The sequence below is a fragment of the Nuphar pumila genome, chromosome 9, assembly GCF_984573655.1.
Source record: "Nuphar pumila chromosome 9, dmNupPumi1.hap1.1, whole genome shotgun sequence".
NCBI lineage: Eukaryota > Viridiplantae > Streptophyta > Magnoliopsida > Nymphaeales > Nymphaeaceae > Nuphar > Nuphar pumila.
The window spans coordinates 26,781,973-26,854,061 of record NC_143257.1 but is presented as its reverse complement, the minus strand read 5'-3'; the positions used below and the strand labels follow the sequence as shown (position 1 = coordinate 26,854,061).

Genomic DNA, 72,089 nt, shown 5'->3' with positions numbered 1-72,089 from the left:
TAGATTTCGAGTTTCAGCAGTTAGTCTTGGATTCTCCTGCACTAGAAGAGGGTGTTCCCCTAGATGAAAAATCCAACTTAGGTTAAAGGGACCTATGCTCCAAAAGCATATGTAACATTCCTCAAAAATCCAACATTTTAAAAGCTTTCCCAAACCCAAAATTTTGAGAAAAATTTAAAACTTTTTATTTATTATAAAAATTCACATGATTCTCGAAAATAATATGCCAACAAATTCGTCTATGGCAATATTCCAACCATTTTAAATACTAGACAGCCCACATGAGCGCAAGTAGGAGTGTATATTAGCCTTCAAATATCAGATCCAGTATGGAATCATCCATAAACATAACTCGATTGGGGTCATTACTTTAAGAATTCTCATATATGAAAAAATGCGGAAGACGAAATTTATTTAAGGTTTAAGACAACTGAGGAGTTACGTAAATATTTAAAGTTTCTAAACCACAGGCATAACCAATGTGAAAATGAAATGACAAAGTTCATAATTCTTCTCATTGCAAAATATTACAATTCTTAAAACTTAAAGATCTAGACATAAAAAGTTAAATCTTGACAAGTTTATAACCGTCTAAAATTGTTTGGGTCCTCTAGGAATAGTAGTAGGTAAGAGTGGAGCCTTCAGCTGCGCAGCAACCTGTGTTTCGCTTTAATTTTTCACGAGATTATCTGTAATATTATAGGGTATCAACCACTTGCCTGTAGAAAACCAAAACTAAACTTGGAGAATACAAATCAAGTTGTAATGATACAATCAATGTATAATTTTCATCATTTTAAAAATAAGAGTTAAGGAAATCAACATCAAAACATGCACATGATATTCAATAACATTTATCATTATTCATTCCATAACATTCACAATTGTGTAAGTTGTATACATGAAACTCAAACTCATATGCTTTTTCATTTATGGCATTCAACATTACAATCATTCGTAACCATGACAAGTGTTCGCATAAATGAATAAAAATTCACCATTTTTAGCATGCTTCGAAGTAGAGTAAAATGAAACAGTTCATAATAACGTAAACATTCACTTTCTTTATCCTTGAAAGAAGCATGCTCATGTCCAACTCATGATTAAGACATCTATTATCTAAATTATAAATTCACATGTCATTTCTTAGAACATTTATGTACTTTGCATTTAAATATATAAATAGAACAAGCCCTGATTTGACCTTTCTTGTGTGTCTTACACACATAAAAGCACCTCACGTGCAACAATCAAACCCATAGCTTGTATCAACTGGTCAAATCACATGACCAACATAAACATGTCTTTTTCATTCACATATAATAAATCATATGCAATAATCATACAAACCTTAGTAGTCTCTATATGTTCACATCTATATATTTATGCATATGGTAGCAGTGATTCTAAAAATTTAATTAATTGTTTCTCTTATTTATTCAGACCTATCTGGTATAAAAGAAGGTATAGACATCTAGAAACAATCATATGAGTATTTATTATTTTATTTATTTTAAATGCCCTCCTATATCTTAGTTGGTTCTTTATCGAGCGATTTAACCCTGCAATACAGCAGTTAGGAGAACGGACCTATGGTCCCAGGTCTTGGTCTACGCTAAACCAAAATCGCCGACGAACAAATTGAGCATGCATCCCTAACTCTACAGAGTTATTTTACTTCCAACTAGGACTCATTGGTAGACCTGTCTCCTAACTTCTGTGGGACTGGGACAAGAGACGCCTTTAGCCCTAAAAAACTCATGTCCCACGAGGCTTGTATAAGAATTTGTACATACGTATACACTACAGTATATATATATATATATGTATGTATTTCGTATATAGGTTCATGTGTACTTTTATTTTTGTTTTTAATGTGTTGTATTTCTTTTTGTCTTTTTTGTTTACCTTTTTCTTTTGTTTAATTTGAATTGTTGATTAGTTGTTAGGCCAGCCTCCAACGGCTCTAAATAGAGTCGTTGGATGCTGGATGCTGCCTAACAGCTAATCAGCCTCTCCCTTATGTATTTAAATAGGGTTGAAGCCCTCACATGTAGTAAGCTTGTTCTCAAACTCTTCACAATAATATTTGATAACTTTTATGTTTGTGCCTTAGTGCATGCTGTGAGATATTACTTGTCAAGTCCTTAGTAGACTTGATTGTTGACCATATTTAAGGGCTTCTTTATATGGTATCAGAGTTGTAAGGCTACTTGTTTGTGCTTGATCATGAAAAGCTATCTTGTAAAGCATTTTTGACATTCATGGAAGCCACCTCGTAAAGCGTATTGGTGATCATTCTTTCCATTAGACTGTGGTTTCTTCTCTCTTGTGTCAACATGGCTGATTTCTCGTTGCACAACTCAAGCAACTCAAACTTCGTCCCTCCATTCAGATTTAACGGTAGCAACTACATTATTTGGGCAGGACAGTTAGAGACATTTATAAAAAGTCAAGGATTATGGGGGTATGTTAGAGGTACTATCTTTGAACCCACTCCAAAAATTATTATTTGTGAAAATGGTATTGAAACAAATCTTGAGGGAAAAGAGAAAGAAAAAGTAATGAAAGAATATTATAAAAAATTAAATGAATGGGATATGAAAAATGCTAAAATATTATCTTGAATGCTTAGAGGGGTGGAGGCTAAGATTGCCTCAAATCTTTTGTTCTACAAAAAAACAAGTGAGGCATGGGATTATCTCAAAGGTATGTTTATCAAAAAAGACATGGCTCATAAATATTACCTTCAAGAGAAAGCTAGAAACATTAAACAAGGAGATAAGAGTGTTAGAGATTACTACATAGAGTTGTCTTCCATTTGAACTCAACTTTCATAATTTGAACCAAAATGGGAAGGAAAGTTTATTGAAACGAGGAGGGCTAAGTTAAAAAAGATAGTTTTTTTGCTTTCCTTTACGGTTTGAGACCCGAATTTGAACAAACTAGGGCCTCTTTGTTATCTTCCTCACCACCTCCTCCCATTCACAAAATTCTCACTAAACTTAGTGGAGAATAAACTAGACTTAATATGAGCAAAAGTGATAGTGTTCTTGTTATGTCTAGTAGCAATCAAGGAGAGGATTGTGCTCTTGCCGCTTCCAAACCGGAAAACTATATCAAGCCTTATAGGCCCTCACTTCAACAAAAATCAAAATAGAGGGGAATTCAAAGTTATTTATCACAATTGTCATGAGCCCAGTCACATTAAACCTCAATGTCCAAAGTTCAAAAAGGAATATAAACCATATGAAAAAAGAGTTGTTGCGACTCCATCAAAGCAAAAAGAAGACAACTTGTGTCTCAAAGATCTATCTAAGTTATTATCTCAATTAAGAGAAGCATTATAACCATTACTCAAAGGATCTACATCCGGGGCGGCCATTGCATCGTCCTCAAATCCTGATATGTGTTCTTGGCTTCTCGATTCTGGAGCTTCATTTCATATGACCCCACACAAATCTATTATATCTGAATGTCAACCTAACTCAAATGCATCTTTTGTTTCTACTGCCGATAGAACTTCTTTGAAAATAAAAGGTATTGGAACTTTCAAAACAAATTAACAAATCATAAGTTTTGTATTCCAAAAGTTAGATTCATACCCAAATTAAATCTTAACTTGCTTTCTGTTTCTCAAATCTCAAATATGAGATCACGGATGTGATATTGTATTCTCATCAAACAAATGTTCGGTGCAGGATCGTCGGTCCAAAAAATTGATTGGAGAAGCTTCTAGGCAAGGAGATCTTTATTATATGAACTCCCTTTGTATTTCAAAAGAATCTTTTTGTAATTCTATCCAAACCAAAGATATCAAAGTTTGGCATCATAGACTTGTCATCCAAATATAATGAAACTAAATTTTGTACCTATTACTAAGAATCTTTATAAAGACAATTTTGAATGCAATTAATGCATAATTGAAAAAATGATATCTTTACCTTTTGGACAAAGGACATTTTACTCCTCTATGCATTTTGAATTGGTTCATTCGGATGTGTGGGGTCCCGCTCCTATTGTTTCTAAAGGAGACTTTTCCTACTATGTTGTATTCATTGATGATTATACTAGATATTGTTGGATTTATTTTCTTAAGCATAATTCTGAAGTATTTGCATTCTTTAAAAGCGTAATAACATAATTAAAACTCAATTTAAAAGTAAGATAAAAATCTTAAGAATAGACTCTAGAGGAAAATATTTATCAAATGATTTCAAACAATTCTTAGAGAATGAAGAAATTTTACACCAAAGATCTTGTCCTAGAACACCACAACAAAATGATATTTCTGAAAGAAAACACCAGCATATTATAGAGACTACAAGGACTATACTTATGTCTAGGAATGTTCCAAAAAATCTTTGTGTTGAAGTTGCTCTAACCTCTGTATACCTTATAGATAGAATGAATTGAAAATCTTTATCAAATGAAATACCTTTTGAAAAATTGTTTAAGTATGAACCTGATAAACAGAGACTTAGAATATTTAGTTGTAAGTGTTATGTGTTAAATGATAAAGGAGATAAACTATCTTCCAAAGCAATCTTGTGTGCCTTCATTGGTTATTCTGAATCGCAAAAAGGGTATAAATGTTATGATGTCAAAAATGATAAACTTCTTGTTTCAAGAAATGTTAGCTTTGTTGAAAGTGAAAGTGGATTTGAAGGATGTAATTCACAAAATACAAAGAATGATTACTCTTTTCTATTTAAATTGCTTGCTAACTATGGTTGTGATGATCATTATGAAACTTCTATTGAGTCTTCTATTGAGGGTGGAACATCAGTGGAACCAATAGTGTACACTCGAAGACAGAAAAACATATCCACTGAAAATGTAAATCAAGGTATTCACGAATCATTATAACCTGCCACTGAACAACCTGTTATTCGTAGATCTGAGTGAACTTCGAGGATTCCTGATAGATTTGTTTCTTATGACTCCTCTCCTAAACATAGAGCTTGCCCTTTAGCCATTCATTCATACTTTGAACCCTCCTATTACAATGAAGCCAAAGGACTACCTGAATGGGAAAAAGTCATGTGTATGGAATTAGATGCCCTTGAAGGTGCCAACACATGTAAAATCATAAACCTACCTCCCAAAAAGAAAACCATAGGTTGTAGATGGATTTATAAGGTCAAGACTAAGAGTGGTGATTTATTGGTGAGACATAAAGCTAGGTTAGTTGCCAAAGGTTATTCTCAAGAGTATGGTATAGATTATGAAGAGACCTTTGCTCCTGTTGCCAGGATGACCACAGTCAAAACCCTTATTGCAATTGCCTCTATTAAAAATTAAAATATATTTAACACTAAGAACGCTTTTTAAATGGTGAACTTAATGAGGAAGTATATATGGATGTTCCACCTGAGTTTATGATTTCTGAAGGTAAGGTGCTCAAATTACAAAAAGCCGTATATGGGCTCAAGCAAGCGCCCAAAGCCTGGTTTGACACATTTAGTAATGTTATTACTGAATATGGTTTCAAAACATGTTATACTGACACAATTTTGTTTGTTAAGAATTCTTCTGCAGGTATTGTAATTCTTCTTCTATATTGATTACAAGAAGTGACAAAGAAGAAATTAAGAAAGTAAAACAACTTTTGAAAAACACTTTTGAAATGATTGATCTTGGCTTTCTAATATATTTTCTTGGAATAGAAGTAGCATACTCTACCAGAGGATATATATTGTCACAAACAAAGTTTGCTTTAGATATCATTGACAGGTCAGGATTGACAAATGATAAAGTTGTTGATACTCCTGAGATTGTTGAAACAAAGATGAAAGCTGATGATGGGGTTCTTTTGGACAATCCAACTCCCTTCAGACAACTTGTTGGATATCTTATGTACCTAAGTATTACAAGACCAGATATAGCCCATGCTGCTCACGTGGCTAGCCAGTTTCAGCACGCTCCTACATCAGTTCATATGGGAGCAGTCATGTGAATCATCAAATACATTAAAAGCACCATCAATAAGGGAGTTTTTCTATCCTCTTCCTCCTCATTGGATCTTATTGCTTACTCAGATGCTGATTAGGGTGGGGATCCAAATAACAGACATTCAATAATGAGATTTTGTGTATTTCTAGGTGAATCTTTGATCTCATGAAAGTTCAAAAAGCAGCAAAAACTATCATTGTCATCTACAAAAGCTGAGTATAGAGCAATGACCACTACTACTATGGAGATCGTATGGCTCAAGCAACTTATTTCAAATATGGGAGCGCATCTTCAGAATCCTACCAGATTGTGTTGTGATAACAAGAGCTTCATATATATAGCTCGGAATCACACTTTTCATTAGCGAACTAAGCATATTGAAATGGATTGTCACTTCGTTCATGAGGAATACCTAAAGAAGACTATAGATCTTCCCTATGTGACTTCAGAATATCAACATGTTGACTTCTTTACCAAAGCTTTATGTTCGCCAAGATTCAATTTTCTTTTGGACAAACTTTTGGTGATTGCACCGTAAGTTTGAGAGGGAGTGTTAGAATTTGTACATACGTATACACTATAGTATATGTATATATATAGGTTCATGTGTACTTTTATTTTTGTTTTTAACGTGTTATTTCTTTTTGTCTTTTCTGTTTTTTTGTTTACCTTTTTCTTTTGTTTAATTTGAATTGTTGATTTTAGGCCAGCCTCCAACGGCTCTAAATAGAGTCGTTGGATGCTGCCTAACCTTTCCCTTATGTATTTAAATAGGGTTAAAGCCCTCACATGTAGTAAGCTTGTTCTCAAGCTCTTCACAATAATATTTGATAACTTTATGTGTGTGCCTTAGTGCATTTATGTGCTTTAGTGTATCTTGTGAGAGATATTACTTGTCAAGTCCGTAGTAGGCTTGATTGTTGCCCATATTTAAGGGCTTCTTTATAGCTTGTACCGTCATTCCCTCTCCCGAGAGGACAAGAGATCAAGACGAACCCAGTCATCTCAGAGAGCCCAACTTTATCGATGCTTCAAATGGACCCATGGTCCAGGGTTATCTTTATTATTAAATCATAGGTCAAAGCCAAATATTATCATCTCATAGGATAACCCTCTCATGCCCTCTTGCATGATATCAACAGTTCATGTCCTCTCGTATGATTAGAATAGTCTATGCCATATGCATGACTTAATCTTACATGCTCCCATGCATGTACATGATATAATAAATTTCACTTTCATGCATGATCCAATCATGTGATGGTTTATGCTACATATGTTCTCATGCATGATTCATTCCTAACATGCTTTCATGTATGTTTCGAATTTAATACGCTTTATGCATGATTCTCTTACATGTTTTACTATGCATAAACATGTCATAAATGATTCGATTTTTCATGCATAATATATGTCACATCATAATTGACATACAAATTTGACATACACCAACACGCATTCGCATTCATGCACATAATACATTCATTACATGATGTGCACTCATAATTCATTCTTCATATACATGTTATGCTTAGTTATTAATTCATATAGGCATTCAATACAATCATGTCAAACCCATCAAGTTATGCAATCATACATTTCACATAATGCATGTTCAAACATATACATGTACCAAACACACTCCATATCCCGCTAACTAAAATCATGACAAGCATGATCTACGACTACAAAAATAAGACCACTTCTATTCTCAAACATTCAAATCATGACCTCCGAACTAGAATCACAACAGTCCTAGATATCCACAACTAGTGAGTGTGTGAGTATATAACAGTGTGACATACGAGCACTTTTATCCTCATACATTCAAATCATGTTCAGCATGATCTTCGTACTACAAAAAATAAGATCACTTATATTCTCATACATTCAAATCATGCTCAGCATGATCTCCAAACTACCGTCATAGCAATCCTAGATATCTAGGACTAAGTGAATATGTGAACAGAAAAGTGTTGCATACAATAAAATAAATATAGTGCAATGCATTTGCACCACCATCTACTTACCACGGGTATTTACCCGATTTGCATTTTTTTTTATTGCATTCATTGAACATGACATTTCTAACCGCACGCGATACTTAGCAGCAAGTATTATATATCCTTTTTTTTGTGCCTACCAATCAACAATCACAATGCAATATACATGTAACTCTAAGCATCTTTTACTATTACAACTAAACTACTCATTTAATCTAAGTACATTCCAATTTCGAACATAAACTTAGCTAGGCAATAATTCATACTCGACATAGTATTGAAATACATTATATTGTTATCAAATAACAATAATTTATATTCTACAAATTTTGTTTAGGAATCTTACTTTTATGATGCGACAACAATTAGCGGAACTCAAAAACCCGAAAGCCTTGTGAAAATTGCAACCTCTTTGTCACGTAGGTGAAACACCGTGCGTGACACGCAACACCAAGCAAAAAAAACACCAGACAGCTAGTCGTCGAGTCACAATGCGAGAGAGCTACAATTCTACACTAACAACAATAAATTTTATTTAAAATATGCTTTCGCACACACGAGCGACAAAAACCAAAACTTAAATCGGTAACCCAATTGGGGAAAACAGCCAATCAACAAACTAAGAAATCGAAAACAAGATTGGACAGCTGTTCCCTTGGGAATCACATCCAAAACTAGGAAAACCCATAGGAAAAAGTTGGCAAAGAGAAGGGTACGACCTGCATAATTCCCAATGCCGAGAATAGGGCATGCAAACGAGGCAATGATGAAAATAAAAATCAGCTAAGATTATAAAAAAAATTGAATAATCAACGACTGAAATTGAGTATGATGCACATATGTACCTAAGCGTGAAAAATTATCCCGATCTGATGGGCACGGATTCCTATGCAGGGGAACACGCAAACATTAAAGGAAAGCCCTAGTTAGGGTCATACGGCTGAGGCAAAAACACCCAATTTACAAAGAACAAATATACCTTCAACAGAAGAAAGAAAATAAAGAAAGAAAACTCAGTAATACTAAACAAAAATGGCAAATGAACAATGACCGACACATTTGGGCCAACCACATAGAGTTCCATATATTCCATTACGTTTGTCATTGAAGGGAACTCCAAACATGTTTCACTGAGTAATTGTAAGGACATACCTTCATATGTTTGCAAACGTTTCTTTCATGCCCCTGCAACTTGCTAATGGTCCATATCGTTTCTCAGCCACGAACATGAATTCCCGTAGGACCAACAGCAGAGCAGCAAAAGATGGCACTCAACTACCAAACTCCACGAATTGTAACACCGAACCCCAAACGAACCATACAACAAGTCCCAGAGACAAACGGAGATCAGGCCAAATCCACACTCCGAACACTAATCAGGATGCTGAAATTAAACAAAACAAAAAAACTAGAGCTCGAATTCAAATTAGAGCAATTCATTCAGCCCCGCCACCCCCCCGCCCCAAACCAACAACACTAATTGAAACCGGACATTGAATCAGACGAGACAACAAAAGATCTCAGATCAGAAATAGCGAAACATGCTAACGTAAAGCAAACCCATCGAGTTCAGGGGTGAAGAAAACCCCTAGAAGGGGGAGAATAAAGGAGGAAGAAGGGGTTTTGGGATGGACTCACAAACAAACCCTCACGGCCGACGGAAACCCCGGCAGTAGCTGGCTCGAGACTTCCGGCGGTTGGTGCTCAAACAGGAGGAAGATGGGGTGAGTCCCGGCGGCGGCGAAGACGACGGCGATGGCGGGTCACGGCGGTGGCATAAGTTTTTTTTTTTTGGTCGGCGCCCGAACCGGGGAAGAGAAGAAGGAGAAGAGGGGGAGAAGAAGGTGAGGAGTGTCTGCTACGAATAGTGAAAGGGATAAAAAAGAAAAGAGGGCTGGTTCTTATGTTGCGTATAATGGTAGTGGGTCCGGATCAGGCTGGGTTTGGGTCCGGATACAACCAAACTGGGTCGATCCATTGGGTCCGAACCCACTTGAACACCGGGTCCATTCAAAATGTCATAATTTTTTCTAAAGTTTATTTTGTTTTATTTTATTATTAGCATTTGTTTCTATTAACACCAAAATGGTTATACTAATTCTAAATAGTTCATAGTTTTGGTAAATTTTTTTCTAAAATTGTGATTCATTAATTAAAATTTTTCTTGTAAATTATTTTATAATAAAAATACCCTTCATTTTAATTTCTTTCAAAAACCACCAAAATGCTTCTAGTTGCATTCAAAAAACATTGAAAACACCTAGATTAGTTTGTGAACCTTTAAAATAATAACTTTTCAGGCTAATTTAAATATTTTAACAATATTTTATGTAAAGATATTCTTAAAATAACCATTTTACCCTTACTGGTTGAAAAGATATAATTAGGCATGTAAAATATCTAAAATTGACATTAAAAAAATAAAAATACATTTTTAACTCAAAGTTAAAACTAATTCTTTATTTATTTAAAATATCACAAATTTACAAAGATTTACAGCATATGTGCCTCACTTTTCTGTTATAAGTTTTTCTTCAATATTAGATGCATACTAATAAGCTTGATCTAAAGAGGTTTAATGGGCTAACTTGGTTCTCATAGAAACATTGCAGCCTGGTCCACCATGCTTAGGCTAGACCCCGAAGGTGCGTAGTCACCAAGATGACTTTACACTGCTCTAGAAGTACATGCCAATCAAAGAAGCTCTCCACTGCAAAGACAATTCAAGTATGCGTCTACGACAAATTTGGGGAGGTTCGATGTGATGTCATAGTTGCTCGCTCGCTCAATCATTTGTCTTGGGTGGTGCTCAACAAGCCCAAGAGGATGCTCATGCCAAAATGCCTCCTCATTGAAATTAGCAAAGTGATCGCCAGCTCTACCTTAATCTACGTATTGTAAGTATGCTCGAACTAGTGCACAGGCAACGAGTCGGTTCTCTTGCATGCCATTTCTGTGATATGCTGCCAAAGTGCCCAGCTGCCCAACCTAGACTCAGTTACGAGTGGATCGTGGATTGAGGCCAAACTCTAAGGTATGGGTTTGGGTTTAACTAGGGGTGGCAATTTCTGACACGACCCGCCAACCCGCCTCTTAGGCGGGTTCGGGTTGGGCTTAAGCCAACCCGTTTAATAAACGGGTCGACCCACGTAACCTGTTTATTAAACAGGTCGGGTTCGGGTTCGGGTTGGGGGTATGCCAACCCGCCAACCCGGCTGACCCGTTTAATAAACGGGTTAGGCGGGTGGGTCGACCCGCCAACCCGTCTGCCAACCCGCCAACCCGCCAACCCGACCCGTCAACCCGACCCGCCAACCTGCCTACCTGCCAACCCGATCCCTCAACCCGCCAACCCGACCCGCCAACCTGAAAACCCGTTTACCCGACCCAACCCATTTATTAAATGGGTTGGCGGGTCGTGTCGGGTTACCTGTTTATTAAACGGGTCGGGTTCGTGTTTGCCACAGCCGACCCGTTTAATAAACGGGTCGGGTTCGGGTTGAGGTATGCTGACAAGCCAACCCGCCAACCCGACCCGATTGCCACCCCTAGGTTTAACGCATAATAGGTTATGAGTTTAATGGGTCAACTATAGGTGGGTGATTTGAGTTAGGTATGGGCTGGTTTGGGTATGGGTATGGCTGGTCCAAGGTGGTTATATGGTTGGTTTGGGTTTTTTGGGGTTAGGTTCATAGTTGGTGGTTGGTTTTGGGTTGCTAAATGGTTGGGTTTGATTTGGATCATGTTCAGATCCGAGTAGATTTGGTAATTGGTTTGGGTAGAGTATTGGACCAAGTTTTGTTGGATTCATGTTTGGTTTAAACCCAATCCTAACCCAAAATAATGTTGTGTCCATCCTCGACCTATCTTGGATTCAAACCGGAGCTTCATCTAGGTTCGATTAGGTCCAACATGGGTTTGGTTTGTTGGATTTGTGTATAAAAACTGGGTTTGGTTTTGAACTGACAGGTTTAAGGTATTATTTGGGTGTGAAGGGTTCGAGTTCAGATGGTTTTAGTTTTGGTTCATATTAAATTCGTAGGTTAAGGGCAGATTTTGGGCTTGGAACCAGTTTTGGGGGTAAGAACTAGTTCTTGAGTGGTTACCTGTGGGATGAACTGGTTTATTTCAAAACTAAATGATAGTTGTAGTTCTTTGGCCGAAAATGATTGCATGTCCTTGTTCATAAGAATTGGGTAACCCAAAATCATTGGACCTCCCACTGGTCCAACAACAACCTCTACCACGCTTAGGCTTTCAATTGGCATTGGTGGTGCTTTGAAACCCAAAAGGAAAAACTATACCCGAGTGCGGGTGTGAATCCATGTGGTGTTTCGGTGGATTTGTCGACTTGCGTATCATTTGGGCTAAAACCTGAGGCCCTATTCGAGGTTTATGGTTGCAATCAAAGCTTGCCGCTACAATCTCTTCAATGACCTCCTTTTCAGACTTTGAACCTTTGGTTACGGATTCTGTTATCCACCATATTTGAGGACACACCATTAAATGAATTGTTTTATCCGTGCATCTAGTTCTTTGGAGATCGAGTTAAATATTCTTGAAGTTGCTCAAACCTTCGTCTGATCTTCCAAAGTCGCTTGTTAATGTCACCAACTTTATTTTTTCAATTGATCCATACATTCCCCAATTTTTCTTTCGATAGGATCTTTTCTCAGACATCATGAAATTATAGTGAACGCAGTAAAAATCCTTGCTCTGATACCAACTAATATAGAGAATCAAGAAGATTGTTCATGAAACCCCATAGTTTGATACTTGAATGTGAAAGCAATAAAGAAATTCAACTGAAAGATATAAGATTAAACTAAATGAATGATAACAAACTCAATAGTAACCACAATGAAAGCAATAAACACGAAATGAGAAAAATCAGGTTTTCTATCATAAAAAACTATCTTACTTCTACGACCTATTTATAAATGATAGGTCAGATCGAGAATCTGGATCTTGCATATGAGATCCAATGCACGACTGATTCAAGCTTTGGATTAGATCAGACTCTGAATAAGGACATGGATTGTATGTGTGTCATTTTTGTCCTTTCGTTTACCTCGATGACCTTCGCACGCTGATGATGCATGAAATGCACATCATTCTTATTCAATATTCATACATTTTTACATGTTTTTAATGGTTTAGAACCCATGAATGAATGTATTTAGATATAAAGAGGTCTCAGTTCGAATTTCATTCAAATTGAAGTTAAAATGAGAAAAACATTGCATTTTCAGGGTTTTAAATCGGTTTTCAATGCAGAGCGGATCCAGATCCAACCCAGGAGCTCTAATTTGGATATTGGACTGGATTCAAACCATATTTATACCCAAACCCACGTGACCCAAAGTGATTTTAATCAATATTTTCCAAAAACCCCGTCTTTCTAACTCGTTTTGGTAGTTCAGTGCAATTAACATAGAGTTAGGCATTTAGCTAAAACTAATTTATTATTTAGGTAGCTTTGTGAATTAGATAGAGTTTTGGGGGTATAAATAGTTTGAAAAAAAGGGTTAGCACATTTTTTGGAGTTTAGAATTTACGCCCCTCTCTCGCTTCTCCCTCTCTCTGTCTCTCACACGCCCCTCCCTATGAGCGTGTGTTTGTCTCTTCGCCTTCTTCCTTCTTTTCTTGTTTTTGTATTCGTAGATGTGATGTTGGTTTGCTCTTTTGCAGGTGTTGCAGATCGTGTAGAGGTCTGCCCGGTGGTGTGCCATCTACGCCAACGTGGGTTGGCCGTGCCTTTCCTCTATACGACCTTCTTCATCTTCTTCTTCAACCCTTTCTTGCATCTGCTTCCACATGGGTGCATCATCGTAAAAGAGAGTGCTACAGTCATTGAATAAAATGTTGGGCATGAATCGAAGCTCTAACTAACTGCTCTCACTTCTCCTCCATTCGTCAGACAACCCTAGAGGTTAGTCTTTCTCTCCCTCATTCTTCTAGAGTAGATCGAGTCAACTCGTATGTGTCGAGTCGTGTTATGTCCAGTCATGAGTCAGTCTTATTTTGTTTTGTTAGCCCAAAATCTCATTCATTTCAATGTTTAAGAGTCTGATTTGATCAAACTCTTGCTGAGTAAGGTCTGATCTTGCATCCAATAACTAATCGATTGAATCATTAAAACCGATTTTACATCTTTGAATCAATCAGCTGCATATTGTAAATATAATTCATTGCTAAGCTTTATTTTCTGTTTTATTCAGACTAATTGTGATTCTTGTTTTAGAGTTTGGTCATGATCTAGCGTCAGCTAGAATTGACCTGTAGTTAAATCAAGTCATTGTGTTAGCTGAAAACGATAAGGTTACCCAATTAGATGTAATATTAGATTGAGATAGAGTAAGTGAGCATTACTTTTCCAGTTGATATTAACGTTAGCTTTATTCTTGTAATTCTATTTGACAGTAGTTAACAATAGGTAATGTTAAGACCTTAAATGTGTAGGTAACTATATTAGATGTAGCTAATAAGATGAGCTTATAGTTATTTTCTTTTAATTGAGTAGTTTAAATTCATGTGTATTAATCTTGATATCTCATTACCATGTAGTATAATTAATTTAGATGTAGCTAAGTTAAACCTAGGTTGACATATTATATTGCTATTAGTGTATTAGGCCATCATTTCATTCTTTGTCATTTATTTTATTTAGGAGGTATTGACTTTTAACGATTAATTTGAAAAACCGTGTAGATGTTTTAGGTAGTCTTTTGGAGTGATTTATTTACTTTAGGTAATTTCCAGATTTGAATTGCTATGTAATTATTAGATGTTACCTTTTAGGGTGGATTTTGGTAAATGTGAATTTTTGGTAGGACATCATTGGTAATTAGAGGTGTAGATTTTGACTTTTAGCTAAGGTTTGTAAAAATCGTATAGTGCATTATTTAAAGTAGTACATCATGTCTTCTTTGGGCTGCATTTGATTTCTATTTATAGGTCTTAGATTATACTCTTACTTTAAATTGAATAGCCTACTTTCCAGATTTTTGACTTGAGTAAATTAATAAGTAGGATTTAGTTAGGATATTCTTGCATTTCATTATTTTAGCAATAATTTGACTTTTTGCATAGGGGTTGTCAAAATCGTGTAATACATTTTGGGTAAGTCCTTTAATTGTGTTGTGTAGCTTTAGGTAATTTACTTATTTTAAAAAAAAAGTGTATGTTGACTTATGGATTTTGAGCCTTTGGTAATTTTAGTAAATATGAATTTTTAGTAGGTTAGAATAGGTAATTTTTGCATGTAATTTTTTTTAGTATGACTTGACTTGGCATTAGGTTTCCAAAATCATGAATTCTATTTTTGTTAGGTCTCTTGATTGTTGATGATAGCTTTAGGTAAATTAGATCTTTGAATCTTTATATGAGTTTAGGAAATAAATAAAAACAATTCGAGTAGTAGGCTAAGTTAGGCAACTAGATTGTTTTTTGCTTAAAGTCTTAATGTAGTTTCCAATTTTATTTTTAGTCTTAGATTCTTAGCTTGAATTAGTGTTCTCATATTGTAATTGATTTGCTCTAATTAAGTCTAGTAATTAGGTCTTAGCCAAAATTGTGTAGGTGTCAAGTTAGGTAATGTAATCTATTTCTTTAAATCTTAATTGCTTTCTTAATTATTAGATTGTATTAATTTTATTTTTGTCAAGTGTGATTAGTCATAGTGGGGTCCACTAGGGGGCGTGAGCTTCCATGCTTAAGTCAAACCCGCCTCTTATGCCCTAATTAGCTAGGTTAACCTTAGTTAGCTTTAGTTCAATCTTTTAGTAAGCAAGTTAAAGTAGTTTTAATTTTAAGTGAAGTAGTTAGTTTATCTTAAAGTACATTAGTTTAATACTTTCGTTAGTTTAGATAGTCAAACTCATTCTGTATTTTAGTTTAAGTTAGCTTAATTAACAATGTGTATTTAAGCCTTATTTTAGAATTAGTGTCATTCCTTTAGTATAATTTAAATTAGTTTAGAATTAATAATTCTTTTTAGATTAATTAAATTTTGATTATTGTTTTAGCAGCATAATAGATGTGAATGGTCTGTCATTGCATGCATTTTATTTCAATAGTGTGTGAATCATATGCATTTGAATTGAATAGTGAATTGAACTTTTGAACCGGAAATTGTCGCATGTTGCACTCATCATTTTATGTGCAAATTTTCAGAGTTTTTACAAAAAATCAGTTCCATGCTCTTCATTCATGTGCTAACTGTCTACAAACCAAAAATCAGCTAAATCGAAGTTGGTTTGGTTGGGTTTTAAAATGTGTTGCAAAAACTGGATTTTTAGAAATTCCAATTTCGGGACAGGTTCGTTTCCAAACTTTTATCGAACTTGAAATGCTTATATCCGAAGCTCCCTGATGAATTTTTGAGATCTGTAAAATCTGTCAGATTCTTGCATCTGTCACAAATCCAACAAAATAAAAATCATCTAATTTGGATTCCATTTGGGCTTTCAAACTCTCTGTTTTGAAAACCTATCAGCAAGTAGTTCATGCATTGCATCGAGGGCAAAACAGACATTTCACAAATGAGCTATTTTTTGTAGTTTTCATATTTTCTACAGATTAGTTAGTGTACTTACAATAGTTAGTTTAGTTAGTTTTAACATAAACTAGTTAGTTAATTAGAAGTAGCATTTAGCTTATTTAAATTTTAATTACAATTTAGTTTTAGCAGTTAATTTTTGAATTAGAATTAGTTGTAATTTTGAATTAATTGTCGTAACTTTGTTACTAACTTGTTGTTTTCTATGTTTTAGGTTGATAAGTTTACTACAGATTAAAAGAAATTTTGTCAGGTGTGAGAAGGTTTGAACTGGTGAAATGACAAAAATGCCCCTAGCAATATGGAGAAGACTTTAGCAACCTGCTTAGGAGTTAATTTTTATTTTTAGTTTGTAAATTCATTAGAGTTAGTAGTAATTGACTTAGTTGTAAACATTTATGATATTAATAAATTGAAATTTTTAGATTTAATTTGAATATTTTCCCATTCCCTGAGGATTCGACCCGTACTTGCCACGAAAGTAGAAAGTCGGTTTTTATATTTTTAGTTGATGATTTTCTAAAACTTTTTATTGAAAATATGTATTAAAAATACCACTGCAAAAAGCTCAACCACACGCTTTCTACCTAGACACTATATTGCTACTAGGATACACTTTAGAACTTGGATTACCATGACTATTATGCAACAGATCGTCATGCTGGATCCCATAATCCTAATCATGAGTATCTTGGACTTGCCTTGCATTACATTTTAAGTTATTTTAAATTGTTCTTAGCTTCATGAACTCTTAGTAGTTGGCTTTTGGTTACCTTGGAACTTGAATCTCATTATGTATAGAGTTGATTAAAGCTATTAACATGATAGATAAATCATGCTTAATACATTTATACAATTAAATTCAATCATGCTTTAAAATATGCTTGTTATTTCTTGTGTTTATTTATGTTTAAACTTGCAACTCTTTCTTGTTGCTTTAAACCAAGAAAATATTTGCTAAGCTCATGGGTAAGGAATCCTCTAGTTAGAATGAAATGTTGTTTTCACCAAATTTAGCTCCATGGATGTGTTCAGCATTGTACAAATAATGAAATCATTCTTGGATTATATGCATTGTAGGTGACTCATTTTTTAACTATGAAATTTGACATACATTGAAAAAACATAATCCAAAGGCTTGTTTTATTAAACTAAACATACTGATCAAACCTAAAAGAATAAAATGTCAAAAAATTGAATTTTCCATTAGGGGTTCCTTAGTCACGAGAGCAACAAACATTATCTTCTTTAACTACCCACTTTACCATTTTTTTAACAAAAAATTATTGTACAGTATGTGTAACGCCCCAAAATTTTAACCCAAATTTTGATGAATTATATATATATATATATATATATATATATATATATATATATATATATATATATATATATATATATATATATAACAGTGAAAACAAGTAATACTATAAGGTTAAACATTCTGGAACATTACAGTGAAGAGCAAGCCAACACATTTATTTCATTTAATTAATAATGAATAATAACATCAGAGTTTTAATGACATGTTCTAAAAATGAACTCAAGCTATCCGAGAAGAGTAAATCTAAAATCTCGATCGAAGCCTCATCTCGTAGCCGCTCATAAACTCTACTCATCACCTGAAAAATGATAAATTTATAGGAATTACACAACTGTCTAAGTAGAAAATACTGTAAATTTTCTCGCAGGTATATCATGCGTCAAGTATGTGATGTGGGTGTCGTGTATGATTTTCAGCATATACATAAACAAGTAAAGAAAACTACACAATAATAGTAACATGTATAAAACATAGCCGACAATTTCAACATCAGCAGAATCTAAATCTCACCGCAATAATTTCTAAAGCATGCTAAAAGTAAAAGGATACATTCTGAAAGAACTGTTTAACTATGAAAATGCAAATCTAGTAATTCTACTTAGTGTGATATATAAAATGTTCTAATTAATGTTTATCTGATCTTATCTCAATCATTTCATACTAATTGCACAACCCACTTAGGGTGATCTGGTATCTTTAAACCAGTCAAGCACACAAGCCCCGGTGTCTTTAACCAGTCAGGCACAAATATTTATATATTCCAATTTCTATATGAATTCACATTATAATTTTGCGGTTCATGCATTATTTTGAGGGAAATGCAAATATGATAATTTATAGCATTTAAGGAATTTTTCATGCAACAATTATAAGTGCTAGGCATGCAAAAACATTAAAGCAGAAGTAAGTAACAAACCTTTAACAGGCATTAGGAAGTAAACATCATACACTCACCATCATGTAATGATTGATGGAACAATTAGAATATGCATGATATAATGCATAGCAGGAAAATGCATGACTTATGTGTAATGCATGAATCATCTTATTATCTTTCATTTAAGTTCCCATTTTCATATGCATGCCCTATTAAATGCACACAATTTTAAGTTCCTCTTTTTAATTACCATTGCCCACGGATGCACCTAACAGGTACAGTCTCTGAGGTCAAGTTAGGTTCTCAAGGTAGCTTAGCACACAAGTTGTAATTTATTTACTGGGTTCCAAACTTAGCCATCGACCGATATCAGGAAACAACACCATCCATCAGAATATTAGACCTTCATATCTAATGTTGAGGACACTAGGGACACCCCACGCCCACAAGTGTCACTTCTTTGGTATACCAAAACAACAACTATATCGAACACACCACCCCCAGGTCAAGTGACACACTCTCCCTAAAACCATGGCTAAGAGAAGTAACCTCAATATCGGGTTCAAAGGGACAAAAGTAAAGCCCACAAAGTTTTTGTATCCTCACAGTCTCTCCAAGACCAAATCTCTAAGATCATCATTCTCTAGATGAGAGATCCAAGAACCTATATTACACTGTTCTTAATTATTATATTTTATTAAAAGTAAATTCTTTAAGTTTTGCAACACCATATGAAAAAGTAAAGGTAAAAGCTCACATCCACCCCTGCGAGGACCCTTATGGGACTCCCGTCCGCGAGGACAACAAGAATAGTGTAGTAATGTGCAGTACCAACCTTTGTGGTTTAGGTGATGCAATTAAACATATATGAAAGGCAACCCAGCTCACGACTCTCTAGACCGGTCATGGTCCATTTAGGTCATCGATGCACCCCACGCCAAAACCAAAGCAATAACAAAGAATCACATATTTCATATGCACATACACACATGCAATGCCTTATCAATATGCAAATAGACTATTCATAAGCATGTACTTTCTAAAGGTATATGCATCTTTACTAAGTGAGATCCTGCATAATTGCACATGGATTCATGCCAAACATACTCCCTTGCGTGTGTGTGCATGCAAATAAACCCGTCCAATATGCATGTTCATGTTAAATGAAACATCAACCTTCTAGCATTTGCATGACAACATATTTTGCATGAATTATTGCATCCCTATGACACCGGCTAACCCAATCAGTAGAGAAAAATCACATGAGCCTACATGATTGTCAATACGACAAGATCAAATGAAAATTAGCTACATGTTAGATGACAAATTAGCTACATCATGATCTTCAGTTGTAGTATTTTGTAATAGGAGCATCACTTACAATATGTGTTTGAATCCCATTGTTTTCAAGACACATTAATTGACAACACAAACAGGCTCAATAGTTTCACTTTAGTAGAATTTAAGTCTTGCAACAAATTGTATCTGGAAGACTATAATTACAATTCCAGTTTGGTGCAAGCTGGACATTTCATCTTTATTACAATTTATTTAAATAGTTAATTGTCTTGGCTAACATAAAATGAACCATGCGACTAATCATATGATTAGATTCTTAGGAATGCACAAAGAGATATCACTGTTACTCACTTTGGGGTTCACACATCCGCACCTTATTCCTATATATACATGACATAATAGAATTTAAAATTTAACATGAGAACCACTAAGCCTGGATTAGCAACCACATTTTTTAATTCCAGCAATACTGAATATGCTCCAGCACATGAATCTGAACATTCAAACATCTCAATACACAGGATTTGGGGTTTGTTTTGAATGACCTGTTGTAATATCTAATCTTTTGTCTAGATTTAATAACAACTTCATAAAGCTTTATGGTAATGCAGTTTTAACTAATAGTCAAATTCCTTTCTGCATCAGAAGCATTCTTTTATATGAAACTTACAATTAAACATTCTGAAATTTATGTCAGTAGCTGGAAAAAAATATAGATTGAAGAACAATCAAACAAACATTGTTTAACCACAACAAGTATCAAGTTTTCATATCTAACTTCACTTAAATAACATGAGCAAGAACCAATGCCTCAAGTCATATGTATATACATCCATATGGCAGGCTAGGCTATGATCAAACATGGCATTGATTTCATTTGTTTTCTCATATCAGTGGTTCCTCAAAACAACACAAGAGGTTGAGAAACGGGAAATTAGTACGACCTACAGTTACAAGTGACAAACAAGAACTCATGCAAGAGTTCGACAAATGTAAATAAAGGTTGGCTTATAAAAGGAGTTATCAGACATTACTAACAGGAATGACAATTCATAAATGCAAGCAAAAGGATATGGCAAATGGTGATCAAGACCCCAATCAAGATTCGGCAACATAAATGAAGGTTGATTCACAATAGAGATTATCAAATTTTATAAATAGAATTTTTCCTTATCCTAACTAATAAATCCAATATCCCACATAACCCATTTTGCTGCACTTCAACACATTACACTAAGCATGCCAAATTGAAACAGGTATGCATAATATTATTACCAAGATAGTATGATGCATCTTGCTCGACTAATAAAATCACAAAATGGATCTGAATCGACATCCAGCAAACAAAGCCCCAATCCCCATTGGCTATTAGAAAAAATTCATGATGCACCTATACATCTGTGGAACATGTTACAGAAATTGTTTTCCCAAACCCAAACACGCAAGACAGAAATTTAAACCTTTAATATATATTTTGTTTTTGTTTTTGTTTTTTTTTTCTTATTTTATTTGGGGGTGTATATGGTAACACATTACATGCTTGACACAAGGCACATCGAAAATCACAGAATCATACAGAAAGACCTATATCTCATTGTTATGTAATTTTTTTTTTATTTGGGTTCATAGCAGCCAAAACCCCCAAATTTTTTTATTTGGGTTTTTACGACAGCCAAAAGAAAAGCACTTCCATTGTTTTTGGGGATTCTCAGCACCCCACAACTCATGCTTGACCTGCGGTACACCCGCAGAATAAACCTGTAAACCTACACATCCAAAACCCCCAAATCGTAAATTTGGGGTTTTCGGTTTAGGGTTAACAGAAACCCTACACTTCATACTCAACCCATGACAACTCACACAGAGAAAAAGGATAGTAAACCCTACTTGTTCTGGCGATTGGAAGAGGTGTCTAACGTGGTTGGGGTGGTCGTCGGTGCTAGTTGTCCTGCCATCGCACGAGAAATTAGGAGGGAGACGAGAGACAAAGGGTAGGAGAGAACAAGAGAGAGATGAGAAGCGGAGGGAAGAGAGAGGTACAGTGGGAGGAAAATGGGAGGCAAGGGTGGAAGAGAAGGGGTTCAGAACCCCTATTTGAGGATGGTGATCCCCAAAAGGGTAGGAGCACCCCATCCTCCTGGCGGCTGCGCTCCGGCCCCCTCCCCCCCTTTGCGATTTCTGTGTGTTAGGGTTCGTTCAGAACCCTAATAACCTATTTTTATCGGGCAACCTGTATCGGGTTGCCTTTAAGCTATTCCCTTTTTTTTCACATCGTAGGGTGTGGTTCGGGTCTAGGTCCAGCCAGGGCTTTGGATCAACGGATCCTTGCTTATCAGGGTCCGTGATTTGGATTCAAAAGCAATGTAGATCTACAGGTTGGATCCATGTGGATCCAATTGTGGATCCATTCGTTAACTTCCCCCTTTATATTTTTAATATAATTATTATTATATTGTCATTTTATTTATATATATATATCTTCTTCTTTTTTCAGTAGCTATAATATTTATCACCGATATTGATCCCTTTATGGGTCTTGGATTTGAGATTTGGATCTCAGGCCCAAATCAAACCATTTACGCATTATATCTATAAAAATTTGAATTAATTCCCAAAAAAAATACGGTTATTACATCCTTTCTCCCTAAAAAGAATTTTGTCCTTGAAATTTTATTGCATGATTCCCGTAGAGATCGTAGTTTGAGGGGATTGGTATCGACGAGAATGCATGAATGTGTGCAAGCTCCCAACATATATCCCAACATATAAGAATCAAAACAACACATCATGTGTTTCTAAGAGAAGTTTGGAGCTAAAAGTCGGTCTCAACAAAATTCATACCTGATTTCATTGATGGCAAAATCCATACTAAATCACGGAAAGTCTTAACCTAAGATAGTTAGAGTGTATGTTCATTACTTTATACTTGTTTAGTCACGGATGATAGACACAACCTCTATTCTTTTAGCTTGTTCTTTGATTATTGGATGGAGTTTTCTTTATTTTATCAAAATCACATCGTTGTTTGTTGTCGTCGCTATTTCTAAGAGACTCTTTATCCTGAATAACCTCCACTTATTCTCATTTCTCAAGGCCTTGCGCAGCTAGTTGTCTCCGGTCAAGGCCTTATTCAAGGTGCCATTCCCAAAATGGCTCATCTATCAACGAAAGACATAAACATAATATTGTATCAAGATCTAAAATCAATAATGATTCAATTCTACTATAACTAAAACCAAATCTATTGATCTCTAACTGGCTATATTAATCAATCTCAGCAAATTCTCCCAATTTACCACAACTCTTTATTAATTAAAGATTAACAAGATCCACGTCGGATCACCTGGTCTGGGAAATGTACGACCTCACACAAAATTACCACCCTAGATGGTATACCTGGTCTTGAATAATATACTTCCTCACAGGAATTCACCGTCTTTGCGGCTACTCGTTCTTGGACAATGTACTTCCTCTTAGAGACCCACCACTCTAACCGGATTACCTGATCTTGGTCATACACACCCTCACAGATAATCCTTTGCGAAAAAGGTCCTCAACAAGTGCCAAAATAGTGATATATGCATAAATACAAATGACCGTTCTCAAGGTCGATAGCCACCAATATGGGCACAAGCATACATATCATTAATATGTAGCATCACTTCATATGGCACATAAATCATAAAATCACACCTTTCACCAATAAGGTTCCATGAAGCATAGTTCACTATTGAATTTAATCATATATCGCATGCATTCAATATTTCAAATCGCGTAGCATTTTAATCATATCATACAAAAGCATATTATCTTATGCATCATATCATTGCCACCAGGAACATTACATTTCTCTATATGGACCTCAAAGCATGCGTAACCAAAGCATGAGTTCTATACACATATCATAATATTAAGCAACTAAACCTCAAGGTACGTAACTTCTACGTAGTTCGAGTTATGCACACAGGATTCAAATCATATATGCATCTAAGTCATTCAGATCATTTCATGTGCATTGATAATTCTTACATCATATCACATTCGATTATTTCAACATGAAACACACGTGATCATGCATATATTTAGGGTTTATTTCATATTAAAATATGCATGACTACATGAGAAAAGTGTTAAAAACCCAATTTTATGCTAGTTTTGAGTAAATGTGCTAAAATGATAAAAAATAGAAAATGCTTGAAAATTAGTTTTATTTTGCAATTTAGTGTATATATTAGTGATTTTCATTAATACAAGAGGTCTAATTCTTAAAATAATTTAAAAAAATTAGAGTTAGAATAGGTTTTTATAAAATATAGTGAATTTGAGGTATTTTGCAAATAAGTTTTCTTTAGGAGATATTTCAAAACGAAATTTTCAGAAAAGAGGACTTATGGAAAATGTTCAAAATTTATAAATATGATATGTAGGGTTTGAGAGGGGTTGTCTTTCCCCTTTTGCTAAACCCTTCTTTCCTAACCCTTCCTCTCCACCTCTTCTTCTCCTTCTCCCTCTTTCTCTCATTCTCTTTTCCGGTGGAGATCTTTATTAGGGCGATGGCGTAAAGGTGGAAGTCCAACCTTATCTTCCCAACCCAATATGATATTGTAAGTAATGTTCTTCTCCTTCTTCTTTTCGTTTTCTTTTCTTTCTATCTTCTCCTTCTTTCTTCTTCATCATCGTCTCTCGTATCCTTTTTCAACTCACGCTGTAGGAATAGTTTATTTGAAAGAAAAATGAAAAAAAAAATTGCATCAGTTTTTTATTTCATCTCACTGAATGTCCTATTTGATTTCTACATCATTGTCGTTCATTTTGTTTCATCACATGAGCATAGCATCTTACCTGAATTCTGTATATTAACATCATCTCAAGTTTTCTGTTGCATTGCATCCCTGCATAGCATCATTTCATTTTACATCACTGCATCTTTGCATCCACATTGAGCCACTATGAAAATCATATTCTGAATCTGTTAGAACTCCTCAAGGCTTGCCGTGAAACGTCATTGCTGGAGGGTTGTTCCTCACAGTGAACCTCTACCGGTTTTTTTGTTCCTCACGATTAACCTCTGTCGGAATCAGATCTAATCCACCGTGAGATTTAGGAACTACTGGAAATCCTCACATCTATCGGTGGATTCAATTTCTTTGCTGGATTCAATCCCCTGATCTACCGGAATCAAATTTCACGGTGAATCTCTGGTTCACCGTGAAATACCTTGCAATCACTGTTGTTGAATGTTCACAACAATGTTTTGATTTGCATATGTATTTGATTTGCTGTGAATGTCAGTTTTTCATCACCGTGAAATAGCTATTGTGAAATCTCTGTTCACGGCAGCCCCTTTTCCACGGTATTGCACTTCACGATATTGAAATTTGTTTTTTAGGGCAGTTTCTATTTGCCATGAACATATTCATGACATTGTTGTTTTTAAAAGTTCATTCACGGCAGAGTGGCTTTAAACCCTTTTTCAAGGCAGCTGTTGTGAAAAAAGAAATCGTTTTCAAGGCAGTTGTGCTTTTAAAGTTCATCCCATGACAGGCTTGTTTTTAAACGTCTTCACGACTGAGCACCTGATCATCATTCACTGCAAATGAAACCCTTTGCCAGCCGGAATCTGCAATCAAAGCTACCTGCCGGAATCCCCTTGTAGCTGCCAGAGTTCCACTTGCATATGCTATGAAATCCGGCATCCCATCTTCACACCAATTCATTTTCACGGCTGAGCATTTTCTCAGTTGAAACCCATTTCACAAGCTATTGGTTTTTAAAACAAATTTTCACGGGCCTGTGTTATTTCTAAAACTGAATTTCACATCAAGTGTTTGTTTTTAAAATTGAGTTTCACGGTGTGTGTTTTTTAAAAGTGATTTTCATGGGTGTGTTGATTTTTAAAACTGAATTTCACTGGTAATGTTAGCTGTTAGTTAGGCAATTAGTTAGTTGTTAAGAGAAATAATTAGCAATGATTAGTTGTCTTGTAATTAGAGTACTTAGTTACTTTAATACTAGATTTACTTAGTTAATTGAGTATTAATTAGTTGTTAGTTAGGTATGGTAAGTAGCAGTGTTAATTAGTTTGTACTTAGTTAGTTAGTAGTTAGATTTACTCAGAAATCATTTTTTATATAAATTTGTCATGTAGATTTCTTTCATGAGTTCTTTCATGTTTTTAGCATTTAATTAGTATAATCCGCTTAGTATAGTTTTTATTTCTATCTCTTGTACTGCTTGTGTTCGTTTGACTTGTGCAGGATCGCATGAGAGTGGAGAGGAAGTGATCGAGTGACACGGAAGCACAAGAATAGAAGTTTTTTTGCTTTTATTTTAGAATTTAGGAATTTAATTCTGGATTTATAAATAAAGTCTTTTAAGCCCTCTGCGTAGGGTATTCATTCATTGTAATAGCCAAGTAATTTACTTTTCTTCGTACTTCTCAGTTTTGGCAATAAAGAATAGTTTAGTTGTTTGTTTGAATACAAAATATTCCCGTTCTTTGAGTTCGACCCGGTCTCAACCACTTGTGAGAACCAGTTTTTATTATTTGATGTGTGACTTTCACATGTTCTTCATTTAAAAATCTTTTCAAAATTACAACGATCTCAAAAAGACATCAACACGCACCTATCTACTAAGAAATTTAGTCAGAGATCCATGATACACACATCAATCATGCTATGCAAGTATGATAGATCCATTCGGATAATCATAATACAATCATCTACAATGAAACTATGTAGGCGTGATACATCATTCACCTAGTAGGTCGATACTAATGATTTGTAGGCATGATGTGTCAATCAGCTAATAAGTCAAAATTAATCAATTATAGGCATGAATTCACCTATATGCTAATATAAGCATCACAATAAAAAGAATAAGTAATATGACCAATAACAAAACAAAATAAATTATACTCATAGAGCGCTTGTAGGGTGCGGCATGACCGTGATCTTTGATTTAGTGTTCCCATGCTCTGATACCATAATTGTAACGCCCTGAAATTTTAACCCAAATTTTAAGGATATATATATATATATATATATATATATATATATATATATATATATATATATATATAACAGCGGAAACAAGTAATACTATAAGGTTAAACATTCTGGAATATTACAATGGAGAGCAAGCCAACACATTTATTTTATTTCATTAATAATGAATAATAAAGAGTTTTAATGACATGTTCTAAAAATGAACTCAAGCTATTCATAAACAATAAATCCAAAATCTCGATTAAAGCCTCATCACGCAGCCGCTCATAAACTCCACTTATCACCTGAAAAATGGTAAATTTATAGGAATTAGACTACAACTGTCTAAGTAGAAAATACTATAAATTTTCTCGCAGGTATATCATACGTCAAGTATGTGATATGGGTGTCGTGTATGATTTTCAGTATATACAGAAACAAGAAAAGGAAACTACACAACAACAATAACATGTATAAAACTTAGCCGACAATTCCAACATGGCAGGATCTAAATCTCACCGCTACAATTTATAAAGCATGCTAAAAGTAAATGGATACATTCTAAAAGAATTGTTTAGCTGTGAAACTGCAAATCTAGTAATTCTGCTCAGTGTAATACCTAAAATGTTCTAATTAATGTTTATCTTATCTTATCCCAATCGTTTCATACTAATTGCACAACCCACTCAGGGTAATCCAGTACCTTTAAACCAGTCAAACACATAAGCCCCGATGCCTTTAAACCAGTCAAGCAAAAATATTTATATATTTCAATTTTCATATGAATTTACATTATAATTTTGAGGTTCATGCATTATTTTGAGAGAAATGCGAATACAACAATTTATAGCATTTAAGAAAATTTCCATGCAACAGTTATAAGTGCTAGGCATGCAGCAACATTAAAGCAGAAGCAAGTAACAAACCTTTAACAGGCATTAGGAAGTAAACATCATACACTCACCATCATGTAATGATTGAGAAGAAAATTAGAATATGCATGATCTAATGCATAACAGAAAAATGCATGACTTACACTACAACAAACCAGTGGATTAGCGACGACCTAAATCCGTCGCTAATCTATCGCTAATCCATCGCTAACCACATTAGCGACGGATTAGCGTCAAAGTAGCGACGAATATCTTCCATCGCGAATTTTTCGACGCTAATAAGCGACGACATATATCCGTCGCCCGTTCCGTCGCTAAGTAGCGACATACTGTATATGTCGCCAGTTCTGTCGCTAAGTTGCGACGGAATAACGAATGACAACTTCCGTCGCAAGGCCATCGTTACTAAACGATGACTTCGGTTTGGCGACGGATTTACAACCGTCGCTAATCTGTTGCTAACTTCAATGGTAATAATAAATAGTGACGAATATATCCGTCGCTAATCCATCGCAAACAAGAAAAAAATTAAAAAAAAATATTTGAAAATTAAATATCGAGAAAAAATTTCCCGTGTTATAATTTATATTTCCTGTACAATTTATATTTCTTGTGAATAAAAAACAAAGTACACATAAAAATACATATAAAAGAAAACTAAAACAATTAATCGTTCCACTTTAAAATTCACAAGTTTTAATTATTTACAATTCAACATTTATATTTTCGAATAAAAAAGAAAGTAGAACAAATTCAACACATTAATCTAATCATCGCCAAGATTTTGTGCATCTTCTTGTTCATTGCCTTGATCTGTCCCTTTAGCTCCACTAGGCTGATTATCGCCAGCAACCTACACAAGAAAAGAAAGGTCAGTATTGATAAACAAAATATATTGAAATAAATTATACACTATATGTGATTCTATCATGAATGATATGTGTTCTAAGGCAGTAAAAAAACTCTATATGTGATTATATCATGCTCATTTGTGTTTTAAGGCAGTCAGAAAAACTCTATATGTGATTCGACCATGCTCATATATGCTCTAAGGCAGACAAAAAGTTGTATATGTGATTCTATCATGCTCATATGTGTTCTAAGGCAGTCAAAAAATTGAATATGTGATTATAGCATGCTCATATGTGTTCTAAGGCAGTCAAAAAAACTTTATATGTGATTCTATCATGCTCATATGTGCTCTAAGGCAGGCAAAAAACTTTATATGTAATTCTATCATGCTTATATGTGTTCTAAGGCAGTAAAAAAACTCTATATGTGATTATATCATGCTCATATGTGTTCTAAGGTAGTCAGAAAAACTCTATATGTGATTCTACCATGGTCATATGTGCTCTAAGGCAGGCAAAAAGCTGTATATGTGATTCTATCATGCTCATATGTGTTCTAAGGCAGTCAAAAAAATTGAATATGTGATTATAGAATGCTCATATGTGTTCTAAGGCAGTCAAAAAAACTTTATATGTGATTCTATCATGCTCATATGTGCTCTAAGGTAGACAAAAAACTTTATATGTGATTCTATCATGCTCATATGTGTTCTAAGGCAGTAAAAAAACTCTATATGTGATTATATCATGCTCATATGTGTTCTAAGGCAGTCAGAAAAACTCTATATGTGATTCTACCTTGCTCATATGTGCTCTAAGGTAGGCAAAAAGTTGTCTACGTGATTCTATCATGCTCATATGTGTTTTAAGGCAGTCAAAAGACTGAATATGTGATTATAGTATGCTCGTGTTGTATATGTGTTCAAAGGCAGTAAACATATTATACTGAAATAAATTATATTCAATGCATCTAAGTTAAGGCAATCAAAGTTATATGAAATCTAACAACATGCAATATATCGCATGAAACTTTCATACCTGAGAGACACCTACAATCGAAGTTCCCCTGTTCAGCAAAAAACTGTTGAACTCAGCTCAGAGAACGTCAGCGATGGTTTCATGGAAGTAGTCATGCATTGTGTCCTTAACGATCTGGCGTACATCATCACCAAAAAAAATAAGATGCTTGGAGCTTATATCGACGGAAGAAGTCTGTGAGCCGTGATTGGAGGAAGCAACGACAGGTGAGGTGTTCATATTACTGCCAAACTCGAACACACGACTATTTTTGGGTTCATCTGCTGCAGTCACCCATGCTGCAGGATCAAATGATGGATGCTGAGTAGAGTCATCGTCATATCGCTCTATCATATGTTGCTCATATGCCTCCTACAAAATAATGTTTACAGTAGACATTAATAATTAAGAATTACAATGTTTATGATAACTTGTGTATTACAATGATTATTAATAGAATAAATACATACTGTTGTCGTTCTCGCCTTCTCTGATACGAAGTCTCTCATGGTCTTCCGTTTATGTGTTTCAACAAACACATCTTTATATGGTACAATGCCTCATTTTTCTGCTTCCTGTGAAGTTAAATGATAAAAGATTTAGTTAACAGGTTTGCAACAATACTTATAAAATTGATAATATATATATATTGATGAGTTACCATTTTCTTCAGGTGACTCCCAAAAGTCTTAGATCCACCTGTGTGTAGATGGGTTTCAGGCATTTTCGCTCGATTTTGTTCAGCCTTCGCAGAGCGATTTCAAAATGCATCCCCTGCCCACTTGTCCCACATTTCCTCCCAATAATCTCTCCTAATAGTAATATGGCCATGGCCCTTCCACTGTAGTGGATCATCTATTCCATCAGATGCTTTTTTGCTGCAGTCTTCATATTGTGCAGCATGTCTGAAAATCGATTGGCAGCCACCCTCTGCCACACCTTCCTTGCATCATGTTCCTCCACCGTAGTCGCGAAGCGATTCGAAACCTATATATATTTTCAGAAAGTTAGTAGACATGACTATAAAAAAATAAATATGAAACACATTAACTATGATAAACAACTGTATAGCGTGAATAAACACCACAATCTGTCTATCACCTCTTTTGGATACTCTTTCGATTGAGCGACCAGTCCTGGTAGATGTTGAAGAAGTGAATTCCTAATCTTGCGTACTACTTCTTGTAGCTCAAACCTCGTGTTGCACATGAATTGGTACACAATAAATATCAATATAAAATATTTATAAGATATGCAATAAGTGAGAACAAAATATTTATGGTCGATTATCGATATACACTATTCGAATGAGTCTTCTTGTGCCAGACTGAGAAGACTCTGCATTATGTGTTGGCTCCTGACTTGTATGATCAACTGGTGTAGGTGGGTCATGTATAGGCAAAACATCATATGTAAAAAAATACGTTAGAAATTCTCAGAATGCGCATTTCAACTAATCAAGCATCCAATTAGTTAAATGATATACCTATCAAAGGAGCCCGTGAAGATGAAGGCTGAGCCTAGGTACCACTGGATGAACGACCATTGTAACATCCACAAACCATATTCTAACAAATAAAAAATGTCATGCAATACATTCAAATAATTCGCATCAAGTATTACAATACATTCAAATAATTCAAATCATTGGAATACTTGCAAATTATTCACATCATTGCAATACATTCAAATCATTCACATCAAGTATTGCAATACATTTAAATCATTCGCATCAAGTATTACAATACATTCAAATAATTCAAATCATTCACATCAAATATTGCAATACATTCAAATCATTCGCATCAAGTATTACAATACATTCAAATAATTCAAATCATCCACATCAAGTATTGCAATACATTCAAATCATTCGCATCAAGTATTACAATACATTCAAATAATTCAAATATAAGAACATCAAGTATTGTAATATAACTCATTCATTCACATCAAGTATTACAATACATTCAAATAATTCAAATATAAGAACATCAAGTATTGCAACACAACCCATTCATTCGCATCAAGTATCACAATACATTCAAATAATTCAAACCATTCACATCGAGTATTGCAATACATTCAACTAGAGGTTTGTATTACAAGATTTTGCTCACTAGCTTAAGAATTCTTCCTCGTCACTTGTTTGACTTTCTTCTTCTTCTTCTTCATTGTTTGCTCATCCACTTGGTATATCATTTGGATCACATTCTTCTATGAATGTTTCATCGAACAATGGAGATATGACATGCATATCATGCGCAACATCGTGACCATAAGAGAAGTCATAGATATCATCTGATTGATAGTAATCATTGTCTTCAACTAACTTGTCTTCCTGTAACTGATCATACTCAGGGTATAGTTTGGACTTCACCTTGCAAACTGCCCACCATTCATTTCTATCTGACTTTTTTGTACTCGGATATGAAGTATAATAAACTTGTTGAGCACCTATTTTTTATGGTTTGCAGTCATTTTGTTGTATGATGTTACGAATAGTATCCTAACCAGTTAAAAGAGAACCATCAGAATGCTATGATGAAGAAAATATCAAATTTATCATGCAATATATGATGTCATACAATCACAAGAATTATGATGCATGCATTGATAACTTAATATTTTCATGTGCAAACTATTCATGACACGATACATTCATTTGAAGCATGCTTTCATTATATAATTTAATATTGAAGTCATAATCAAATTGAAAGTAACTATATGCAAGCATGGATACAATCACATCAAACATTGCAATACATCGAAATCATTCATATCAAACATATGTCAAACATGTACATGCAGCAAACACACTTCAATATCCTGCTAACTACTATCATGCCTAGCATGAAATTCGTACTCCAAAAATAAGAACACTTCTATTCTTATACATTAAAATCATGCTCAGCATGATCTCCGAACGCCAACAAAGCAGTCTTAGATATCAACAACTAAGTGAGTGTGTGAACAGTAAAGTGTTACATCCAATAAATTAAATAACATGTGATGCGCTTGCATCACTTACTCACCACGGGTATTTACCCGATTTGCATTGTTTTTGTCACTTACTTACCATGGGTGGCGGGGCACAAGCGGGTTCCGTTGAGAAATTTGCAAGAGACACTGTGTTAAAATGAAGTCACCACCTGCCGAAAAAAAAATCGAGGCAAGGTTGCCCTTCTGCCGGAAAAGCAGGGGGTTGGGGGGCAACCCCCTGCCCGAATAAAAAAATGGCAGGAGGGCGTCCCCCTACCGAATAAAAAAATGAGGCATGAGAGCGACCCCTACCGAAAAAAACAAACGAGGCAGGGGTCGCCCCCTGCCGAAAAAAAGAGAGGCACGGGGGCAACCCTCTGCTCGAATAAAAAAACGAGGCAGGGGGGCAACCCCTTGCCAGAAAAAAAAAATGAGGCACGGGGGCAACCCTCTGCCCGAATAAAAAAATGAGGTAGGGGGCGACCCCCTGCCGAAAAAAAAAATGAGGCAGGGGGTCGCCCCCCTAGCGGAAAAAAAAAGTGGCAGGAGGGCGACCCTCTGCCTGAATAAAACAACGAGGCAGGGGGGTTGACCCCTGCCCGAATAAAACAACGAGGCAGGGGGTCCACACCCCCTTTCGGGAAAAACAAAACGCGACAGGGGTTGCCCCCTGCTGAAAAAAAACAAACAAGGCAGGAGGGTCGACCCCCTGTCAAAAAAAACAAAATGCGGCAGGGGGCAACCCCCTGCCGGAAAAAACCAAATGTGGCAAGGGGTAACCCCCTACCAGAAAAAATAAAACGAACACGGCAAGGGACGACCCCTTGCCGAAAAAAAAAAAAAACGCGGCAGGGGGCGACCCCCCTGTCGAAAAAAAAATAGAATGGGCAGGGGGCGACTCCCCTGCCGAAAAAAAATAAAATGAACGCGGCAGGGGGCGACCCCTTGCCAAAAAAATAGAACGTGGCAGGAGGCGACCCCCCTGCCGAAAAAAAAATAGAAGGGGAAGGCGGGGTGCGACGGGCGACCCCCCTGCCGAAAAAAAAATAGAAGGGGAAGGCGGGGGGCGATCCCTTTGCTGGAAAAATAAATTTACCTGCGGCGGGAGGGGTGCGACGGGCGGCAGAACGGTGGGTGACGGGTGGCGGACCGGGGAGCGACGGGCCGCGGGCCGGGGAGTGCGTCGGTCGGCGGGGCGACAGGCCGGACGGAACGAGGGGCGTCGGGGCGACGGGCCGGGGAGTGAGAAGGGGCGGCGGAGGAAGGCGTCAGGCGGCGGGGCGACGGGCTGGGCGGCGGAGGAAGGCGTCAAGCGGCAGAGGGCGGTGTCGGGAGGGCGGAAGAGAGGAAACAGAAAAAGAGGGAAAAGGGCTTTAGTTAGAGATTTACGCGAAAATTAGCGACGACTTTGGTGACAAAATTATTCCATCGCCAAGCCATCGTAAATTTACAGGAGCCTGTAGCGACGGAATATTTCCGTCATTGACGTTGTCGCTAGGTAGCGACAAAAATCTTTCGTTGCCAAATCTGTCGCCAATCGTTGCGTTTCTTGAGACAAAAACCTTCTGTCGCTAATCCATCGCTACTTAGCGACAGATTTAGCGACAGAAGGGTTTCGGTCGCTACATCCGTCAATATTACAAATCTTAGCGACGGATTAGATTCTCTCGCTAATCCGATGCAAAGTTACGACGGAAAAAATTCATCGTTAATATCCGTCGCTATGTCACATTTTTCTTATAGTGTTATGTGTAATGCATGAATCATCTTATTATCTTTCATTTAAGTTCTTCTTTTCATATGCATGCCCTATTAAATACACACAACTTTAAGCTCCTCTTTTTAATTATCATTGCTCGCTGATACACCAAACGGGTACAGTCTCCTAGGTCAAGTTAGGTTCCTAGGGTAGCTTAGCACACAAGTTGTAATTTATTTACTGGGTTCCAAACTTAGCCTTTGACCGATATTAGGAAACAACACCATCCATTGGAACATTAGACCTCCACATCTAATGTCGGGGACACCAAAGACACCCCACGGCTACAAGTGTCACTTTCTTGATATACCAAAACAACAGTTGTGTCGAACACACCACCCCAAGGTCAAGTGACAGACTCTCCTTAAAACTGTGGCCAGGAGAAGAAATCTCAATATCGGGTTCAAGGGACAAAAGTAAAGCCCACAGAGTTTTTATATCCTCACAGTCTCTCCAAGACCGAATCTCTAAGATCCTCATTCTCTAAATGAGAGATCCAAGAATGTATATTACATTGTTCTTACTTATTGTATTTTATTAAAAGTCAATTCTTTAAGTTTTACAATATCATATGCAAAAGTAAAGGTAAAAGCTCGCATCCACCTCTGCGAGGACCCTTACGGGACTCCTGCCCACGAGGACAACAAGAAGAATATAGTAGTGTGCGGTACCAACCTGTGTGGTTTAGGTGATGCAATTAAACATATATGAAAGGCAACCCAGCTCACGGCTCTCTAGGCCGGTGATGGTCTATTTAGGCCATCGATGCATCCCATAACAAAACTAAAGCAATAACAAAGAATCATATATTCCATACGCACATACACACATGTAATGCCTTATCAATATATAAATAGACTATTCATAAGCATGTGCTTTCTGAAGGTATTGTGAACACCCCAAATTTTCCAAAAATCCAAAAATGACCTTTTTGCCCTTGACCTCCGCCCTCTGAATAATCGGGTAAATTTTTAACCAAAATTTTATTCATCCCTTGGATTCGTTAGAATTCAGACCCAAAGTCTTAGTTCTGACCCAATTTTGATCCAAATAGGATCTGATCCCCCTCTTTGAGAAAAATTTCAAAAATAAGAACCTGAATTCTCAAAAGACTCGCTTTTATAAATATTTTTGCAAAACTACAAAAAATCAGTTTTAAAATCTCTATTTTTCGTAAATCTTAGGATTTTTATACAAAAAATTAAAAAATAACACAAAAACCAAAAAATTGGAAAATTTTCAAGGAAAACGAATGGGTTTAATCTCTTAAAAAAAAAACCAAAATTTTGCTAAGAGCCTCGGGAGCCCCCTCTTTGTAAATACCCGAAAATCAGAGGGGGGTCCTCTACAAAATCGCTGTTTAGGGTTTTTCGTAAGGAGAAGAAGGCCGAAACCCTCAACCGCCCTCTCACTCTGGTATCTCCCCTCCATTTCCACCGATCGCCCTCCATGCTTCCTCCCGAATCTCTCATCTCTAACAAACCCCCTCCTGAAGCCTCCTCTTCCTCCTTAAGAAGGGACTCAGGAGACTCCTTCTTCTCATCCGTTATCACCCCTCCATCCTTCTATCATCGGATTTTTTCCTCTCTTCTTCCCTTTCCTTTTTTTTTCCTTTCCCTTCTCCCCTGATTATCTTCCCCATCGACCAAAGGAGGTCGATCCTATTGCAAAAGCTCCATCAGGCGATCTTGATTAACCCTGCAAAAATGAACAAAAGCTCGATCTGCCATTGTAAGGGCCATTTCCCTCAGCCTCAGCGACAATAATAAAAGTCTACGGGAGATCGTTTTGTTTCAGCTAAACTGTAATGGTAGCAGAAATGGCATTCGTGGATTCAAAGAGTTGAGGCTGTAAGTTTCATCTTTTGCTTGTTCTTTTTCATTTTGTTTACATGTGGGTGATGTTCTATTATTTAAAGTTTTAACTTATAGCTTTTTCTGGTCTCAATTGTGATTGCACTACATGGATCTCTTAATATGTTTTGAGAACCAGTTAGTTATAGTAAGAGATTTTAAGTGGATAAGCTGTTGTTCTCTCTTTCTCAGATTGATCCTTATCATCGTTATGGACATAACCTACATTACTATCATAAGGAGTAGTCTAATAGCAACTCTGGACAACCTTTCTTTTACTGAATGGACATTGGGGAAGGTAGAAATGTTGATATCAAGGAATGTGAATGATGTTTTGTCAAATACCTGGGTCCTACAAGTTTTTGTCCCAATATCATGTATATTGATCAACAGAGATTAAACAAATCAAAGTGATAAAGATTGGCGGTTTTGAAATTCTAGCTTCTACATTGAGATTAGAGTGGTATCTTAGTAAAATTGCTTAAAAGTTGATGGCTTGAAAATTGCAGTTTATGTATATGATGATGGGGATGGACAAAAGATTAAAGTTTGTAGTTCTTCTGTGGCTTAGGTGGTATTTACATTCTCTATTAGATCATATTTGAAGGAAAATCTGTCAGTTAAATGAGATGCACATATAGTTAAATATGTAATTTTCTTGTCTGTTTGTTCGTGTCTTTCTTCCATAAAACTCTACTCAAAATTTAAGAATTGTTCTCGCAGTAACAAACCAAACTGCAGATTCACATAGGTGACAGACACTGTTCTTTGCTGTGTCAATCAGGTTTTCACTGTAACACCATGTTCAGGGTATTGATGTTGGTTGTATGTTTTATACAATTTTCTATATTTTTTTTTTTTAATTTAAGTGATCTCTTTTTCTTTGTTCTGCTTTCTTTATATATAGCCATACCCCAGAAATCCTTTTGATAAGGGCACCTCCTTACCTGCTAACACTTTGTGCTTGCAATAGTGCATTGTGCCATCACCACCATCCACTCCCTGTCATCCTCAGCGCCTATCTCTGTTTCATCACCTGCACAGGCCACGCACATCCTCGTATGCTCAGCATTGCTGTAAAATACACTATTTATTACAGCAATGCTGAGTATTGTTGTAAAGTCTTTTACTTACAGTAATAACTAGCATGGTTGTAACCTGCCCCTTATCACCTAGTTATCTTCCATCAGCATTCTACCAATCTACCAATAGCATTACCTTCTCCTTCAGCCCCTCCATGTCATTAATTCCACAAAAAAAAATCACTTCCCATACTCACCTTTATCTGTTACTGACATCACCTTTTATTATTTCAGCACTAGCATTCACCACCTTCTATACCCATCCATCACTTCACTTCAATACCCACTCTAGCAGCATTTTAACACTTCATTACCTTTCCAGTATTTACCAACTTCACCAACCTATAGTCATCATTGTCTCAAAGCATCTAATATATGTGCTGAAATACTATTACATGTCTCAACCCCTGCCTCCAACTTGCCGTAACCACCATTTATGCTTCATAACCGCTCCCCTGTAGTAATAACTCTCATCTAGTTCTACACAGTGGACATGTTGTTGATGCTTTGCCTGGCATTTTCTGCAAATACAATTGTTCACTTTACCTTAGAAAACACCACATGCTGCGGATCAACAGCTACACCCATCTCATTTATCTATACCTACTGGAGTTACTTTCAGCATTTCAAGACCACCCAACATCTTCATTCACATGCACACAACACATGTGCCTCATCCACTAGTCACTCTCTATGTTCACCCCTACACTCCAAGCTACCCCTTAGACACCAATATCATATATATCATATATATATTTAAAGATTATGTAGATTTTCTAGTCATAGGAATATACACGTATGTCCTCATATATTCTTATATATATTTAGATAGACTCACCCTCATGTATATACATTTAGCTCTAGGCCTCTTATGTGTATCTTCTTTAGACATGTAAATATTCAATTACATTGATAGAATGTTATTTCCTTTCCAGATGCATTTCTCTACTTTATGCCAAAATCTACTTTTACAGGAAATATGTAAAGAGTGTTATTAAGGTAACTCCAATTCCATTAAATGAAGTGATAGCTAGATCAATGAAGAATTTTTCATTTCTAGCTTAGATTAGAATGCATGAGCATATCTTCTAGAATTACTTGATTTATGACATTTTCCTCTTTTATTCTCAAAATCTCACGAATGGTGAAACATGAATGGCAAGTGCATCATTTCGTAAGAGGTAAATTAATCCTAAGTTGATGATTTACATCAACGGCCATAGTCGGGATGTAAACAAGACTTAGGATTTTTATCTTTTACGAAATAACACTGGATCCACACTGGATCCATTTTCAAAATTCATCATATTTTTCCTAAAATATTTTATTCTTTTATCAGAATTTAACTTAAAATTAACTCAAAATATATACCAATGACCATAGTCAGGGTATATTGAGGGTTAATTTCATTTTAAATTCTATAAAAGCACCAAAAAGATATTTTCTCCTTCATTTGAATTTAGATATGACTACTACATAATATACTCAATGACCATAGTCAGGGGTGTATTATATCATTAGTCTTATTTAAATTCATTTAAAGAATGAAATATGATTTTCAAATCCAATTTCAACTTATTAAAATTCATTCATCATATAGGATAGAATTGCATCATATTTTCAAAACTTCTTTTTTTCAAAATCCCAAGTGTTTCTTCTTCTTCATCAGATCTTATTCAAATCCAATTCTATCTCATTTTAAGATTCAAAATTTCAAAGTCCAATTTGACTTTGAAACTCCAAAATCACTTTATATTCAAACTTCAAATTTCCAACTCAAATCAATTCAACATTCAATTTCAAAGTTCAATTTAACTTTGAAGTTTCTGATCTATCTTCTGATTCAAAACCAAGTTTTCTTCAAGTTTTAAATCAAAGTTGAGATTGATTCTGTATCTCAAAATCCAAACATTCCTAAGTTCCATCTGGGTTTTCAAAATCCAGATCCATCTTCAAAAGTCCCATTTGGACTTTTAAAACCCAAATCCAAAATCAAATCCTAGTCTCAACTTGGATCCAGATTTCCAAGTATAAACTCCATTCCGCCTTGGATCTCCAATTACAGATCCAAATTCCATCCAGATCCTTATTCCACTTTGGATCTCCAATTACCGATCCAAGTTCCATTTTAGATCCAGATCCTCATTCCACTTTGGATCTCCAATTACAGATCCAAATTCTATTTAGGATCCAGATCCTCATTCCATTGGATCTCAGATTCAAATCCAAATTCCAATTCTTAGGATCCAGAATCCAACTCTACTTCGGATCTCAGATTCAGATCTAAATTCCAAATCTTAGGATCCAGAATCCCAATTCTACTTTGGATCTCAGACTTCAGATCCAATTCCATTTAGGATCCAGAGTCCAACCCTATCTTGGATCTCAGATTTCAGATCCAAATCCATTTAGGATCCAGAGCCCAACCCTATCTTGGATCTCAGATACCAGATCCAAATATCATCTTGGATTTCAAATCTTGAATCTAATTCCATTCCAAATTCCAAATCCAAAATTCCATTTTTTTCAATCCTTAAAACCAATTCCATTCCATTTCCGGATTTCAAATCAAGTTCTCATTTCAGATCCTAAATTCAACTTTGAACTCTATCCAGAATCTAGATATTGGATTCGGATTTCATCTTGAAAATCTAACTTTTAAATCAATTCCATTTCTCAATTTTGTTCAAATTTCCCAATTTTTTTTCCTTCTGATTTAATTCCATTTTTCATTTCTATTCTGATTCAAAGTTCATTTATGACTTTGAAAATTCCTTTTATCTCAAAGTTTCAAAATCAATTTCCAAATTCCAGATTTATCTTCCCAAGCTCTTGATTACTCTAAAAACTTAGAACTTTAATCTTAAGTTCTAAGTTAGGAATCATTGCTTTACTTTATCAGATTCACTTGGAAATTCTTCAAAATATTTTCAAAATAAGCATACATCTTTGCATTTGCACAAGCATGATTCTTTGTGCATTTAGACTTAGGATAAATGCTTAGATAAATTCTTTGCAAAGCAAAAGGCATAAAATTCGACCCTTGGTTTGATTACCCCTAGTGAAGGCGCCAGGAACGGTCGAACCTCGTACCGACGAGCGAATCCCGTCTCTCAGTTTTCCCGCAAATATTTCAAAAACGGAGGCGAGTAATCTTTTAAAACTTTTCAAATCAAGGTCAAGTGAGACCGCGCAAAATAGTTCCTCTTCTCTTCTTCCTTTTCTCATTTCTCTTCTCTCTTTCTTTCTGTCTTTTATTTTTTCTCCCTTCAAAAGGAGAGAATAGAGGTTAGAAAGGAAAAGAGAGGGAAAAGAGAGAACATTACGAGAGGAAAAAATTTGCGATGATCACAGGTATATGCTTCTTTGCTAAGTGAGATCCTGCATAATCGCACATGGATTTGTGCCAAACATACTCCCTTGCGTGTGTGTGCACGCGAACAAACCCGTCCAATCTGCATGTTCATGTTAAATGAAACATCAACCTTCTAGCATTTGCATAACATATTTTGCATGATTTATTGCATCCCTATGACACCGGCTAACCCAATCAGTCAAGAAAAATCACATGAGCCTACATGATTGTCAATACGACAAGATCAAATGAAAATTAGCTACATGTTAGATGACAAATTAGTTACATCATGATCTTCAGTTGTAGTCCTTCATAATAAGAGCATCACTTACAATATGTGTTTGAATCCCATTGTTTTCAAGACACATTAATCGACAACACAAATAGGCTCAATAGTTTCACTTTAGTAGAATTTAAGTCTTGCAACAAATTGTATTTGGAAGACTATAATTACAATTCCAGTTTGGTAAAAGCTAGACATTTCATCTTTATTAAGATTTATTTAAATATTTAATTTTCTTGACTAACATTAAATGAACCATGCGACTAATCATATGATTAGATTCTTAGGAATGCACAAGGAGATATCACTGTTACTCACTTTGGGGTTCACACATCCGCACCTTATTCCTATATATACATGACGTAACCGAATTTGAAATTTAACATAAGAACCACTAAGCCTGGATTAGCAACCACATTTTTTTATACCAACAATACTGAATATGCTCCAGCACATGAATCTGAGCATTCAAACATCTCAATACACAGGATTTGGGGTTTGTTTTGAATGATCTGCTGTGATATCTAATCTTTTGTCTAGATTTAACAACAACTTCATAAAGCTTTATGGTAATGCAATTTTAACTAATACTCAAATTCCTTTCTGCATCGGAAGCATGCTTTTATATGAAACTTACAATTAAACATTCTGAAATTTACGTCAGCAGCTGAAAAAAAATATAGACCGAAGAACAATCAAACAAACATTGTTTAACCACAGCAGGTATCAAGTTTGCATATCTAACTTCACTTAAATAACATGAGCAAGAACCAATGCCTCAAGTCATATGTATATATATCCATATGGCAGGCCAGGCTATGATCAAACATGGCATTGAATTCATTTGTTTTCTCATATCAGTGGTTCCACAAAACAACACAAGAGGTTGAGAAACGGAAAATTAGTACGACCTACAGTTACAAGTGATAAAAAAGAACTCATGTCAGAGTTTGACAAATGTAAATGAAGGCTGGCTTATAAAAGGAGTTATCAGACATTACTAACAGAAATGCAAGCAAAAGGATATGAAAAATGGTGATCAAGACTCCAATCAAGATTCGACAACATAAATGAAGGTTGATTCATAATAGAGATTATCAAATTTTATAAATAGAAATTTTCCTTATCCTAACTAATAAATCCAATATCCCACCATAACCCATTCTGTCGCACTTCAACACATTACACTAAGCATGCCGAATTGAAACAAGTATGCATAATATTATTACCAAGATAGTATGATGCATCTTGCTTGACTAATAAAATCACAAAATGCATCTGAATCGACATCCAGCAAACAAAGCCCCAATCCCCATTGGCTATTAGAACAAATTCATGATGCCCCTATACATCTGTGTAACATGTTTCAGAAATTGTTTTCCCAAACCCAAACAAGGAAGACAGAAATTTAAACCTTTAATATATATTTTGTTTTTGTTTTTTTTTTTTTATTTTATTTGGGGGTGTATACGGCAACACATTACATGCTTGACACAAGGCACATTGCAAATCATAGAAACATAAAGAAAGACCTACATCTCATTGTTATATAATTTTTTTATTTTATTTGGGTTCATAGCAGCCGAAACCCTCAAATTTTCTGATTTAGGTTTTTACGGCAGCCAAAAGAAAAGCACTTCTAGTGCTTTTGGGGATTCCCAGCACCCCAAAACTCATGCTCGACATGCGGTACGCCCACAGAATAAAGCAGTAAACCTACACATCTGAAACCCTCAAATCATAGATTTGGGGCTTTCGGTTTAGGGTTAACAGAAAACCTACACCTCATACTCAACCCACAACAACTCACACCGAGAAAAAAGACAGTAAACCCTACTTGTTCTGGTAATTGGAGGTGGTGGCTGGCGCGGTTGGGGTGGTCGCCGACGTCGGTTGTCTTGCCGTCGCGCGAGAAATCAGAAGGGAGACGAGAGACAAAGGGTATGAGAGAACGGGAGAGAGATGAGAAGCGGAGGGAAGAGAAAGGTACAGTGGGAGGAAGATGGGAGGCAAGGGTGGAAGAGAAGGGGTTCAGAACCCCTATTTGAGGATGGTGATCCCCAAAAGGGTAAGAGCACCCCATCCTCCTGGCGGCTGCGCTCCGCCCCCCTCCCCACCTTTGCAATTTCTGTGTGTTAGGGTTCGTTCAGAACCCTAATAACCTATTTTTATCGAGCAACTCGTATCGGGTTGCGTTTAAGCTATTCCCTTTTTTTCACATCGTAGTGTATGGGCCGGGTCTGGGTCCAGTCGGGGTTTTGGATCAGCAGATCCTTGCTTATTAGGGTCCGTGATTTGGATTCGAAAGCGTTGTGGATCCGCAGGTTGGATCCATGTGGATCCAACTGTGGATCCATTCATTAACTTCCCCCTTTATATTTTTAATATAATTATTATTATATTATCATTATATATATATATATCTTCTTCTTCTTTTTTTCAATAGCTATAATATTTATCACCTATATTGATCCCTTTATGGGTCCTGGATCCGAGATTTGGATCCCAAGCCCAAATCAAACCATTTATGCATTATATCTATAAAAATTCCAATTAATTTCCAAAAAAATTGTGGTTATTACAGTATGACAAAATGATGTGTTTCCCAAAAAACCTCACAATTTTTCAAAATTCGCATGATAACCAAAAGCACAAATGTTGGTTATTAAAATGAGTGTTCTAACCTTTGCATGTATGGTCCTGCTAAGAATATGCACATTTCTTTGTGTCAGACTTTACTACTTATTTTTTACTCAGAAATTAAAGGTTTTCGGAGAAACATAAAAAAGAACAAAGAAACTAGACAAAAATACATTTTCAATGACTTCTAGATCACTGCAAAATGATGAATGAGCATTGAGATACAACTCTGACAACATTTCGATAAAGAAGATGAATAGGTGCGGTTGTGCCTAGCCTGATTATTCTATGCCATTTTTTAGCGATCTATGCTAAAAATCAAGAAAAACAATAAAAGGGACAAAAAGATTGGCACGTTAGCTTTCCAACATTACCAAGATCGCCTTGATCTGAAGAGCGGTTTGAGAGAAACACCATCTGAAAGATAGACTTTTTTGTTGTATTGCACCCTCTAACTAAAAGGTTGATTCACACAAAAAGTTTTTGGGACCTTACGAAGTTTATATAAAATATATGTAAAAAATGATCAATATTTATCAGGATGAAGAAGTCTGCATATATTTTATGCAAGGATGAGGAAGTTTGCATAAAATATATGCGAGTATGAGAAAGTTTGTATATATTTTATGTAGACTTCGTGAGGTCTTCACCATAAAATATATGCACTTCCTCATTCTCACATAAAATATATGCAAACTTCCTCATCCTCGCATAAAATATATGCAAACTTCCTTATCCTCACAAATACTAATCATTTTTTGCCTATATTTTACACAAACTTTGTAGGGTCTGCAAAAAAATTGTGTAAATCTACATTTTAGTGAGTGGGTGCGATACAACCAAAAAGTCTATTTTTCAGAGGATGTTTCTCCCAAATCGCTCATCAAATCAAAGCAATCTTGGTAGAGTTGAAAAGCTAGCATGTCGATCTATCTGTCTCTTTTATTATTTTTCCTGAATTTCGACACAGGTGGCTGAAAAACAACATAGAATAATCCGGCTAAGTGCAATTGCGCCTGTTCATATTATTTTTTTTTAAATGTTGTCAAAATTGTATCTCAGTGCTCGTTCGTTATTTTTCAGCATTTCAAATGTCATTGGAAATGTCTGTCTGTCTAGTTTCTTTGTTTGTTACTGTGTTTCTCTAAAATCCTTTAATTTCTAAATAAAAAATTAATAGTAAAGTCCATCATAGAGGAAATTTGCATATCCGCAATAGGTCCACACATGCGAAAGTTAAAATGGTCATTTTAATGCCCATCATTTGTACTTTTGATCAAGTGAAATTTTAGCAAATTATGGGTTTGTTTTGAAAAACATGACATTTTTATAGTAAAATATGGTCATTTTTCATTTTTTTTAACTCTCTCTCCCTTTCTCTAACACACACGCATGCACATCCTAAAATGTCCAACTCACTTTTAATGAAGATCCTCCGCACTTGCAAGTATGTACTATATTGTTTTTAAAATACAATAGCCTACCATCAAATTAACTAGACGTTAAGAAACTTTGAGGTAATGCAATCAGGGCTTAAAATAGGATGCTAGCTAACTACAAATAGGCATTAGCTTCTACAATATTTTGCAAATTGGTCCTTGCCTTATACACGATATGCAAAATAGTCCCTGCCTTATGCCATTTTACAATTCAGGCATTATTGTTTTTCCTTTTGGAGATAAGCGGCTGATGTTAATGTTGCAACTGTTATGAGTCATACTTTTCTGCTTATTTTAGTTTGTAATGAACATGGACTTCTTTTTGTCTTTTTTTGTTTTCAAGTGTTCGCTCTGTTGGCCTTCTCTGTTTTCTCCGTTTAAAGATGTGAACAGGAGTGTGATGTAGATGCTTTCTTCATGAAATTATTACGAGATATTGAAGTTTTTTTCTATATTATGAGATGAGTTTGTCAAACATAATGTCTATGGTGAACAAAGCACCAAATGTTCTTTTTGTCCAATGTGTTAATGATGGATCCCAACTGTAGAATGTGAATAAAAGCACAATCTTCTAAGAGGAATAAGCAAAAATAGATACAGCTTGAGCTGGTTATTTATGGCTTTGTGTTGTTTTGAGTGTAAGGAATGGTTATGTATTCTTGCTTTGAAGGTCACCCCAACCCTTCACTCTTTATTGGCATGGCCAAAAATGAAAGTCTTGCTTTGAAGCATGATTACAAATATTGGTGGTGTGAGCGTAATTTCACCAAGTTTACAAGAATGGGGTAATGAAATGGTATACATGATGGCTATACACATGTTTTTGTATGTTTTAGTATTTGGATCCAATTTGAGATCCATATTCAGAGCAAAAATTCATATTCAAGGCAAAAATCCATAATATTAGACAGTTTCATAATTGGATCCATATATGAGCAAAAAATCTATAATAAACTTGCTAAAACATGTAAAATGGTGGATGGATCGGGTCATACAATCCAAAACAAAGTAATCCTACCCATTATCCATGATTTTAGACATACGTTCATATTTGAATCCACACCCGATATCAATTATAACATTATAATATCGAAAAAGTTGTTGCGTAGTTGTTTTACATGCATTTTTGTATGTTTTGATATTTGGATCCAATTTGAGATTCATATTCGGGGCAAAATTCATATTTGAGGCAAAAATCCATAATATTAGACATAGTTTTGTAATTGGATACATATCCTGGCCAAAAATCCATAATAAACTTGTTAAAACATGTAAAATGGTGGACAAATCGAGTCATACAAAATGAAATAATCCAACCCATTATACATGACTGTCCAAGTTTCCACACATCATCATTGAATAAGAGACATTTAAAACATAGCATCCGAGTATGGTCCAAACAAACATTGAACTTGGTATAGTTGTTTCAGAACCAATGTTTTGTTCTGTTCATTTTGTCTAATCTTGGACAAACCATCAAACATAGCCTAAGGTTAACAGTTGTTAGCGTTTTGCCCTTATTGGAGAACCATTTTGTAACATATAAATGAGGTAAGGACTAATTTGCAAAAAGTTAGCACTAACAACTATTCCATGAAAGGAGTTTTGGTGACTAGTTAATAATGGTCAATGTTTGACCATGGTCAAATTTTCAGCTTTAGACAAAAGGAGTTTTGGTGACCAGTTAATAATGGTCAATGTTTGACCGTGGTCAAATTATCAGCTTTAGACAAAAGGACCAGTATGTAATAACAGTGAGAAAGGCGATGACTGATTTGCATAATGGCATAAGGCAGGGACTATTCTGCAAATTGGCTGTAAGGCAGGGATCAATTTGCAAAAAGACCAAACTTTGAATGTCAATAGTATAGATGATTCAAGATTATTGAAACAACCTAATTGGATAGTAGCTGAAAATTGATAGGCTAAATTGGATATTGGTTCTTCTGTTTACAACCATATTGTATCTGCTTCCAAAAGGCTTAATCTAACTTTAAACCCTTTATATTGGTGTTAGTAGCTCTCAAATTATAATTGGAATGACCAAAACATGGTATTTTGTAGAATATGTAGTTAGTTTGCAGGTAGATGCGATCTTTTATATTGAAGGAAAAAAAAATGTTGAACATAATTTTCAAAAAGGAATAGGCAAAATGACTTCTTTGACACTAAAAAAGAGTAAACCACAGAGCATAGATATGTTTTAATCATTTCAATTAGTTGAATATTGGAGCATTAATATAAAAGTTTTTTTTTTTACTAAGCCAAGGAAAAAACCCCATCAGCCTCTAGTTGGTAAAAACCCTTGAGGTTCTCCTTGACAACTTGAGAGTACACCCAGCTTGGACCTTACAGCAAGGACGACCCTTGTGGAAAGTCCTGGTAGGCTACCAGGTGAGCAAAGTCCATGTAGGCTAGCTTAGATTAACCCATTTTCAAAGTACGAGAAGACAATGGAAATTGCTTCAAAATGGAGCGGCTTCCTTTATGCATTCTTCTGAAAATATAAGAAAACAGCTCATAGTTAAATTCTCTGCCTAGTTTGGATAGACATTAATTCACAGATTTTCAATGGAAAACAAATGCACATTTATGGCAAAACTATAGAAAATGATTATTGATTATGCAACCATAAACTAGTTATACTCATTTGCTCTCTAAGTGAGGCGCCACAGTGAAGTAACTAAACACTGAAACTACTAGAAATTCATTCCTAGTGTAATATGTGCAAGTATTAACACTTTTAGGTCTTTAAATTGGAATAATCTGCTGGGCCATAAGGCAAAAAGAGCTCTGAAATCCAGTTGCTCTTCCTTCTTGGATTGCATCCCATGTCTCTGCATAGTTTGTCATTGTACCAAATTTGAATTGCAGCAAGACTAGACTTTCGATATCTGTACCCACTGTTCTTCCTCTTATAATCGTCCCACTTCGTAATATCTTCTTCCATTTCCTTGGTGCTCGGTAGCCGAAAACCGCCAGAGAGGAAACAAACCAACCATTTAACTTCCATCTCCGACATGAACAGATTCGATATAGTCTCTGTGTATCCGATGATTGCCATCTGAGGTATCCGTGGATGGATGCATTCCCTGTCAGAGAATAATTAAGATTTATGCTCAATTGACACTAAAGAGTTCATTTGAGAGCCTCAGTCCTCAAATCTGAGAGATTTAATTTGAGATCTTCATAGTTGAGAATCAAGGACCTCTAGCCTGATCCCCTCAAGCTTAGGCCAAAGAACCAAGAACTCCCCTCATAAATGGAAGGTGAATCAGGTTCTATCACATTGCAAAATTTTAGTGTGCCGCTGCGCCTGACTGCCATCCAATCTTTGGGATTAGGGGTGTCAACGAATCAGGTTTACCTGGACCCGACCCAAACCAAACCCTATAGAGTCTGGGTATGGTGATAAATAATAAGACCCGATTAAGACCCGGGTCCAAACCCAAAGGTCCGATTAATACATGGACCCGGCTATAGTTTGTAAAATTTTATACCAGACCCGGACCCAACCAGAGTTCCGATTAAGACCCGCAATTTTTCAATATAAAAATGATAAAAAATATGGTTTTACTGGGTATGGTTCAGGTAGTTCTTATCAGGTCCAGGTATGGTTTTTCTTATAGTGGACCTGAATAGACCCGTTTCCAAACCAGATACCATACCTGAAAACCGGGTCCAAGTCAGGTTCTACCTGGGTCCGAACCAAATCCGACCCCTTGACACCCCTATTTGGGATACAGCTTGTCAACTGTGGGGCCCAATAGCAGATTGAAGGTTGTCAGATGCAGCAGCACACTGAGAGTGTGCATTGTGATTGCACGTGATCTGCCCTCTTATAAATGTTTATCTCATATTTCAGAAGAACGAGCGAGCCCATGCTACATCAGCACCTCCCCTCACCACATCGGATCCTTGGATATGAGACCTAAGTCTCTCAAACACACAAAAATTAATCTTTGAATGGTTGAACTTAAGCCATGCCCACATGGTTCTGGATCCGGCTTTGACCTCAGAGGACCCTGTCTCGAATCTAATTAGTAAGACCAATATAACCTTTTTAAGCAAACCTGTTTGTGCAAAACATACACAGGAAAGGAGTTTGACCGGGGTGAGACCCATATCTTGGTCTGTGACACACAAGCCAGACTCGCACCTGGCTAGGACTCGTCCTAGAAAACCCATCCTGATAAGCCTACCAACATGCACGCCTGGACCCTAGCTATCAAGGTGGACCAGTGCCAGAATCAGGTCTGCCTCATAACTGATACCTCGCAATTGGGGTGCAATGTGAGCTGAGTAGCTTGAGACCGGCTTGGTTAAAGCTCTGCTCGAGCTTGTTCATTTATCAAATGAGCCAAGCTCCTGCTTCAACATAAGCTTGATTAGATGAACAAGTTCAAGCTAAAACACCAGCAAGTTCATCAAGGCTCAAATTTACATGTTATCACAACAGATGCCTTCAGTGTGGCGGTTCTCCTTTAACATGTTTGAAAAGAAAAATAATCTATTAATGCCTAAGCTTGGCTCGGGCTTAGCCAAGCCAAGGTCGAGCATGTCAAGCTGAAGTTGAGCTAAGCTGAAGCCTAGGTTTGTAATATTCGAGCCAAGCTCGAACAGCCCAGGCTGGATCTTGGCTCGGCTCATGTGTAGCCCTACCTGTCAATTTGATAGGTCTACCGCATGGGCAAGCATCATCAATCATACCCAACTGCGATCTTAGTGACCATCTCAAGCTAAACTAGATACCAACTTAGTCGCGAGATCCAATGATCAGAACGAGTGCTTGACAAACTACTCAGCCCACAAAATACACAATTTGGCTGCGGGAAACAGAGAAAATGGCTGTGTCAATGGCATGAGCAGCATGCATGTACAGTGTTTTCACTGTTTTATGCAGCAGATTTTCATACCAAGTACTCTGCCCGATCATTGGATCTGCCCATTTTGGTTGCACATACGTAGATGCCGAATTCTTCAAATGATTAGCAACTCAAAGCAAATATAGTGCACGCAAAAATGTAACAATAGATAAAAATAATGAAATCAGATTAAATAAACATTGCTTTTGTTAAAATAGCCAATACTGAACAAAAACCTTTGAATGAAAAGGAAATAAATAAAAAATTTATACCTGTATAGAGGAACAATGCCAGATTCCGACCCTGATAAGAATTGTTGGTACGCTGAAGACTTGAAAATGTCCCTGAGCTTCGGACTGATGCTGTACCCAGTGGCAAAGATCACTAGCTCAGCCATCAACTGTGAAGCTTCATTCTCAAGCATCACACCTTCCTCCCAAAAGCCCCAAGCTTCAGATTTCTTTATTATGATGCTTCCTTCTTCAACATAAGTATAGAAGTTTTCAGGAAAGGTTGCAAAGTTACATGAAGCAACATGCTGGAAGAGCCTTCCTTCAGGTAACATGTCATACTTCTTCATTGGAAGCTGCCAGTGTAGGCAAATTTCCACCAACTTGGAGAACCCCCATTTCTGGATGTACCAAGCACAAAAATTAATTAAAAATGCTAAATTTTCAGCTTGAATATTTATAAATACTATAACCATCGACTTTCAAACCTTATAAAAACCTTATAACCATTGAAATTGGATGATCTAAGAGTCTATTCATAAAATCAAGCATGAAGAACACAGATGGTTATACTAAAGAAAAACATGAAAAAACCCTTCAGAAACTCAGTAGACTAGTAGTGGGCATGGATCAGAGTAGGCAGCTACATATTTATATTAGCCCTGATGCAGATTGAATATGATTACAAAAAAAAAAACATATTAACTATCATGTCATGTAGTGGCAATCAGGATATTGCTGATGTTGAACTGGATGTTTAAAGTGAAAATAAAGTTTATAGAAGTACCAAAGGGGATAATAGTGTGGCCAAAAGGCCAAGGATAAAGCTCTCTCCAGGCTTATGATCCAAGAGCTCCGAAAAGCGAGTTCCACAGAGAAATGCAAGAATCATTAACCAACCAATTGTGTGAGGCAAGTGCCATTTTGGTTCTCTACATATTATTGTGCAAGGAAACTCCATTCCTGAAAAGAAAGAAAGAAAAAGGTTTTATATACGTCTGCAAGTCATCAAACAAGTTATCTTTGACATTTTAATTAGGAATGTCAATGGATTGGACTTTATTCAATATATGACCAAATGTGACTGTTTAGTCAGATTCAATAAGCTGAAAGCCCAAACCATATCTATTTTCTTTTTTCATGAGCAGGGAAACCACCCCCGGGTTTGGAGGCCTAGTTGTGCTAACTCAGTTCGCTTTCCCGAAGGTGTAAACCGGTGGCGCAACCCTTGCCCTGATGGAGCATGAGCAAGGGACATAATGCTCTTGCCCTTTCTTATATAAAAGGGCTGACGCCCATGGGAATGAAACCCTGACCATCGTCTAGCAGCCAAGACCCACTCCCACTACGTTATAATCAGATTTGGATATAGCATGGCCAAACTCATGTCACCCATGATACAGTCTCTAAATGCATGTCACTGTGACATATATAGGAGCTCACCTGACTAAATGGGTTGTTTAAATACGTCATGAGTTCAATACCTGAGTTGTGCGTCCTTTGTCGCAAGGCTGAAGCTAGGGGCACTCCCAATTAGGGGCACAGTGGACCTCAGGAGAACAAAGTTTTTGTGCTGACTCGATTGAGGCTTCTAAGGCAGAAAATCTAAATGTTTCACCCTTGAATCAAGCTATTTTTTTTAATAAAATATAAAAATACTAAAAATTAATTTTTTAATATTGTTTTAACGGTTTTAATGTGTCGATTGACACGTAATAACTTTTTTTATCATTTTAAGCTGATACAAAACGATTCAGTTGAATATCGGTTATTACAGCAGATACAAGAATCGGTGGCACTGATGACATTGTTCTAAGGATACTAACTGTCAGAGGACATAAAAATAGGGCCACAGCTTGACACCACTCAGCCCATAATGGGATGATCGAACCAAATGATAGTTTCTCTCCATTATTAAAAAAAAAAAAAAAAAGGTTGGACTCTCTCACCATTGGTGCCGGCACATTTGGCTGCAATGTCTAAAGCAGATTTTGAAAAACCAACAACCACAGTTCTCTTTCCTTTGATCAGCTTAGCAGCTTGCTTGTGATCCATAGTGTAGACATCTACTGAATGCATCACCTTGCCATTGAAAACCTCTGGACCGTTCTCCTTTTCAAAAACTGGCAGATTTGGAATGTCTCCATATCTCCCGGTGCACACTATCACAAAGTCCACAGCGTGAACCTGCATTTGATTTTCTGGTTTTAATGACACAAGAAAAGAAAAGAAGCTGACATGCACACTCATGATAGCTCATGTCTAGTCAATGAATACTAATAAACCTATTCAACCCAAAGCCTTTTTTAGTAAATAAGCAATCATAATGCATCCATTGGTTCAAATCAAGCAAAGAAGACCTAAAACTATGATTTTTGAAGGATCCTCCTAACAAAGAGAGGTCCTAATCGAATACCATCCTCATCTAGTAAACCTTATTGAGTTTAATCCCAACAATGGATCTGATTTCTCGTCTTTGTTTTTATCATTTGGATCGTATAAGCCACTTGGGCTCCTTTTGGGAGCCTGAGTTGGAAGCGGCTAGGGGGGGGATTCGCCAAATGGCCATCGCTCTATGCCGTTTGGTGGTGCGGATTTCAACTACATCTGAGTGCAGCACTCATTTGTCATATGAATCCTTGTTGTTTTTAGTATGATAAGGGGTCACACAAAGCATTTTTCCATGTGGGGGGATGTGTTTCGCACGAAACCCCTTTCGCGCAGCAAAGAGTGTGTAACAAATGCGCCCCAAGAATGTACTGACCTTTGAACATCCATGCTGGGCATTGTAAACTGTGATGTGCCATGTCCCACCTGAACTGAATGCTTCACCAGACCAAGCAGCACTCATGGAGGAAAGATTACCATCTTCTCGCGAACCCGAATTCTTTACAAAATCCATGCAGATGACCTTGGAATTGAACTGAATGTATCGGAGGAGATGGAAATGTTGAGAATAGGACTGAAGGTATTCCAAGACCTCACCGTGAGTGGGGAAATCACTGGTGACTGAGGATGGCCATGGAAAGTCTGAAAACTGGAAGGCAAGCTTGGGTGTCTGCAGCAAGGTGGACTCCAGTGTTCTCAACCACGCTCCTCCAATCTTGTCCTTCATCTCAAACACAATGGGCAGGAAGCCTCTGTCCCTTACATATTTGCATGCTATCAAGCCACTGATACCAGCACCCACAATTGCAACTCTTTTGCTCTCCATTCTATACACAATCACCAGTAGAAGCACACACACACACAATCAGTTTTAAGCAATCGAATTGAATTGGTCCCATTTTGATACAAGGGTCTGTTTGAATCATGGAATGCACCCGAATGCGGACAGACCAGTCCTCGCCTGGGCGCTGTCCTGCGTTTGATATGCAGAGACAAAACGTTCCAGGCTGGGACCGCTTTGTCTCTGCATTTTAATTTTATAAGAGTGCAATTAATTCACAGGTCCTGGACTGTCACGGGCCTATTTCCTTCAATGGGCCAGCGCGGCGCGACGGTCCTTCCTTACCGCCGCAAGCCTACTCGTCAGCTCGCTTGCCGGTCGCGGAAGCTTATGATCAGAGTGCAAGAGAGCAAGAGAGAATAGAGGGAGAGAAGTTGCAATCACAAGAAGCAATCACAACGAGGGTGAACAAAAGAAAGCTCAACGCATTTAATTCATTCACAATTTTGCCCGCAGGCTATTACAGTTCAAGTATACGGGCTGCCCCTTCGGGGTATTGATTCACCTGAACCGGGCAGCTTACATCAGACTCAACAAAAGCAAAACAGACTCTAGCGCAACTGTACACTGTAAGTCGCAAGGGAACATGCTCCCCCCTTCAAATCATGCACCGTCCTCGGCGCCATCTGTTTCGTGGTAAGCTCTGACTTCAGCCGGGTAGCGGCTGTTCATTCGAAATGCAGGCTCCCACGTTGGTTCCGCTGCTTCCTCCCACTGCACCAAGTATTTCTTCGCTTGCCCCAAGTAGTTGACCTTGTGGCGAAGGATCTGACTGAGGTGCTTCTCGGCCCGTTGTGCTGCCGGAGCCCTCTGCATGATGGGAGCGCGTTGCGGCACATTGCGTTCCGGGTCTCCATCATCTGGATGGAACTGCTTGAGGTTGCACACGTGGAACACCAGGTGCACCTTGAAGTCTGGGGGCAACTCCAGCTTATATGCCAGCTTGCCCACCTTCTTTGTGATGGTGAAGGGTCCCTCATACTTTCTGAGTAGTCCGCGGTGCCGCCCGCGGAAGATGCCTGTGCGACCAGGATATAACTTCACCAACACTTGGTCCCCAACCTGGAACCCTGCGGGCCGACGGTGTTTGTCCGCCCACTTCTTCATTCTCTTCGCCGCTTTGTGTAAGAATGCCTTCGCCAACTCATTCTGCTCGTGCCAGTCGCGAACAAACTGATAGGCGAATGATGGCCTTCCTTTTTCTTGTGCGGCAAGAGTATGTGGGGTCAGTGGCTGCTGCCCCGTGGCTATCTCAAACGGGTTGTGGCCTGAAGATTCGCTCTTCTGCAGATTATAACAAAACTGTGCCACATCAAGAAGCTTCACCCAATTTTTCTGATTGGCACTAACAAAGTGCCTAAGGTACTGCTCCAGTATCCCGTTGATGCGCTCTGTCTGCCCATCTGTCTGCGGATGGAAGCTTGTTGAAAACAGCAAATCAGAGCCAAGTAACCGAAATACTTCACGCCAGAACTTGCCCGTGAAGCGAGCATCGCGATCGCTCACAATGCTCTTTGGTATGCCCCAGTGCTTCACCACATGCTTTACGAACAACTCTGCAGTCTTCTCTGCAGGGCACTCCTTGGAAGCTGAGATGAAGGTGGCATACTTTGAGAAACGATCCACCACGACTAAAATATAACTGAGGCCCTCTACCTTTGGCAGACTAACAATGAAGTCCATAGAGATGCTTTCCCAAGGACGTTCTGGAATTGGTAGAGGCTCAAGGAGACCGGCAGCCTTCTGGTTTGTCCCCTTATCTTGCTGGCAGATGAGGCATGTCCGCACATACCCCTCAACATCGTCTCTCATCTGCGGCCAATAGTAGCCGCGCTCAAGGAGTGCTAAGGTCCGCTCCTGACCAGGATGGCCGGCCCATAGTGTATCATGGCACTCCTTGAGTAGCTCTCGACGAAGGCTTCCCCACCGTGGTACAAAGATGCGTCCCCCTTTTGTTACAAGGAGGCCATCCTGTAGCCAAAATCGTCGAGTCTTCCCTGCCTGCGCCAGAGAAACAAGGTGTTGTGCGGTCGGATCCTGCTGTGTACCCTCGCGGATGCGAATCAGCAATGCACCCTCCAAATGCACTTCAGAAGGCTCTGCGCGCGCAACAGCTAATTCAGCCCTACGGCTCAAAGCATCCGCCACAACATTGGTTTTTCCAACCTTGTACTCTAAGGCAAAGTCGAACTCAGCCAAAAACATCTGCCATCGAGCTTGCTTGGGCGTCAGCTTCTTTTGCGTCTGAAAATAGCTCGTGGCCACATTGTTCGTCTTGACGACGAACTCGGCACCCAAAAGGTAGTGCCGCCAGGTCCTGAGGCAATACACAATGGCGGTCATCTCACGTTCGTGCACTGTGTACCGCCTCTCTGCATCTTTCAGCTTACGACTCTCATATGCAATCGGATGCCCGTCTTGCATAATAACTCCGCCAATGGCAAAGTCTGAGGCATCAGTGTGGACTTCGAAGGGTCTCGAATGATCAGGCAGTCGCAGCACTGGCTCTCTCACTAAGGCTTTCTTCAAGCCCTCGAAGGCATCTTGGCACGCTCCTGTCCAGAGCCATACCCGATTCTTCTTCAACAAATCTGTGAGGGGCGCAGCAATGAGAGAATAACCTTCGATGAAACGCCGATAATAATTTGCCAAGCCGAGGAATGACCGCAATTCTGGCACTTTGCTTGGCGAAACCCATTCCTGGATGGCCCTTATCTTCTGCCCATCCATACGCAGCACACCACGCCCCACAACGTGGCCAAGGAAGCTGATCTCCTCCTGCCCGAAGAGACACTTCTCTCGTTTAACACAGAGGTCATTCTCCTTCAGCACCTGAAACACTGTTCGCAAGTGCCCGACATGTTCCTCCATGTTACTGCTGTAGATCACGATATCATCCAGATAGACTACCACAAACTTGTCTAAGTAAGGGTAGAAAATCTGGTTCATTAAAGTCGTGAACGTGGCTGGAGCATTTGTCAACCCGAATGGCATTACTAGAAATTCGTAAGCACCATAGCGGGTGACACAAGTTATTTTCGGCTCATCACCTTCGGCAATCCTCACCTGCCAGTAACCCGATCGCAGATCTAGCTTAGAAAAGATACGGGCACTGCCTAGCTGATCGAACAAGTCTGCTATCAATGGCAATGGGTACTTGTTCTTCACCGTGACCTTGTTCAAGGCCCGGTAATCCACACATAACCGTTTAGAGCCATCATGTTTCATCTGAAAAAGGATCAGGGCACCAAATGGGGCTTTTGATGGACGAACAATGCCTGCGTCCAACATCTCGTCTAGCTGCCTGCGTAGCTCCTTCAACTCTGCTGGCCTCATACGGTATGGAACCATTGCGGGAGGCTTTGCTCCCGGGGTCAACTCAATCTTGTGGTCGACCTCGCGTCTTGGCGGAAGACGCTTTGGCAATTCCGGAGGCATCACCCCCCGAAACTCCTCCAATAGAGGGGCTAGGGTCGGCGGCACTGCTGCTTCTACCTTTCCTTCATCTGCACGCACTGCAACTAAGAATGTCTGCTCCCCATGCTTGACACCCTTCTTCAGTTGCATTGCTGATAACACTGAAGACTTGCCTTTCTGCGTAAGGCACTGCACTGTGTGGGACAGGTCTGATCCCATGATCGTCAACGTGTTAAACTTTGGCAGCATCATCACATTCTGGCTTCGCAGAAACTCCATACCCAGAATCACCTTGAAATCGTCTAAGGGCACCACAGAGAAGTTGGCTTTGCCGACCCAACTCCCCACTTGAGTAGCCACATCTCTTGCTTCACCAAGAATGGGCTTGGCCTCAGAGTTTACTATTTTGATAGTCCTCTGCTTTGGCCCAGTTTTCAAGCCCAACCGCTCTGCCTCTTCCCGCGAGACAAAGTTGTGTGTGGCCCCGGAGTCTACCATTGCCGAAGTAGACTTTCCATTCATAATGACTTCTACGTACATAAGTTCCTTACTGACCTGCATGTTCTTAGCTGCGCAACTTCTAGCTGCGTTAATCGATCGCATGGCGCCCATCCTTGGTTGCATGGTCTCAGTGTCACTGCCTTCAGTATCGCTGCATTCTTCCTGTGCAGCATTGGCTTGCCCGTCGTCCTTTACAAGGTGCTTTGGGCATTGCCGGGCGATATGTCTATCACCACAGAACCAACATGTCACAACCGCACCCTTGTTGCTGTTGTTATGCTTTGTGTAGTTCTGTTTCTTTTCGGATTGATGGCGTGTCGACGCCTCACCTTTATCGTTGCGCTGCTCATCCTTCTTGCCTCCGTGGTCAGGCTTCTTCCCAACTTTGGTTGATGGGGTGAAAGGTTTGCGCTGAGTATCAACTAAGCGCTCCGCCGCCACATATGCATCTTCCAAAATATGGGGGTTGCTCCTTTCCACTTCGGACTGTGCCCATGGTTGAAGTCCCACAATGAACCAGTTGAGCATGTCGTCTTCTGGCATGTTAGGTATCTCCAGCATAAGCTTCTGGAACGTTCAGACATAGTCTTGCAACGAACCAGTATGTTTGAGTTCACGAACCATCCGGTAAGCCTGTCTCTGCGCATTTCTTGGCATGAAGTAGTTGCGCAACTCTACTTTGAAGTCGTCAAAGGTGTCTATCACACATTGACCCCTCTCCATGTCATTGTGCTTCCGCCTCCATCAAGCGATAGCGTCACCATCAATTAAGGCCGCTGCAGCCTTGATCCTCAGATCTTCAAGGGTCACATTTTGGATATCCAAGTAGTCTTCTACTTGGAACAAGAAGTTCTCAATGGCCTTGCTGTCGCGAGAACCGTTGAATTTTGCGGGTCTAGGTACATCAATCCTTGATTATCTCTCACCATTTCCGCCATTCAGGGTCACCGTCCGCTGCAACGTACGGTTCCTCAACTCAAGATCGGTCCCTGTAGTCGTCAACGAAGTGACCTGCCCCATTAGTAAGTTCACCTGCTCTTGCAGGCTCGCCACCACATCATTCAATCCATTGAATGATTCACATGCGCGTGAAATCGCTTCATCATGCGAAGTCACATCTTCCACCAACTTGTTAACAGTTGCAGCCAATTCTTCTTGGCCCCGAGGTGAACCCATCTCCTCAGCTTCGGCAACTGCCTTGCCTCTGGTGTTGCGCAAGTGTTGATAAGGCGCCACGATGTCTTGCTCACAAATCGCAGCCTGTCGGCGTGTCTGTCGACACCGACTCCGGAGTCCCTTCCCCAGCACGAGAACGGGCTCTGGTACCACTTGTCACGGGCCTATTTCCTTCAATGGGCCAGCGCGGCGCGACGGTCCTTCCTTACCGCCGCAAGCCTACTCGTCAGCTCGCTTGCCGGTCGCGGAAGCTTATGATCAGAGTGCAAGAGAGCAAGAGAGAATAGAGGGAGAGAAGTTGCAATCACAAGAAGCAATCACAACGAGGGTGAACAAAAGAAAGCTCAACGCATTTAATTCATTCACAATTTTGCCCGCAGGCTATTACAGTTCAAGTATACGGGCTGCCCCTTCGGAGTATTGATTCACCTGAACCGGGCAGCTTACATCAGACTCAACAAAAGCAAAACAGACTCTAGCGCAACTGTACACTGTAAGTCGCAAGGGAACATGGACAAATGCACCCAAAAGGGATACAATCAGTCACCTTATAAGAACGGTCGATTCAGCTGAATCGGGCCATAAAACCGGCCATAAACGTTGGATACTTTTTATTTTTATTTTTATTTTTTTAAAGCTTGTTTTTTATTAACCAATTCAGACTGATTTGATTCAGAACGATTCAAGTTTTCCTTTTGAAAACTCAATTTGGTTCAAAGGTTCTGCCAACATTGGTCTTAAGGGACATTACCACCTCTCAACATAATTACATTGAAAGGTGAAGCCAAATTAAATCAAGGGGTGTGTCTTAATTAAAAACAAAAACTCGTCTATGCTGGAGGAGGGCAGATCTGGTCATATTGATCTGTTATATTCAATCCCCACCGCACATCTCACTTTATGGAGATGCATTGGTCCCCGCTATCACGGTTCTCAAGTGAGATGTGTGGCGGGGACTGAATATAATAGGTGATCAGTTATATCCAATATGACCTAACGTGTCCACAGATGTAGGCAATACGTAATTGGATTTGGATTCTGCTTCAGATATGGATGGAAAAAACCATGACCATTTCTGCATCTAATTAGTTATTTAAGCTGCTTGGATGCACTTGCACATGTATCTAGATTGGGATATTAGTTCAGGAACATATTAGGATTTGGGTTCAGATGTAAAACTGCAGAACCGAGTCCCACAGTTATGTTAATTGGAATTACCAAATCTAAACAACCATTCGGTGGGTGAATATTTAAATCACATTCTAATAATGATCAAATATGAATGCCAAACCAAACCACAACACAGACTTTGTTTCTAAGTATTTATAAGAGTGTGTGGTTGTGGTGGTAGGGCTGGCAGATGAGCCTGGCAGAATAAAAACATAAGGTGTTCAAGCTTGACTCATTTCTTGTCTTGAGTTGAGCTCATGAAGAGCCCGAGCATAATGAGCTGAGCACAAATCAGTTTATTTACAAAAAAATATAAATTTTCAGAGTTGAAAATAATAGAATTTGGACCCTAAACCTATTGAGCCAAGTTTGAACCAGCTCAATTACAAAATAAATAATTGTTTCAAACTTTCAAGTAGTAGGATTAGAACTCTAAACCTATCACTTGCAAGCCAAACACTTCAGTCATCTACGCACTATGATGTAGGATATATGTGTAAAATATATTTATTGTTAATCAATGCGCCAAGACAAGCCGAACATTAGTTGTTTGTGTTTGGCTTAAAAGGCCTATTTCACAAGTAACGATCTCCCTAACATGAGTGAGCCATGTGTCATGGGCTTAGAAGCAAAGGCCCCACAACGTAGCTTCGGGTAATCGCAAACACCGAAAGCAGGCCTTTTAAGCACACAAGCAACTCACAACACACGTGCATGCGCGAAAGCAAGAGTACGCGCATGCACAATTACAAAGAGAGCAAAGATGCAAGGATGCAAAAAGCTTCTTTATAGATACTTCAAAGCAAAGTACATCAAGAGGAGAAGAGAGGGTTCGAATACACGGGGTTCTTAAGCCATAAGGCCTTTTGGGGCACTCGAGAGTACCAAAGAGGTATATACATTAGAAACAAAAAGGTGAAAAATATGACGGTCTGAAACACGCTCCCCCGCCTAAGTTGGAGTCGTCTTTGAAGCCAATTGTTCATGGTAGTGCTCTACAAGTTGTCGATGTTGAAACATGTTGGTGGCTTTTTCCCAGGTGGCTTCATATTCTGGCAATCCCTTCCACTGCCTTAAGTACTTCTTGACTTCCTCAAGGTAGTTGTTGGAATGGTTGATGATGACTTCAGGTTCTTTGCATGGGATGTTGACCATTGATGGTGTGCATTGCGAAATGAAAGTACATTGAGGCATACTCCATTGAGAGTCTCCTTCATCTTTGTAAAACAACTTCAGGTTGCATATGTGGAATACCAGATGCACTTGAAAGTTTGTTGGCATGTCCAGTCAGTACACCAAGTTTCTCACGCGCTTGATAATGGTGAAGGGGAGTCATACTTGCGAATAAGGCCTCGGTGGTGGTCCTGAAAGATAACTATGCGATTTGAAAAAAGCTTCACTAACACCTTATTCCCAACACGAAATTCTGCTAGTCGACGCTTCTCATTTGCCCATTTCTTCATGGGCTTGGTCGCCTTGTTCAAATATGCCTTTGCTAACTCTGTTTGATTTTGTCAGTTCCTAACAAACTAGTATGCATAAGGCGCTTTGCCACGTCCTTGCGCAATAAGGGAGTGCGGAGTCCGCGACTGTTGTCTGGTTGCAACTTCGAAGGCACTATGATCGGATGACTCACTCTTTTGGAGGTTGTAGCAAAATTGAGTTGCATCAAGTAAATCAACCCAATCTCTTTGATTGAAACTGATAAAGTGTTGCAAATATTCTTCTAACATGCCATTGATCATCTCCGTTTGTCCGTCGGTTTGAGGGTAAAAACTTGTGCTGAAGTGCAAGTTTGTCCCAATCAAGTGAAACACTTCTCGCCAAAACTTGTCAATGAAGCGGGCATTACGATCATTGACAATGCTCTTTGAGATTCTCCAATTCTTGACTACATTCCGCACAAACAACTTAGTAGTATCGACAGCTGATCAGGTGGCAGGGGTAGGCATGAAGATAGCATACTTCAAAAACATGTCTACAACCACATAGATATAACTGCAACCTTGAGCTTTTGACAAGCTCACGATGATGTCTATGGTTATGCACTCTCATGGATGACTCAACACTGATAGAGGCTCTAGTAGTCCACCGGGTCTCTGATTAATGAGCTTGTCTTGTTGGCAAATCAAGCAAGTCTGCACATAAGCATTCACATCATCGCACATCTGCGGCCAGTAGAATGAGCATTCCAACAATGCCAATGTTCTCTGTTGTCCTAGGTGACCCGCCCAAGTGGTATCATGGTATTCGTGAATCAAGCGCCTTTGTAGAGTATCCTATCTATCGTTGGATATATAGACAGTCGCCTGCTGAGCGGAGAAAATTGTCCTCCAGCCAAAATCTTTGTGTCTTTCCTTCATTTACCAATAAGATCAACTATTGAGCCATCATATCACTCTTTAAAGCTTCTCGAACCTGCTCGATAAGATCGTTCATTGGTTGGCTCATACTACCATTCCAAGCGAGCAAAGCTGCAAGTTTCACCTTCCGACTCAAGGCATCAGAAATAACATTAGTCCTGTCAAGCTTGTACTTAAGGACTATATCAAATTCTGCCAAGAAATCTTGTCAGCGAGCTTGTCTTGGACTCAGCTTCTTCTGAGTCTGGAAGTAGCTTGTCGCAACATTGTTAGTGCGCATAATGAATTGCGACCCTAAAAGATAGTGCCTCCATGTGCAGAGACAATGCATGACCGTCAACATCTCTCGCTCATGCACAGTGTATCGATGCTTGGTGTCGTTCAACTTTCGACTTTCAAATGCAATGGGATGTCCTTTCTAGAGCAACACCCCTCCGATTGCGAAGTCAGATGCATCAGTTTACACTTCAAACAGCTGATGACAGTCGAGCAACCTTAGCACTACTTCAATCCATCAAAAGCCTTCTGGCATGCATTAGACCATAGCCATGGTCTGTCTTTCTTCAGCAGATCTGTGAGCGCAGCAGCGATCTGCGAATATCCCTTGATGAAGTACCAATAGTAATTCACAAGCCCTAAGAAAGAGTGTAATTCAAGAACCTTAGTGGGCGGCTCCCAAGCTTAAATAGCCTCAATCTTCTTATGGTCCATCTTCAGTATGCCTCCTCCCACAATATGGCTAAGGAAGTGAACTTCTTTATGACCAAATAGGTACTTCTCTCACTTGACATACAACTCGTGGTCCTTTAGAGTCTGAAACTATAAGACCTGTAAATTTTCAGCAAAAGTTTTGAATAAATTTACGAGGCATTTCTATATGAAAATAGCATATGAACCCGAAATACAAATCATATCAATTTCTATGAACTAGTTATACTTAGGATATTTGTATCTTCACAAATATATACTCAAACAGTCAGGGAGCCATAAGTTCTTCCCTGAGTAAAATCAAGAGATTTGTACGAGGCAACTTTCTTAGTTACATCAATACGAAGAGAATGAAATACTTAATTTTTTTTGAAAAAAATTATCAAAAACCCAAAATTTTTATGGGACCCACAGAAATGTTGGTGGGACCTATGAAAATATTTTGTGAAACCCACAAAATATTTCATGAAATATTTCATGTGGGCCCCATACAAAGGAACCTATTGGAATTTACTTAAAGCCAAGGGCAAAAGGAAAAAGGGAGATTTTCTGAATTTTTCTAGAAAAATCCAAAGAGGAGGTGGGCTTGAGCTATAAATATCTCACCCCACTCTCTCTATTCTCATAAAAATCGGCCCCCTCTCTCTTGCTTGTTCTCTCTCTCTTTAGAACCTTCCCTACCTAGCCTACTTGGTCTGAGCCTGCATGACCTGGTTTGAGCCTACCTGACCTGATCTAAACCCACTTGACTTGGCTTGAACCCAGTTGGGTCTAGTTAAAGTCAAAGTTCCTTTTGGTCCCAAACCCAAGTTTGATTCACTTGACCCAGACTCAACTTACTTGGGCTAAGTCTGAAGTTGCCTAACCCAGTTGACTTTGACCAAACCCAGTTTGGTTTAAACCACTTGAGTTTAGCAGCTTGACCTACTCTACCTCTTTTTCAACTAGGTTGAACTCATCTGACTTAGTTTAGCCTTTCGAAAGGAGGTTTGAACCCAATTCGAAGCAGCCATTGTGTACTAGAGTCGTTCTTCACCGATCAGAGGGTAAGTTTGATTCGTCGATCACTCTCGCTCAAGTATTTGTTTGATTTGTGTTATGCTATATATTGTATATGTTCTAAAATAGTATCTGACCCTAGTCCTTGGTTTATACTTTCTAGGACACTTTGGTGTTCACACGCATGCCTTGCGACTATCATTGGATATTTTATGATAAAAGTTCATGCATATTGCAGTATATATGTATTTGAGATTGTCGTCACGTCGAATGATGCCAAGGCTCTTGCTTTCTACATATTATATATATACATATTTGCTTATGCTTTTAAGATTACCGTCGCGTCAAACGATGCCAAGACTTCTGCTTTCTGTAATTTAAATTATGCATTTAAGATTGTCATCGCATCGAACGATACCAAGCCTCCTACATTTTGTAATTTACATTATGCTTTTAAGATTGTCGTTGCGTCAAACGATGCCAAGGCTCCTACTTTCTGCAATTTAAATTACGCATTTAAAATTATCGTCACGTCAAACGATGCCAAGGCTCCTGCTTTCTATAAATATATATGTATTTGCTTTTTGCAAGTTATTTAGATTGGTTTTCCCCCATCGAAGATTAAATATATACTCATTTATGCTGCCGCATTATAAAGCACAAGCTTTTGCTTATATTACATATAGTGCGCATAAATGAGCGTTCAAATAGAGATCAAACTCCAAATCGCCAATGCAATTTCATTTCCACTCCTCGATCAAGATTCTGCTTAATGAATGAAGCCCCTATTGAAAAGACTTTGCTTTTGCGCAAAATCGTTGTTTTGTAAAAATCTGAGTCACTTGCGCATAGCTTGACTATGGCCCAAGGTTCCAACGAACCTCGATGGATGCGAAGTACACACAACAGTGCACATCTATTCCCGATTTAAGTGTAGCCATTTCTCCGTCAAAGAGGAGAAATGCTGCTAAAATTTCTTAAAAGATGCTCACCGAGCTTAAAAGAAATGCACGTTTTCTCCATCAAAGAGAGAGAGAGTGCTGCTGAAGTTTTTGAAGAAGCTTAACAAGCTCAGAAAGAACGTAGCATGATATTTCGTTATACAAAGAAGGTGTTGCCTAAGTTCTGTCAAGTACTTTCTACAATGTAGAAAGGGTCGTCACACTTCTGCCGTCAAAGCAGAGGAAGTGATGTCAAAATGGTTGGCAAAGGAATTGTCTGAGCCGGTTGAATGACACGAGGATGCCCTGTTGTTGGTACAGCTCGTTCTCATGTTCGCCTGTAAGGGCACTTTACTCGTAAGGGCTGAAGAGTTAGAGTAGTTATTGCACCTTGACTCGGCCAAGTGCTCATTGCAATAATATACGTCGAGCAGTTGATCCATTGAGATCGTGTTATATGCATGCTCATTGAGATACTATTACACAACTAGACTCGTAAGGGCCAGAGAGCCAGAGTACGTTGTCTACTCGAAAGAGGTGAGGTACTCATGATGGTCGCAGATGTAGAGAGCAGAGTCAAGCATGCATATGAATAAGACTTAAGGTTGTAGAACCCTGTGATTGATGACTGTGTTAGGAAAATACTGAATGGGATCGGGTACATAATTCCTCAGTGCGGGTTGCACTGGCTTGTTCAAATGGCATGCGAATATCCGACAAGTAATGGTTAGACCGACATACCCCTTAGGACTATTGTTCATCGTGGAAGACGATGATGGTACAATCATGAGTGACATGTATTTGATTATGAACCTGGTAAAGTTCAAGGGACCTCCCATCACTCAGGGGGTATGAAGATTGTGGTTATCCTTAAATATCTAAGGATTAAACCCGACTATTGCAGTAGAGGATGCATCCAAACCGGCATAATAGGGTTATCCCGGTATGAGTTCTACCGCCCTATCATGGATGGGGTCAACATGCCTCTAAAGTATCTAAAATACATGGAATAATAAACTCCCAGAACATCGAGTTGATGCCTGAAGTCTCCCTATACTAGGGGGTAAACTGCTAATATCAAAACAATGCATTAGCTCTAGGTTCAACGATGTATAAATGTATAAGTGAATGAACGTTATTCTGTCAAGTCCTGCATAACCTTTAGAAATGTGTCATGATCAGTGTACTACTGGACCGATAGAGCAAAGACCAGTGTTGTATCCGCACGACAAACTAAGCTCAAGGAGCTCGTGCTTGGATTCGTGGGATATGGATGTGCCAAGTCATAGTGACTTGAGTTTGACATCTCAAATGAGGCCCTGAAGAGGTCTACGCTAAGTCATGGAGACTTGAGCGCGATGTTCAATCACAACCCTAAAGAGGCTCACGCTAAGTCCTAGAGACTTGAGCAAAGTGTTCAACTTGTAGCTCTGTGGAGGCTCTTGTGATAAACGCTAAGTCGTGGAGACTCGGGCGTCGTTATTGCGAACTATGACCATGAGTGGTCTTTGCATGAGTTGATGCTTGATTGAATGTATGGACAAATGCTTGCTTACCAGATCAACAGTGGTTTGGACCCCGTTTAATGAAGATTTCAGGTATTGAACCTGCGTTGTATTATGTGGAGCAAGGCAACATCGAGTTTCAGGGTTTCTCTAGTCAGCGTTGTACTGTTTTCTTTATTAAAATTAAGTACTGCCTTTTCAAGCAATGATGTTTGTAATAAACAAGTTGTTTTGATAAATGGAACACCTTGGTGGTCAACGAGAGTTTGGCCACATACCTGTGACTTGCTTGAAGTTTTCTAAAATTGATGACTCATTATCATTCATTTCTGCTGCTAAAACCTTTTCTAAGTTTTGCTACAAAGAAAAAAAAAATCATGAAATTTTTAACTTAGCTTTGTTTTGGAAATCTGGGGTGTTACAAAAATACAATCCGAAGGTGTCAAACATGTTGCTCAATAGAATCATTGTACACCACTATGTCGTCCAAGTGCACAACGACAAACTTGACAAGGTGCGGGTAGAAAATTTTATTCATCAGGGTTGAGAAGGTGGCGGGTGTGTTCGTCAAGTCAAAGGGTATAATAAGGAATTCAAATGCCCCATATCACATTATACTGGTAGTTTTTGCTCATCCCCTTCCGTAACTCTGACTTGCCAGTAGCCAGATCTTACATCCAACTTAGAGAAAACCTCTGCCTTTTTTAGCTGATCAAATAAGTCAGTGATCAAAGGAAGCAGATACTTGTTCTTCACAGTCATTTTATTCAGTGTCCTATAGTTGACGCACAGACGTTTCGACCCATCATGCTTTACTTGAAACAACACAGGCGCTTCAAAAGGTGCTTTGGATGGTTGGATGATTCCTACTTTGAGTATGTCATCTAATTGCTTGGGTAATTCCTGCAACTCAGTAATTGTCATACGATAGAGAGCCATTGCGAGTGGCCGTGCACCCGGCACTAGCTCAATCTGGTGGTCTACCTCATGCCCTGAAGGTAGCTTCTTCGATAATTCGGCATGCATCACATCACTGAACTCCTCCAATATGAGCACTAAGGCCCTTGGGACATCACCGACTTCTTCCACTTTATCTGTGGAACAAATTGTGACAAGAAAAGTCTCATTACTACTTTGGAGCGCGGACACCAAGCGCTCGCAAGGCTTCACCGATATCATAGTAACCATGCAGGGCTGATTCTCACTCTCAAAACTAACAATGTTGAGGTGAGGTATCAACACTGCCTTGCTGCTTCTCAAGAATTTTATTCCGAGGATGACTTTGAAATCATCCATAGGTGTGACTAATAACGTGGACCTTCTTGACCAGTTATGCATCCGTATTGGCACATCACAAACAACATCGTAGATGGCCCTGGTTTATGAGTTAACCCCTTTCATGCAACTCTCTTTTTTTTCCACTATAGTTTCAATCATTCTGTCTCTTCATGCGAGATGAAATTATGCATGACACCTGTGTCTACCAATGCCTTGGTGAGTCTTTCGTTGAGTAGAAGTTTCAAGTATATCTGTTCTTTGCATACGACCAGTTTTATAGTAGTTGTCACCTTTATTTCATTTATCATCTACATTCCACCAACTGTTGAAGCCTCTGTAGGTTGATGAACTTCCTCACCCTGAACAACATTCGCAACTCGATGTGCGTGGTTATCTTCATTCCTGTTGGGACATGTATCGGCCCAGTGATCACCGTGATAGATACGATAATCATGACGATGATAGTTGCCACCCTAGAAGTTATTCCTGTTCTGATTATTATTTTGGCCATCTTGTCGGCCTTGATTCTACTGGTTTTCATGGTCAGCATTTTGCATATGATAATTCCTTCGATTGTTATGGTTATTTTTCTACTGTTTGGCTTGAAATACCGCGTTGTTCCTATCAAGCTCGGTTAGCTTCTCTGCAACCACTAGCACTTCAACTAGCGTTGAAGGATCATGCCGAATGAGTTTTGTGTTTGCCCATCCTTGCAACCCATTACTGAAATAGAACAACTGATCTTGATCATCCACTCTCTCAACTTCTAGCATTATCGAAGAGAATGCCTTGACATAGTCATGCACTGACCCCGTATGTTTCAATGCCAACAACTTTTTGTAGGTCATTTTTTCTTAATTTTTAGGCAAAAAGTAGTCTCATAATTCTTTTTTGAGGTCCTCTCATGAGACTATAGCAGCCAACCCACGTCGAACATCACCCAAGTAACGTCTCCACCAAAGAGTCGCGTTATTCGTAAAGTACATTATTGTGGTCCACAACCTATCTCTGTTTTCTTCTATTCTCATAGCTTCCAAAAACTTATCCATGTCGTAGATAAAGTTTTCAAGATCCTTTGAGTCCTGCGTGCCCTTATACTTTGTGGGCTCAGGTAGTCTGTAACATGGCCTATCCATGTGCGCCACAGCACCGACAGTTGGAGTAGTCCTCAACTACCGTTCCAATTGATCATTCTTCCGTTAGACAACATCCAATTCATCAACCATGATGTTGAACCAACCAATCAAATCATCAAATTTGGTGGCAAGGTCCTCCACCGAATAACCAAATCTAGTAGCAAGACTTTCCACAAAGTCTTCCACATCCTCTACCACTGTTTTGATTTCTGTGTTAAGATCCTTAAAAGCAGCACAAGTCCCATTGACCAATTTCTTCATAGTGGTCATTGTTCCAGCCAGCTCGACAATATCACGCGAGATTACTGACACCCGATCATCGGCCATGAAGTCTTCTTCAGAAAGAACCATACTGCCTGAAGGAGTCATGACATTCTTCTTCGGGGCCATTGTCAATCCCAATGTTAATAAGGCTCTGGTACCAAATTGTCACGGGCTTAGAAGTGAAGGTCCCCGCAACGTAGCTTAAGGTAATTGCAAACACCGAAAGCAGGCCTTTTAAGCGCACAAATAACTCACAACACATGCGCACCAGCGAAAGCAAGAGTACGCACATGCATAATAAAACAAAGAGAACAGAGATGCAAGAATGCAAAAGGCTTCTTTATAGATACTTGAAAGCAAAGTACATCAAGAAGATAAGAGAGGGTCCAAATACACGAGGTTTTTAAGCCATAAGGCCTTTTAGGGCACTCGAGAGTGCTAAAAAAGTATATATATCAGAAAAAAATGTGAAAAACATGGTGGACCGAAACACGAATGGCTCATCTTGTTTCTCAACCTTAGGCGGTGGTAGTGATGTGAACGAAGAGAGAGGGGGATGATAGTTTGCCACTATTGGATGGGGGCAATTGGGGCTTGATCGTGGAGGTTTGCTGTCATAAAAAAGGGTACAGTGGCAGATCATTTTTTTATGACCAAGTTCAAGCAGGTAACCTTCGGGGTGGAGTCACCGATACCCAAACACCCTTATGGAGCCCACCAGTGAAAGGCATTTGCACACCCGGTAAGAGTCGAGCCTGGAATGAAGAGGTCAGCACCTTCTTCCCTACTCGGCTACCACTCGGCCGACCCAGGCGGGTGCCACTGGTAGATCATGTTGTGTTGTATACAACCCATCATTGGAATTATATTTCAATATCGTTGCACATCTCACTTGGGAAGGGAGAGAATGGGGTCCACACACCTCCATCAAGTGAGATGTGCAATGGGGATCGAATATAATCGACAAATCAGTGGTATAGAACATGACCGGTACCAACGGGGGCTCCGCTTGTCTGGTATGCGCAGTTAGTGCACGTTATCGTATGCCTAATCGTGTTCTTCCCAATGGGTATAGTTTGTATAACTGGTAGGGGGGCTACCTAATCCCATAGCCTTTAAAAAGAAAACGACCTGCTCTGCTCTCTAATAATTACATCCAAGCAGCTACCAACCTTTCTAAAAATTTTCAAGTGCAAATAAAAATGGGGAAAACAAGTGAAAATCTACCAATATAGTCACACAAGAGATAACCTCAAGCAAAGTCTGAGGCCTGTAGCTGGAGAGCGCAATAAAAAAAAATTGTGAATGACAAAATGTAGGCTACATGTAAGACAAGTGTTCTGCTTTTCAATACAAGGGTCCCAATTAAGCAGGTAAAACCCATCCAAATTGGGTGAGAACACATTCCACACACCATAAATGCTGTGGAGTTACATGCGAGGGACTTTCAAAAACCATCCCTCAAAGTTGCATTTTTTTTTTAAATCCACTGCAAAATAAGAAAGATTCCTAAAAAGAGAAGATTGGGATTTTGCATATATATATATATATATGTGTGTGTGTGTGTAATAGATTGCATGACAGAACAATTATGGCTACATCCACCAGAAGAGTTTAGAAAAATTAATCCAACATAATGATAAAATGTACATACCACATAACAAGTCATAAAACATTCAAAATGAAAACTAGTAGCAGATTATATGGCTGAGCAATAATGCAAAAATAGACAGCCAAAATAGGCAGCCAATGCACTCACCAGTTTCTTCTTTTTCTCAGCGTGAACTTGGAAGACACAAAGCACTGAATCTCTTGCAAAAAAAAACTTGTATCTTTTCTTGATTTTTATTCTTTCTGCCTTTCCAATGCAACCACAAGGACCCTCTCTTCTCAGCCACACTTTTCTTATGTTTGGCTGCAATATGGTGAAGTTTGTTTGTTTGCATAGATATTTCTTTTTGGATTTTCTAGTGGCACTCTGGCAGATTGGTCCCTTCCACCTACAAGTCAACCAATTAGAAATTACTATAAAAATGAATAAAGTAGAGGTACGATGAGGTAGACAGGAGTTCTGACCCGAATGAAGATATTTTCCACAGATACAGTCCATAAAATTCAGAAAAAATTATGTTTAGGCACCTAACTTATTGAAAAATTAATTACGTTTAAGCGTCTGTGTTTCAAAAGTTTTCAGATAGCCGACTATGTTTTCGAGGTTTTTCTCATATGCCCACTTTAGGTTACTTTTTCTGTTATTTCACTCCATTTGACTAGTTAAAATGACACTTTGGCCTTTTTTTTCTTAAATGATTGAATGCCACTTTTTCTAGTTAAGGCTAAATAAGTGACTTTTGCAAGTCATATTGACTCTTTAAAACGACACTTTAGCCATTTATTTTCTTTAAACGAGTGAATGTTACTTTTTTGTAATTGTAGCACAGTTAAAAGATTAAATAACTTTAGCAAGAAAAAGTAATATAGGGGTGTTATGAGCAATTTCTTGAAAAGATAGCTGCCTATTTGAAAACTCTTTGAATATAGGCAGTGAAATGTAATTTTGCCATAAGTTAGTCGCCTAAATGCAAATTTCTCATGTATACAAATAGGTTCATAACCGAGATGGGAGCCCGGCCTATCTGGCCTATTTTGCATGAAAACCGATACACTTGATCCCTTATTTTATAGATCCAGTATTATAGTAAGTTAGATCATATTCAGATATGGAATTCTATCATTTATTCTGACTCGGATCCAGATCCAATACTGGACCCATTCATAAAAAGTTGGATCTAGTGTCAGGTCAATCCTGATCTGATCTATATCTGACCCGTTTGCAGCCCTGGAGATAGGTGGATGGTAAGGTCACACTATCATAATCAAGGGGTCTCAGTGCCACAGTGTTATTTTCCTATTTTGATTGTCAAAAAGAAAAGATAACATAAAAAGAACAAGAAAGCAAAAATAATTAAATAAATACAGGAAATGAAAACCATATTTATCTAAAATTTCATTTATATAATAGAAGATTTGCCAATGGCCTTAATGTAAGTAGGCACGTAAATGGATCAGATATGGGCTTGAATCATGCTTGATCAGATACTGTTTCCAATTCAGTAAATCAGGCCTGGACGGAGATCTAGATCCAA

General features: G+C 38.1%; 1 protein-coding gene across 1 annotated transcript; it reads right to left on the bottom strand.

Annotated features, from left to right (window-relative positions):
* Positions 1-47,765: 47,765 nt before the first annotated feature.
* On the bottom strand, positions 47,766-70,838 carry LOC149828512 (putative flavin-containing monooxygenase 1). Its single transcript, XM_090016871.1, has 6 exons — positions 70,703-70,838; positions 53,021-53,471; positions 52,206-52,443; positions 51,044-51,219; positions 50,299-50,657; positions 47,766-48,253 (listed from the first exon to the last, which is right to left on the bottom strand). The coding sequence occupies exons 2-6, from the start codon at positions 53,468-53,470 to the stop codon at positions 47,905-47,907; spliced, it is 1,572 nt and encodes a 523-aa protein (XP_089872997.1). The 5' UTR covers position 53,471; positions 70,703-70,838; the 3' UTR covers positions 47,766-47,904.
* Positions 70,839-72,089: the final 1,251 nt, after the last annotated feature.

Coding starts and splice junctions, on each gene's coding strand:
- LOC149828512 (XM_090016871.1), bottom strand. CDS start 53,470: ATGGAGAGCAAAAGAGTTGCAATTGTGGGTGCTGGTATCAGTGGCTTG. Junction 50,658..51,043: donor CCACACTATTATCCCCTTTG/GTACTTCTATAA, acceptor TGGTACATCCAG/AAATGGGGGTTCTCCAAGTT. Junction 48,254..50,298: donor GGCATTGTTCCTCTATACAG/GTATAAATTTTT, acceptor ATTCTCTGACAG/GGAATGCATCCATCCACGGA.